At 39.6% G+C, this 70364-nt stretch overlaps 1 protein-coding gene across 1 annotated transcript; it reads left to right on the top strand.

The window, feature by feature from the left end:
• The first annotated feature begins 2908 nt into the window (after nucleotides 1-2908).
• On the top strand, nucleotides 2909-57208 carry LOC6562867 (roundabout homolog 2). Its single transcript, XM_032736531.2, has 14 exons — nucleotides 2909-3146; nucleotides 34588-34778; nucleotides 36815-36917; nucleotides 38890-39186; nucleotides 39274-39414; nucleotides 41174-41305; nucleotides 41370-42307; nucleotides 42883-43002; nucleotides 43096-43522; nucleotides 47707-47802; nucleotides 47865-48111; nucleotides 48277-48440; nucleotides 50938-51214; nucleotides 54701-57208. The coding sequence occupies exons 1-14, from the start codon at nucleotides 3035-3037 to the stop codon at nucleotides 55872-55874; spliced, it is 4419 nt and encodes a 1472-aa protein (XP_032592422.2). The 5' UTR covers nucleotides 2909-3034; the 3' UTR covers nucleotides 55875-57208.
• The last annotated feature ends 13156 nt before the right edge of the window (nucleotides 57209-70364 follow it).

Here is a 70364-nt window from a genome sequence, read left to right on the forward strand (position 1 = left end):
CAGTCAGTCACTCAGTCACTCAGTCAGTCAGTCAGGCAACAATGACAACTTACGGCTAACACAAACATTTAAATGGCTGATAGCGACAAGCGTTTCCTAAGCCCTGACAATATTTTGCCAAAAGACGTAAAACGTGCGATGTTGCCAAGCTTCAAGCATTGCCTTGAGTGAAGTACGGCAACAACGCAGAGAGTGAAGCTGCACTCAAATGGAATATTTAAAAGCGTATTTCAATGGCATTCATTGTGGTAGAACTTTTGCATAAATGTTGTAAAGTGCAAACTTGCTTTAGATTAATTTCGGGAGATTTGTTGTTTGAGAAGTGTTTGAAAACTTAAGATTAAATACAAAATTAATTGACAATTTTGAATTTAAGAAATTGATTTGAATATAAAATTAAACTTTAATCGAATATTAAAACTAGCAAATCGAGAGCTGTAAAACTGTGCGACGTTGTCAAACTTCAGTGTTTGCCACATCAAATTCGAGTTACTCGAGTCCCCTGTAAATTGGCCAATTATCAGCATTTGAAATATGGTTTACCTGTATGCCTACAATGTGTATGTATATAAGACATATATGCATTTAGTTTTCTACCTGCATTTTTGGGTTACATTGTGCATTGTACGCACTGTGACCTTTTCGGGCAAAGACAAAACAATGCACATTGTTGAGAGGAGCGTCGAAGTAGAAGTTCGATACGAATAACAACACCTGCCTGCCTCGACTATCACTAGCCTGGCTGCCTGCCTTTTGGCCCTGTCTTGTGAATGCACGCACAATTTTGTATAAAAAGATACACACCTTTATTTTACACTTGGTCAAACTCTGTATCTGTATCTGAGCCGCATTAATGAACAAACTTCACACTCCAGCTGAAACTACCTGTATGTGAGAGGGGGGGAGGAGTGCACTAAGAAGTTATTGATTATTTAACAAACGTTGGGAAATTAGGCAGCGATTTATAAAAAGCCTCGTTTTTGGGATATGCACTTTTTGATAAATTAATACAATATCTTGTGTCCATTCAATTGATTTTTGTTTTTTTTTTTTTATTATACTTTTTCGAAATTCATTAGCGGCTTCTAACGGACGCCGAGGCGTCGTCTGTTGCCCCGATATGGATACGATATGACCCCAAGTGGTTCTATGTGATCTTGTTGTTGTTATTGTTGTTCTCAATTTTGTCTTCCTCTTTTGGGCTTGTTGTGAAATGCGCTCGACGTTCGTCTGGCTTGTGTGGCGTTTATTGCAGTTTGGAAATGGAAATGGAAATGGATGAGCTAACAGCTGGAGAGCGAGTGCGGCACTCGTTCAGATTAGATAGCAAATGGTCAACACTCTCAAAAGAACCGGGCCTTAAAAATCGACGACCTGAGATTTGAATAGAACAGAACAGAACAGAAAAACAGTCGGAAAAAAGCAACATGTTGCCAATGAGCGAACATCAACTAGAAAATCGAACAAAAGAATGGATGAAAATACAACTTTTCTTCTTTAACTGTCAAAAGCCAAAGGTATTCACAATCAACTCCCTAATGAGTTTGGGTATCGTGAGCCAAAATAAAAAAAAAAAAACACTCAGTTGAGTAAATGCATAAAAAGTTATATGAAATTAAATCAAATAAATATAATAAAATGAAAGTGTTAACAAAATGGACTTGCCTCGTAATAAAAGATCCCAAAATTACTAATTTAGAGCTGTTAAAAGAAATGGTATTAAAATCTATAAATCTTAAAATTAGTTTTATTCATTTTCAATAGAATATTTATCATAAAATAGTCATCAAATAAAACTGTTGAGAAAATAGAGCTTATTAATTTTTGGCCGGATAAATGAATAAAAAAAACTTTATCACTTATTATATATATTTTGTTTGTTTTTCAATTGTGCATATATATTCATTTGTAAATTCCTGTTTTCATCACAGCATTCATTAAAAGATTAATTAGCTAATTATTAAAAATTACTAGAGCATGTTGATTATAAGCGAGTTTACCGTTCGTTTTTTTTTTAACGACAGCCATAAAAATAATGATAGACTCGACAAAAGCCGGGCAGTAAAAAATATAATATACTGTACGTGTTTCAGACTGAAATCATAAAATTAACATATAAATAGACTTAATATATTATTAATGCAACATTTATTTGCACAACAAGCAGAATATGTTGCAAATTAACCACATTTGCAACATAGACAAAAGTGTGTCTCAACATTTGTGAAACAAACGGCAAATGGAACAAAACAAACGTAGCTTCTGCAATTGTAAACAAAGCAACTGTAGACCGTGACAGTTAGCATCCACAGCATGCAACAAGTTTAACAGCGCCCATTTCCTTGCTGCCGAACAGTTTAACAGTGCCATTTTGAGCATGGGCACAGCGACAGCAGCAGGCCGTGTGGACCATGTGTGGACTGTGTGCGCTGCTAGCTTAACAGGGTAAACGACAAACATGTTGCTGGCCACATTCAATTTGCTGCTGGTAGTCGGTCGCATCGGTTGTGCGAGCGGTTCGTGTGCGTGTTTTTCTTGCGTTCGTCGCTCACACGTTCGGGGCTATTCGCATGTTGAACACGTCTAAAGATTCGGTCGCTCGGCCGCGACTTGGGTTTCGTGCGTAAGCAACAACAACAGCAACAACAACAGCAACGATAACGTCGCAACGTCATTGGCTGCCAGCGGATTCCGTTTTCCGGTCTAAGCGCCATGTCATAGGATTTAAATTTTCGAGTAGAAAGAGAAACGTGTGCCAAAAATTCAAGTGAAAGAAAAGTGCATTTCGAAAAAGTGAAAATCAAGAATTTGAAACGAAGAAACCAAAAAAAAAAAGAAAAAGAAAATAAAACCTGACAAAATGCATTTATGTGAAATGCGTGCCAACGAAATTAAAATTAAAAATAAATTAAAAATTGAGAATAAAAATAAAAATCAAAGCGAGTTCAGCCAGCGACGACGACAGAAAAGAAACAATCCAAATGTCGCTGCAACGTTGCAGCTAAAATTAGAGAAAACCGACATCAGCCCAAAGATGCGTCACTCACCTCCATTGTCAGTTTGTGCGTGGCTGCCACTGTTGATGCCACTGCTGCTGCCTCTACTAGCTGGATTTAATGGATTAACACAAGTTGCAGCGCTCAAGGGTAAGTCTCGTCTTCAGTTGCAATACGCAATATGCAATATGCAACATGCAACATGTACAATATGCAACATATTACATGCATACTCCTTTTGAAGGGCAACACCATTTCCGCTCTCTAATGGCCGCCACGCCTCCCCCAAATCCTTTGTGGCACATGCAGCGCACTCTCTCAATATTTATTAGCGTCATTTGTATCCCATTTTCTCGTTGTCTCGTCGCCTAATCTGGCTATTTTTGGCCAGTTGCAACAACAACAAGCCGAGCAGGGAAATTGAGGCAACGCGGTTTTATTTATGCGCCGTGTTCGCTAATGGATTTTAATGCCGCCTTTTAAACACGACATTGGACATAATTCAAAATGCATTCTGCTCTCTGCCGCTCTCTCTCTTTCTCTCTCTACCTCATCCTTAAATGTTTTGCTTTGTAGATTAGTTAACATGGCATTAAAGTTCTCAAATTAAGCCTCAAAAAATTATCTACAAGTCCCCTCATAGCTCAAATAACAAACCGATTGCAAATTGACAAAAGGAAAACCATTGCTGAAGGGTTGATCATAAGCAGTTTTCTTTATGTATATATTTATATATATATATATATATATATATGTGTATCTGCATACATATGATAATAAAGAAGATATTTATACAGTCGACATTCCCAGTTTATGCCTGTGTCATAATTTTTGATAATCAAAAGACATTTCAAAATAGACTGGTGATTTCTATACGGAACACGTTTGTTTACAAAGCTGTTTGTTTAATATTATACATATACAAAAATCATATTTGTATTTGTGTATATATTCCTAGGCAGGCAATTAAATTGTCCCACAATCAGCGCACAGAATAATCATAAAACTGATTGCGTTGCCTTAGTCTCCGTATTTCTTGGTCAATTACATCAAAAGCCAAACAAATATAGGCGCAGAATACTTAATAAAAAAAAAAGCACAAAATAAAAAAAACAAACACAGAATAACAAAATATAAAATGAAAACGGCTTTGTTGCCTTTGTGTGGTTTTTGCGGTTAGTTTTCAAAGTTTTTGGATATTTCAAAATGCTGCACACAAATCCACATATTGCCATATAGATAGATAAAGACATAGTCTGTCTGGCAATCTGGCAGTCTGGCAGTCTGACAGTCTGACAGTCGATTATTACTCGAGGCTGCCATCATTTGTTGCGGTTTGTTTAAAGGAAAATGTGCAACTTCACAAGCTTCCAGTTAATTAACTGAAACTATGCAAGACAAATACAGAAATAATCTAAAAATGATTGGCATTAAATATATACTTGATATGTAGCTTAATCAAGATGTTTGCGGCTTTTTGGCTTTCTAAAATGTCTAAATATTGCTATTAATGTGTTGATAAATATATATAGAATATATATAAAAAGTATTCTCGAACTTTAAAGAAGAAGTTGAGAATTGGAATAAAACCGCTTAGAATCATTTGTTAGGGGAAATAATTTCAATATCTGCGTGCTTAATAAACTTTCAATTGTCTTAAAGTTAAGTAAACTTTGCAAGAAATCTATAAACCATCTAAAATTCTGCTCTTGTTCAGAATTAGAAAAAATTATCTGAATTAATGCAGTAAAATAACAAGAAAATTCTTAAAGGCAATGTGCAATCAAATTGTACCTTAAATTATTGTATATTTATCTAAATTATTCGTATAAAATCAGTTTTTTTGGCAAGATTGGAATTGACAAAGAATATTCGGGCATGTAAATAGCAATGCTTAGAATAAATTATAACTAAGGGAAAACCATTTCATAAATTGGGTGATTAAAATACTTTCAATTATATTAAAACTTAGCAAACTTAATAACTTTATAACTAATGCAGTAATCGACGTTTACATATATCATTAATCTTATTATAGATATAAGTTTCAAAGTCAAACTTAAACCCAATAAATTTTAAGCTGTATCTGCTGATAAGCCCATTTAATCAGTTATGCTTGGGGCAGACACAGACATGTATAAATATATACATATATATATATCTGACTTTTAAGCTCAGAGCGTTAAATTGGTGCAACTGTGGAACATTAAGTGAGAGATAAGTTGGTCACCCTTAACCCGATCAGAGAGAGAGAGAGAGAGACAGGGAAACCCCCCTGAATGATACCGTAATACTGAAATGTGTAATCTAATGCTTATTAAACGCTTTTTAATGCAACAAGCAGTCGGGCAAAGACTGCACGCAATGCTGGGCATTATCGAATTGAGAATACCGATTCCGAGTGCCAGATATGTATGTATTACGATTGTGTGCCACGTGAAAACATTTAACACGCAACAACAACACTGGCAACGGGGCAACGGGCAACGGGGCAACCGGGCAACGGGCAACTAGAAGAGCGCTGATGAGCTGTGTGGCCATGCGGCCATGTGGCAAGTGTTGCACGCGACGCACGTTGATAATAAATTGTATAAAATTATCTCACCGAGCTACAGCTACAGCAAATCGCTACAAAAAGGGGGAAGGGGGTGTGAGTGGGGATGGAACGGGTGGTGTGTCCAATTGGGTGGTGGGTCAATCTCTGGCTGCTTGTGCCGCGCCAAGAACAACAATTCAACTCTCAGCGAGTCGGGTCATAAAAATTATCTGCTGCTAAACGCCCTCAACATGTTGCCGAGGGTTGACACTGAGAACGGCATGTGCACCGTAAAAAACTGGCGCTTTCATTTATTGCACTACATTTTTATATGTACAATTTGTTTGATTTATCAACTCCTTTCTTTCTCTGTTCACCAAATTCACCATAATTACAAAATGTACAGACTAAGAATTCTGAAAATAATAAAAGTTTATTTAAGAATGTAATTTGGAATTTGGTACTTAATTAAAACTAAAAAAAGAATCGTTTAAATTGCAATCTGGCCTATAACTAAATTTATGATAAGTATTATTTTATATAAAGAAAAAGCGTTAATGAAATGAATCAGAAATTGTTCGCAGTGCAGCCAGCTACAGTTCTGGCCAAATGGCTTGTAATGTTACTCTGGGGAGCGTTTTTCCAGCTAGCCTGCACTTTTCACAAACAATCTCAACGCAACAAATGGCAGCCAGCTAAACGCTGAGCACAAGTTGTGGAGGGAGAGCAGGGAGCAGGGGGCAGGGAGAAGGGAGAAGGGTGAAGAGGGGCGGCAGGCTGCAGCTTGGCGTGCAGTTTGTCTCGAGGGAATTTCATGAGCAATTTTTTGTTGCCGTTTTGTATTTTTTTCTTCTTATTGCCTAGTTTAGATTTTGGCTGGAGCTGAGCGAAAAAAAAAAAAACAACAAAAAAGTGTTACAATTGCTGCGGCTCAATTTTTCGAACGTTGCCCGTTGGCTGTTTTGTAATTTACAAAAAGAGACCGTTGCGAGAGAGAGAGACAAAGATATATTTAGAGGCAGAGCGAGAGAGAGAGACTTTTGAGATTCAGAGACTGTAACTGGAGTTGTCGAGGGGAACCGTAGGGAAAACACTCATGTGCATTATGCGAAATTGGGCTAAGTAGCAGTTGGTTATGGTTTTTGGATTTTTTTTTGGTTTTTGGGTCGATCTCTGCGCTGAGCTGCGCTGCACTGCGACGGGGCACCCTTTGAGTCATGTAAATGAAGTCAAGTGCTGCTGCAACATGTTATTTCAACAATCACATGATTGGCCAACTCAATTCTAACAATCACGTATCGAAAGCGACTGCTGCTGCTGCCTGGGAACAAAAGACAAGATATTTGCTCCTAGTTATACACTTTCTAAAGTGGTAGCATAATTTTGCTAAGCAAATGAGGCTGTTCAGTCCACAACCTATAGAAATACTGTGCCCAGCTAAGATCTCTAGTTAGCCTCATTGAACTGGCCTGCTTAAAATTTGCGCTGCGTTCCAAAAACCTTTTTGATTCATTTATTATTGGTTTAAAATTAAACTTTAATTTTATTTATTCCGTTAGTGCATTTAGTCGTCGTTCTGGCTTAGATAATTGTTAGTTTCTCTTAGATTTTTTTAATTAAGCACTTGCATTTTGTTCGTGTCTACTCAGTTGAGTTATTTGATATGCCAGGGGTACTTTCCAGCTAAATAATAATTAATTATGAAAAACCAACTAGCGAACAGGCCGAGTCTCAATTCTAGTCTATCCCCACTGCTACCCTCTGGCTGTGCCTCGCTCAGCCTGTCGCTGCCTGTTGCAGTGTCCGGTCTCTGAGCAGACAAGCGCCAAGTTTTGCCTACGCAAATACGCAAAGAGTTTTGCTTCCTGGACATGGACGTGATTCTGGACATGGACTTACGGCTTACTGTATGTGTTTTCTATTTGTATCTGTGTGTGTGTGTGTGTGTGTGGAAAATGCAACGAGTTGCCTTTTGTAGCAGTTGTTGTGGTTGTCGTTGTTGCTGTTGTTGTTGTTGTTGTTGCTTTACATAGCCGTGGGTTTTTTCATGTCGTTTTTCTCTCTCCTCTTTTTTGGCTTGAGCAGCGCGATATTAAAAATAAGGAAAAAATTAAGCCTGGCAGCCGCGTTAAATGCAAACTTGCAGCAGTTAGCCTTTATTTTTTTTTTTTTTTGGTTGCCCAAATGTTGCTGTGCTGGTTGCCACATTTTTGCATGCAACGTAATGAACGCTTTGGAAAATGGATTTTCATAAATTTTTTACATTTTTTTTTTATTTTTTTGGTAGTAGGCGTTGCTTGTACTTGTACAAAATTACTGCTGCTGCTGCTGCTGCTGCTGCTGCTGCTGCGATGGCGGGCAGCTCGAAGCGTTTTTCCGCAGCTGCCAGGAAAAGTTGAAAGGTGATGTGGCAGATAGATTTCTGCAGCTGAGCTATAATCAAAGAGCAAACCTTATGCGATGGCATAGGAAATCATACAGAAAAAGAAAATAATAATAAAAGACTTGTCAGCTAGTTGTAACTCATTTTTTTTTTGGGGGGCTGAAGCTCTGATTTTACTCAAGCTACAAAGTAAAAGATTTGAAAGGAGCAAATTGAGTATTCAAAGTTGGTTCCAATGTGAAGAAAACACTTCTAAATTGAGAGTGAACGAATAAATGTTGGTCTGACTGGTGGTAACAATACCAGTTATCCAGTTTATATATCTTTCGTCTAAATACATTCACAAATTCGTCTACTAGGATCCCTGCTCTGATTAATACCTCATTTTCCCGGTATTCATTATTTCTCTAAAAAAAAATATCAAATTTGTTGTATTATTGTATATATTATATGAGTAATCAAGTCCGGCATTTTTTCATTGCTCATTTTATGGATTTTTTTGTCTTGCTTTCCTTAACATACTTTTTATTTTGTATTTTTTGATTTTACCAGCTGACTAATTCAAATGCAGCATTAAAAAAAAAAAAACCATTTTGTTAGATTTTTTACAAGATAATTGTTTACAGATTTGATGTATTGCAGACCAAGCCAAAAATTCCCACAAAGAAAAGGAGTCAATTTAACTGGATAGTTGAAAATATATTCAAACTGGCAGGTTGATTTGCGGCTCTTGAGTAGGTTTGTTGTTTCCCCAGTTGACAAGGCATTGCCAAGACTGCTTTGGCCAGATAGGCGAATAGGCCAGTTAGCTAGCTAGCTAGAGCATGGTCCCTGGAGTTGCAACCGAAGCGTTGCACTGAGATTTGCATATTTGCACTTGATGAAGCTGAAGTTTGGATTTCGCAGTTTACAGTTTACCTAGTCTGAAGTTTGCTGTTTGCAGTTTGCAGTTTGGAGTTTTCAGTTTGGGAGTTGGCAGCTGCCGCCGGCGTTTTGCCGGTTGCAAGCTGAGATTTGGATTTGTGCTGCCTACGCGCAGCATGAAAAAAAAAAACAAAGATTACGAAAAATGTGCAAGGAATTGCCTTGAGTCATCGTTTGTGTCCACGTTTCGAACGTGCAACGTTCAACAGCGTCGCCAACGTTGGCGTTGAAGCACGTCGCCATCACACAGCAACAGCAAGTTGCAGCCAAGCAAAAAAAAAAAATGAATGGAAAAAAAAACACAGTTTATAATTTGCTAACAAGCCGATCGACGGCGCCGCCGCCGCCATCGCAGTCTGCAATTATGACAAGTTGACAAACGGCTTAATCCTAATCTCTTTTCCCAGACTCAGCATAAACTGTGCGATTTTGTGGCCAAAATAAAAAAGATGCCACAAGATGCGACTCGATTCGATTCGATTCGATTCGATGCGATGCGATACAATGCGCTGGCATTTAAATCAATAAAAAGTTGCACGGGCCCATTCGACGTTTATCGCATTTGTGATATCTAATACCAATGACGGGGACCTGTGGTGTTTAGACCGCCCAATAACACCAATCTCCGCACGGCCTCACTCCGTCTCCACATATCTCCCTCTCTGTCTCACTGGTTCTATCTTTTCCACACTGCAAATAAAACGCTTGTCATATGCAAGTATTACCAATTCGTGGCATGCATTCTTTATTTTTATATCACAAGAAATCAATTTAGTTGAACAGGCTTTTTGATGTAATTTTAACATTTAATTAGCTTTTATTGGTTTTATTTTGATTCACTTCTCAATTTTATGTTATATCAATCAATTTTTTCTTTTATTTCCTTCTCAATTTTAATGCGTCACGAAAGCCATCTCAAAAATCTAAAAATGGTTCATTTGTAGTTGAGTTTAAGAAAGAATCTGAGTTCAATTCCCAAATATTATTATTTAGATTATTTATTCAATAATTTTGGAAATAGTACAGATCCCTTTACGCTTACTACTTTTTCTGTTTCAATTCCAATATCAATTCAAAATTGAAGCACAAAGTTTTGGGCAGTGTATTTCCGCCTCGTCGAGTGCGACACATGCAAATTGGCCATGTTATTAAACAAGTTTGCCGCTTGGCTTTGGGCGCTGCTTTCTTGTAGTCACCTGCGTAAGCGACAACGACAACGACAACCATCAACGGGCAGCGTGCAACGTGCAACGTGCAACGGGCAACATGCAAAATTGGACTGCGCTGCGTGCAAATAAGGCTAAAACGGCAACAACTCCAACAAGTACGGAACAACAACGACAACACCAACAACAACACCAACAACAGCAACTATAAACAGACGCTGGCTGCCAGGCAGACAATCAGCCATAAATCTAAATGACTGTCAACCCAGGCAACAACAACCTACAATGTCCATTCTTGCAACATGTTGCCCACAGAGTCTCTGACTCTCAGTCTGACTCTGACTTGGAGTTGGACTTCGACTCATTTGCCGCCTCCTGATAACACACTGAAATATGTTAAGAACTTGAATTCGATATTGATATTGCGTTGCCATCGCATTTACCATAAACATTAAAAAAGAACTTTACTTATTGCATACGAAATGTTTTCCAAAGGGAATATCTAACTCTGTCTAACTGCGCTGAGATCTCATTTGATTGCGGCAAATTAACTGGAGGAGTTCCACGATTTGTGTAGGCTGGGGCAATCATTGATAGCATTTTAAATATTCGAGAAATAATTGGAAAAACTATTCACATCGATGAGCAATGATATTAACTAAAAAATAGTTGATTTCCTTTCTTCAATTTAGGCATGTAGTTTTCTTTATTAATGCCCAAAGCAAATAATAAAATAACAAGTTGAAGTTTTCTTTAATTAAACCAAACATTATTTATATCGATGAGTAATAAGAAGAGCTTAAAGATTTGTGAAGGCTTTTAATAAAATATTTTTATACTCGTGCAATAATTTTGATATGAAAAACTTTTTATATTGATAGTAAAATAAATTAGTTTTATTGAATAAATCGTATTCTGAATATGTGAAATGTGTCGATAATAGCAAGAATAAACCGCCTTTGTACTTTTGAGAGGTAGTCCATGAAATTCAACTAAAAACCAATAAATTTACTAAATATTTTCTACGGACTCGTTTTCCAACTTACTCTCTCCCAACTCCATATGCGATTATTCTGGTTAGCTACTAAAACGTTAAAGACAACCCACGTGCATGCCTAGACTAAGAATGCTGGTAGCTCTCAATTCAACGAGTTTTGTCATCAAATTCATTAGTTTTAGGTGCTGCGATTGGCTGCTAAAGTCTGTCATATAGCACTTTTTGCGAAGCGGGTTTTCTACTTAATTTATTGCACTTTTCACAGTGTGGCAAATGGGCAGAGAAATGCGATAGGCCAATCACTTCAGAGTGCTGCGACACTTTGCCTCCAAGCATGGGCAGTCGCAGTGGCAGGGGCAACTCTCGAAGAGGCATGCATTTAAGATAAGGCGTCACTTGTCGCCGTCGCTTTGGCATTTCTTATTTTATTTTTATTTTCTTGTCTATTTTTTTTTTAAATTTTTTTTAGCATTATTTACATTTTAAGAGCCGAACCATCTTGACTGACAGCAGACGTTCGCTCTTCTTCTTTTGTTTTTTGGTCTGGTTTTTTTTTTCTTTTTTCTTTTTTCTTTTTTTATTTTTTCTTATTGCTAGGCTCAAATTACAGCGCCCCGACATTTGTTTAGAGTGTTGCGTTGTGGCATTGTTTACATATGCTCTTTTTTTTCTTGTTGCTGTTGTTGTATTTTTGGTTGCTTGTTAGACAAACATTGCAATCGAAATCAGAACTGGAACTGAGAACTGAGAACTAGAACTGGGTTAGCCGGGTGTGGCCTCCAGCAAATATTTAATCAGTGACGCACCTTGTGGGAAATGATTTCCAGATAGAAAATATTTCGTTGCGACGCCCATGCAAATGACGGCGGCATGTCTTTCAGCTCAGATTCTACGAACTGCTCGCATCTCTCGTTAAATGCCGAGTCATGCCGCAGCCCTAGAGCAAAGTGCACTGTAATAAAAAATCGTGTAACAGACATCGTGTCGACAACACTCTGAAATAACATGCTAATTATTCAATTCAATTATTTTGCAATAGCAAAAATGTTTTTAGCTAGTTTTATTAACCCATTAATTTTGTAGGTAGGGCTCAAGTAATTAAATATAGGCATTAATTTTTAACTGTGTAACGGCGTAGCATATCTCAACTCTTAAATTGCGTTCGCAACGATTACTAATTGATTCAGCTTGATTTTGTATAAATTGTCAGATCGATTATTGCGTTTATGCTTACGCCTAATTAGGCATTCAGCGGCACAGGCTCTCAAAGTTGTTACGTGCGGCGACTGCAAAAATGTCTATAATATATTTATATATATATATATATATATATATTTATACGATGTGTGTATATGCTCAGTTTGCTTGATAAGCTTGTATAAAATTAATTACAGTCGCAGCTGCAATTTGTGCGGCTAATTAATCATGCGCGAGCGTTGCACTGAAGAATTTGCATGGCAATCCTCAGAAACGCTCTGGGCGCACAGGACAGCTGAGTGATCCTCGCAGACAGACAGACAGACAGACAGACGGACATCTCGGATATACATTGGATGTGCACAGATTGATGTGTGCTGCTGCTGTTGTTGTTGTTGTTGTTGGCATCGCGTGTTTAGTCTGAAAGTCGCCGTCCATCTCAATCGGGTAGAGATCTCGATGCGCTCGCTTTGCAACCCAGCACGATCATTAATAAACCGCTGTGAGCTGTCAATAAAAATCAACGATCAACGTAGTCTGACGATTGCACCAGAAGAAGAGAAGCTGTCTGTGTCGAGTGAAGATTGTTGCTGAAGCTGTTATTGTTGTTGTTGCGGTTTTGTTGTTGATCAACACTGATCGGTGATCGCTGATCGCTGATCGCTGATCATGGATCACTGAACAGTGAACAGTGATCGCTGACATTTGTTTGGCACTTGCTGTGATTTGGCTCCAAATGGGTGACAATTGGCTTGGCATTTTGATGGCTCAATTCAAATTCACTCACAACAACAGCAACAATTGCTGCTGTTGCTGTTGCTACTGCTGCTGTTGGCGTTGCGGGAGTATTGTAAATATTTGAGCGCCATAAACATTCCCAGGCATTTGCAAAAGTAAACAAAAACGAATCATAATTGCAGCAAGAACAACGACAACAACAACAACAACAACGCAGCAGCAGCAGCAGCAGCAGCAGCAGCAGCAGCAACAGCAATTGCCGTCTGTGTGCAGCAGCAACATGTCGTTTTATAAACAATATTCAATAATGCATAAATAAGAAGCACGGAGGATAAAAAGTGTGTAAGCAAGGTGAAGTCGTTGCCTCCGCTGCCTGCCTCCTGCAACATAAAATAATGATGATGAAAATGTTGCACATGCTGACGACGACAACGACGAGAACGACAACAAAGTAAACGATGTTGAGAAGTAGAGGTTCAGTAGAAGGAGCAGCGAGTCAAGCGTCCAGGCGGCTGACAATGATGAGGCATGATGACAGACCAACAAATCGAAGGGCGACAGCGTACAGAGAGAGTTAGAGAGGGAGAGAGAGAGAGAGAGAGAGAGAGAGAGAGAGAGAGCGAAAGGGAGAGAAAAGAGAGTCTACACTAAAGGGGGCACGCCTGCAGCCAAAGTTGCCACTGTTGTCGTTGCTGCTGATGTGGCTGCAGTTGCTGGTCTGGTGGTGGCAATCGTCATCGTTACCGCAACAGTGGAATGTATTGTAAAACCGTCAGACAAAAGCACATAGCACACCAAGCAAGGGCAAGGGCAACCAAAACTGAGGGCAAACTCAAGCATGATGTGAGCACTTTTTTATCCCACAAATGGGGGTTTATGCGTCAGAGTTGCCCATGATTTTCAATTGAAAACGTATTGAAAAATATTATAATAATGTATATATGATCTTGAAGGATTGTTAAATTTCCCAGATGACAAGTAGAGTTTAAATATATTGACTTAAAGACTTACATATGCCACAGTTTTATTAATTTGAAAGGAAAATCACAAATAGTTTTGGCCAAATATTTGAATTGAGTTGTGAGATATGTTCTCGAATTTGCCAATCAACTTGACAGCTTTAACGAACGCCAGCCAAAATCTAATTAACTTAAACATTTCTTTGTTATTTCAATCAACTCGTTACGCCATTTGAGTGCGCATAAAACTATTAAAACTCAGCTGAAAGTCATCTGGCAACATTTCATGATTCACATTATGTATTTATCTGCACACACGCATAAACATCCACAACGACAACAATTTTCCTGACCCTGCGAATCAGTTTCCATGTGTCTGTCTGTCTGTCTCCCCACAGACCAAAAAACAAAAAAAAAAAAAGAAAAAAAAGAGCAGCAATAACATGAAAAAAAGCCAGAGTCTGCCGTCGGGCAGAAATTAATTTTTCATAATTTTTTTGCGCCCTTTTTTTGTTGTTGCTGCTGCTGTGGCTGCTGTTACTGTTGTCGGTGTTGTTGTTGTTGGCGATGTTGCTGCTGTTGTTATCGCAACTTGTTTCCCTTTCGGCTCGTAGTCATCTTCCCCCTCTCGGACATGACTCTTCAGTCTGTGTTTAGCTATACGCCGAATCCTGTTGCCCATTTATTGTCAACGCCATTTTCCTCCACACGCTTGGGTCAAGGTTGAGTCAGCCCGCGAGCGGGGTTCGCAGGGGGCGACAGGCTGCCATTCATGGTCTTTATTAAAGTTGATTGTCAAATGCGGCACTTAAGTGATTTTTATAGCGCTTTAATTGGATCTAGGAATGGGACGCTAAAATTGCGTCAGCGGCCAAAGACTTTTGAAGCGGACCAACTTGGCCAAGAGGCGAACAGTGAACGGGGCGCGGCAAAAAGGGGCCAAAGGCATGCAGCTTAATTACTCACGGTAGCGTAACAAATAAAATAACTACAAAAAAATAAAAGGAGGAAAAGAACATGATCAAAAGAAGAAAAAGTGTTTGTCCTGGGGCGTGTCTCAAGGTGCGATGTGTTTGGATAATTCATGGCCAAGTTGAAGTTGCAAACTGTTGACAGAATGACGTGACAACATGCAATGTAAATCGTGTGACACGACGACGATGACGACGACGTCGTCGCAGCCAAAGGGGTTAATGTATAAATTAAATAAAGCCTGGTTCAGGTTCCAACTCATATCTCTATTAGGCGAGGCGGCAGCAACAGACACAGATACAACTTGGCGATAAATGTGAATGCCAGCTGACAATGCCGCATAAATTGCCGACGCAGCGGGAAAAGGCGACAGTTGCACGGTTGCACTGTCGAAAGAGAGAGAGAGAGAGAGAGAGGCACGGACAAGGTTCGATGACGACACACAGGGTGTCCAGGGTCAGCAGCATCCCGCTGCACTACGCAGTACACGAAAACAAAAGAGCCAAAATCACAACAACAAAAAACGCACACCTAAAACAAAAAAAAAATGACAAAACATTGAAAGGAGAAGAGAAGAGAAAACTGGCAAACAATGCGTAGGGGTCAGCAGGAAGCACCAGCAGCAGCAGCAGCAGCAGCAGCGGCAGCCTCAGCAGCAGCAACAGCCTCAGCAGCAGCAGCAGCAGCCTCAGCAGCAGCGGCTGATCCCTACCAAGAAGAAGTTGCATTAAGTTGGCTTAGCAAAATTTTCACGCTTACCTGCATCCACACAATAACTCACAGAGCGCACCCGGAGCCGGTTGGTGCTGGGATGGGGGTGGAGGTAGTTGGCCAAAAGCAGAGCAGCGGCTTATACGCAGCGTCCAAAAGCAATAAGCAACAATTTCGTAGAACGAAAAAAACAACAAAAACAAAATCAAATAAAAATGAAAATGAAAAGACCGAAAAATACACACACAGACGGAAAACAAAGCCAAAGTTGCCAAAGTTGTATAATTTCGCATTGGCAGGCATAATCCCACACAGAGTCAGGTAAAACCCACACAAACACACACACACACACTCACACACATACACTCGCACACACACACACACACACAGCCATGCAGTAATCTATATGAGTGTGTGTATATAGAGAGACTTTACGCAGTTGCAATAACGAACAGTCGAATAGAAAGTCGGCAGTGAAAAGAGAATATTATACGTATTTATGATTATATTTGTCATACCCTGCAATCGAATGGAGAGCTTGAAAGGTTGTTTAAATAACGACAAATGCAATCGATTAATGCAACTTATTTCCTTCTTGTTGATCTCAGCAATCTTAGCGAAGTTAAGTGTTAAATAAATATGAGAAAATAATAATAAATAATATATATATATAAAGTATATAAAAATAATTAATAATATAGTTATTTATGATTATATTTGTCATACCCAGTAGTCAAAGAAGGACAGTTAAAAGACAAATTGAATTGTATCCTTCACCAGCATTTTCAACAAAAACATTATGAATCTGTTCATGTTTCTTATTTCATGTTGATCTCAGCAAGTTCAAAGTTGGACTTGGCCAATTTCCTGTCTTTTTCAATATATAAGAAATATATCCGTTCCCTGTTATTAATAATAAATGTATTTGTATTTAACTTCAAGTTGAGGTAACTTTCTATCGAGTACTCTCAGCTGAAGAACTTTAATTTCTTTTCTTTTTTTTTTTTTTGTACCAAGAGAGTAGCCAAATAAAAGCAGCTGCTTTTGATGTTGGACAGTGTTACAAATTAAATTTTTGTTCATATATAAAACACCAAAAAACTTTGCTAATAAAATTAAACAATTTTCATGCTGCTAAATTTTTATGATTATCTCTTTTTACAAAACAAAATCCAAAAGCGCGCAGCGAAGACAGTCCGACAGTGCAGACAGAATAGACAGTTAGAGCAATTTTCCATTTCCATTTCCACATTTTATGTGAAAAGTTTTCGCTTGCCTTGCCACCAAAATGTTGCCTAATTGAAGCAACAATGCAAAGGCGGCAAAATTATTTCAATGGCCTCCAACTCCTGTAAATTTTCAAAATGGCCGTCAATGGTGCTCAGTAGTCGCTGAAGTTTGCCTGCAGTTTTCCCTTTGGCCAGACAAAGACGCAAGGTCAAAGACAATTTGTGCCGCCAAATAGAGTAGAAATTTTCTATTTGGATTCGGGTTCGTTTTGAGTGCGGTCTCCCAAGATTCCCAAAATGCGTAGGTAGAGCTCAAGGAAAACGAAGACCGAAGAAGACACCCAGCCGATTAGCTGCAGCTCGCTAAACGAATGCCCAAACAATGGTCAGATATTTATATATATATATACATGTATATATATATGTGTGCGTGTGTGTGTTCATTATAGAGAGACTAAAGAAACCCGAAGAAACAAGAAACGCATTCTCAAGTTGAATGCAACACATGGCACGGTCACACTCGAGACACAAGACTCTAAACTCGAGTCTGTGGCGGCAACGAGTCATAAATTTTACCAAAAATAATAAAAACCAAATAGTCGAAAAAGTACACACAATAGAACACATACAACGCCACGACGATAGAGATGGGAACAGTAAGTGAGAGAGGGAGAGAGAGATGTAGACATAAAAATGGGAAAAATAAAAGAAAAGGTTCAACAATAACAGCAACAATGGCATTTTGGTATGTTTCGAGAGTGTAGGTAGACAATTTGTGCTGGTAGATGGATGGCAATAGTTTTTCTTTCTTCTCTATTCTATTTCCTTTTCTTTTTAGTTTTTCATCTCTTGTTTTCATTTGCGATGCATTCGATAAAGTCGCCATAGTATGCATTAACTGCAGGACTACGACAAAATATCCTGAATGCGCAGGCAGGTGCTCGCTGGGCTTGGGCTTGCTGGCAGAATCAGCAGCAGTTGGTGAAAGGCAGCGATTAGAAACTGTAACAGATGAATGCAAGTAGATTAAGGATCCTACTTTATGGCAGGATGTTATTTTGAACTGAATGTAACTGGTGTCATATTCTATTCATCTATAGGCAGAAAGAACTATTAAGAACTGTAGCTAATTCAACAAATTTGCCATGGGAACAGTTTTCATAAATGAAAATAAATAATAATAATAGTAAAATTCTTGTAATTGAAAATTGAGCACAAAAAAATATCGTTGGCATCATTTTTACTTTTTCTATTTATGCATTAAATAATCAATAAAATACTAATTAATTATCTGCATTGTATTTCTTGGATAAAACATGTAAAATAAATAAAAATTTTCAACAACTTTTGCAACTCGTAGCCGTCCAAGATTGAACACAAAAAGATCTCGTTGCCATGTTTTTTATTTCGCTGAAATGTATACATTTAATACTGATTAATAATCTGTGTTGTATTTCCGAGATGAAAAACAATCTGCTGGAATTCGTGTAGCTGGTAGTAATCTAAAATTGAGGCTAAAAAAAAAACGAGTTGGCCTACTTATAATTTTTTGCCATTTAATCAGAAACTACAGATTAATGATCTGAAGTATCTATCCGATACTATGATCTGTTTAAATGCTTTCTAATTAAAGTAAAAAAAAAAAACTTCAAAAATTAAAATATGTATAACTTGTTATTATTAATTAATATGAAGGGAATTTCACTATAATAACTTCTTAATGAAATACCATTAAGGAATTAGCGTGATTTCATGCTTAATCGTTAGATTGATGTATCATTAATGCGATGCACGAAATTCAACCAGCTATCTTCAAATACAAATTATGATAAACGCTTGAATGCAGTTGGGTATACAAAATACTGCTCTAAATACTGTGCACACTAAGTATAGCTAATCTTATCTGATAATGACCAGAAAATGCCTGTGGGCTAAATGCGTACGCATTTACTCGTCATATAACAACGTTTATACAGATCTGCAGCTGAAGGAGATTTGCTCATAACAACACGATCAGAGCCAGAGTCAGAGCCAGAGCCAAGGCCACTTAGACGTAGGCATCAAATATCGGTCATTAGTTAAATTACAGGCTTTAAAACCAAAACAATACTCCCAAAGACTTTGAGATTGCGTTTTTTGAAAACGGTCTAAGCAATTTTTGAGCCAACACTGCGAATTTGGCGCCCACACACCGCCGAGCGGAACTGAGACAGAATAAGAGAGAGAGAGAGAAAGATAGAGAAATACAGCTGCAACAGATACAGATACATAAGCCGTAAATGGCAGCTAATTGGAAGTAAATCGAGTTAAACTTTCTTTTCAACTCGTTCAGACACAGCAACAACACACATGAATTGCACGCATGACGCAGCAGGCATTTGGCAAATAACACGAAACCAGCTAAAGAAAATACCAAAAAAAGAAAAAAAAAACAAGAGAAGAGAAGTAGAGAAAAAGTCTAGAAGATTTGCGCGTATCTTTCGCTGTGTATCTCATAGTTTGCATAGCTAATTAGCCAAGCAGCAGTTGTCTGCTGCCAAAGTTGCCTGCTGCCAGCAAAGTTTTGCTGCGGTGTCTGATCATTGATCAAGTTTGTCTCTTGGGGGCTAACGAACAAAATGTATCTGCTTTTGGAACGTTCTCACATTAGTCACGCGTTTAACATATTTCGTTTCGTTCGCGCTGTTTTAAATTTAATATTGTATCTTGTAGATACAAGATGCGACCAACTCTAGGTTCAATGTTGCTGCTGCTGCTGCTGCTGTTCAATGTATGCAAATAATTTCACGTGTTGCGTAGAATTGAACCCATCTGCATATGCTAAACCAACCAACCTAACCGACCAACTCTAGTCTCTCTTCCTGCGCCTCTCTCTCTGCCCCTCTCTATCTCTCTCTCTCTCTCTCTGTCTGCTTACCCCGTCCACTCAGCTTGTCTCGATCTGTTCAGTGTGTTGTTCTGCCTGTCCCTGGTGGTATCTGATTTGCGACAGTCGAGCGTTTCGCGCGCTATCTGCTGAATATGGTAAAGAGAAGCTGCAAGTCTCTGCAAAATGCTGGCGAATTAGGAGCGCGGAATGCGATCGATACGTGCGGTCATCTCCTGCAGCTAAGTAGCAACAGCAGCAACAGCAGCAGCAGCAGCAGCAGCAGCAGCAGCAACATGTTGCACATGCCGCAATGTTGAGTGGCGCGTCTGGTCAGCAATTCGTTTCCCATATTGCCAATGCCACAAGACTCAAGACACCAGAGACAGAGAGAGAGAGAGAGGGAGAGAGTGAAAATCGTGCGCCTGGCCACGGGGCAGCTGCAGCGTTGCCTCAAATGGTTGCCCACTGGACATTTGCACGGGCAATTAAGGGGCAAAAGTTGACGGAGCAGGGCGGGAGGTGGGGATAGCTGCTACGGTCAAGTGGGGAAACCGACTACTAAAATGTTCTCTGTGTTCTTTGTGCGCGCACAATTCTTAACGGTAATTATGTTGTTCGTTTTGGCAGCAAAATGCATTTTTGCGTAGCCCTAACAACCAAACAACCAAACAACTAAACAACTAAACAACCCAAGAATCCAGGAATCCAAGAGCCCGTCCAGCATTCAGCTGAATGTTTTGGTGCTTGTGTTAAATTGGATTAATTTGACAGTAAAATGCAAATGAGCCAAATGCCAAATGCGAAATGCAAGTTGCGAGTTGCGAAACGTGAAATTAAACTTTAAAGCAGCGCGGACCATGTTGCGGGCAACAAATTATGTTGCTGTTGTTGTCGCTTGTCGGTTGCATGTTGCCTGTTGCCTGTTGCCTGTTGCTGCTGCTGCTGCTGCTGCTGATGATGCTGCGTACGGCAGCAACAAGCATATACACTGAAAAAATAAGATCACATTGGAATATTCCAAATCTCTATTCTAGGACGACAGTGTCTTGATTAAAATGAGTTCAAATTAAATACAAATATTTTCTGACTTCCCCAAAGTAAAGCAGTGACTAGAATGATATTGTATTGGGAACATATTTGTATTAAGTATTATTAGTTGAATGCTTTTGCAAAGAATATTTCAGTTTTCAAAAACTCTGCTGAAAAAAATATATAAAATTAATAAATTTAGTTAAATTGCTCTCAGTGTACTGCGTTTCGCAGGCCTGGTCACTTGTCATGCACGCCTCTCAGATTGCACTCTGCATGTTGTTGCTGCTAAATAATCAACATGTTTAGGGGCAGGCACAAGGCACATGTTGCCGCCGTGCGGCAGCCACAGCCACAGCAGCAGCAGCAGCAGCGCAGCGCCAAGTGCAGCAATAATTTTTAAATTGAATTTTTCTTTTCGTGTGTGTGCGCAAAAGAATCAAAAAAGAAAAAAAAAAAGAAAAAAAAACACAGATGGAAAACAAATACGAGCAACAAGCAACAACGTGGCATACCAAGGCAAGTCAAGTTTTTTGCTGCAGCAACTGATGCTGTTGCCGTTGCTGCTGCTGTTGCTCTTGCTGTTGCCAATGCCCTGCAGCAACATGCATCAAAAGCCGGCGCCCGTTTTTCATATTTCGCTGCCTCTGCGCGCACTCACATGATTTTCCTCTTCGTTTTCTTTTTCTTTTTCTTTTTGTGTGTTTTATTTCTTCGTTTTAATTTGTTTTCTGTGCGTCCAAAGATAGCTTAATCGATTTGCCGGCAACAAGAGCAACAACAAGTTGCAGCGGCCACAAATAACTTGCCACTGATAAATTGTTTGCAATGTGTTTATTAATTATTGTGAAATATATTGAAATGCAAGCAAACAGCAAACAGCAGCAGCAACAATTGCTGTTGCATGGCTCAAAGGTGGTCTCTTGCCAGCAGCAGCAACAGCAGCAGCAGCAGACAGCAGCAACTTGGCTGGCAACATTTTGCCTTGCGTTGCCTCAAATTGTATGCAACTGAATGACAACAGCAACGTACAACATTCTGTTGCTCATTTTGGTCATTTACAAATAGAAATTGCATTGATTTTGCAGTTGGGCCAACAGCAACAACAACAATTGCAACAACAACTGCAGCAGCAGCAGCATCTTTGGCTCTTGGGTTTGAGCTGCCTTCGTTGCGCTTTGATGATATATCGCCGCCAAGTTGCACTCAACTGTCCCCCAACTCTATACGACTCCCCTCCACCTCCCCCCCCTGCACATCCATCCATATTTGATGTGCAGTTACATGTTGCATGACGTTCTCGTTGTTGTCATTGGCCAAACGAGCCACAATGTTGTGTTTAGCGTTTTCCTTCTTTTTCTATTTGGTTTGCTGCTGCTCTTTTTGCTGCCTTTTTTTTTTAGCATTTATTAGCATTTTGCCCTTTGCTTAGTCCGCTGCTTGTTGTTGTTGTTGTTGTTTGCTGGTGCTGCTTGTCATTTGCTACTGCTGCCATTGCTGCTGTTGTTGTTGCTGCTGTTGTTGCTGCTGTTGTTGCTGTTGTTGTTGCTGCTGTTGTTGCTGCTGCTGCTGTGTGTGGCAACATTTTCAATTCAATTATATTTCATGTTCATGTTGCATCGATTTACATTATAATTTGTGTCTGTAAAGGAAGTCATTTGTGGCGACTCTTGTCTTGCTCTTGCTCTTGCTCTTTCTCTCTGCCTTCATTACCAAGCCACTACTTTAAGCCAAATCGCACGTTAGCCAAGCACTCTTTTGGCCGGCAAGTGGGACTTTTGCGTGTATTTTGTTTAGACGATTAACAAAATATTCAAAGAGGAAAGTTGTCCGAATTTTGAGTGCGTACAATTAAACTAGTAGCTTAAAGCTTTGCTTTGTGCCCTTAGAGAAGAGCTGAAAAAGTGATAATTAGCTGGCCAAGAAAGCTTTGTGCCTTAAGCGAACTTAATTGTGCTTAGTGGCTGCAATTAAGCTCTCTTCGAGCAGATTAGTTTTATTCTATTTTCACTTTAATGGAGATTACTTTCTAATACAATAGATGGATTTCCATAAAGTTCCATTTGTCACATTTGTGTTGAACTTTCTTTCTCTGAGTGGCATCATTTGAATTCTTCTCGATCTCAGCTCCTCACAGATTATTTGGATTTTGGTTTGTGCGCCCACATCTAAATCAAGTCATTCTTTTCTTCATTCATTCCCCATTTGCCACTCAAGTCTTCCCTTCCAATTCAGAAGTACGGCTGCCAATGAACTTAATAGTTGGTGTAGCAAATCGTCTCATAATTTTTTGATTAGTCAGGCTACCAAATAGGCAGCCACAGCTGTGTATTGTGCCTAATAATAATGATGATAATAATAATAATATCTTTTGCCTCCACCCGTCAAGTGTCGCTTTCATTAAGCGCATCGAATTTCCCCCCCCACCTCAGTCACTTAAAAGCAATGACAGCTGCGAGAAAAAATCTTCGAGGAAAATATATTTATTTGGTTATTTTGGAAAATGAAATGCTGAAAAATATTTCAACAAGTCAAATAAATAAAGCAACTTTCGCTGACACCTTTGACATTGGCATATGGCGTCTATTGCTCAGTCGCTTAGTCAAGCAGTCAATCACACTCAATCCATCAATCAATCAATTAGGGCCCAGTTGCTGTTGTTCTTCTTCCGTTTGTCTATCTCGTGGGCGCGCATACAACCAAAATATTAACTTAAAGTGCATTTTTAGTTGAAGCCGTTAAAGTAAACGTTTCTGCCCCCCAACCCTTGGCAGCTGCCATCTTTTCTCTTTTTCCCTCATTTAATGTTTATAATAATAAGCAGAGTAAACAGTTTTTCACGACTAATGAGCTGCTGCTGCTGTTGCTGCTGTTGTTGCTGCTGTTGCAGCCTCCGCCACATGCTGCCCCAGACATGATCTAATGTTATGACAGCTCATCAAGTGTCAGCGCAGAAAGGCGCATCCGACCTGAACCCGAACCCCTAATCCCTCCCACACACACACACACACACATAGAGAATTGCTCCAAGTGTTTCTCTCTAATGACATTTACTTTCAACGTTCATTAAATGTTGCGTGTTGTGTCGAGCGCTGCTTAAATCAGTTTTGCTGGACATTTGTGGAAGGATGAGGATTCAGGATGCTTGCTCGTGACTATCCGCCCAATTATGCTGCAGCATGTGCAAAGGCTACACTTGGCGAAAAGACTGACAGTTATAAATACAAAATCAAACAAGTATGCAAGTTTTAGTCGGCAATAACCGAATAGGAAATACTTTGTTGCCAACTGTAAAATATTTAAATTCAATGGGAATACAGTTTCTACTTTAAATACAAACTTTTCACTTTGTTGGCTTATATTTTCTCTGAGTGTATACCGTCATGCCTAACACATTTGCTCTATCCCATAATATAATAATAATACACATATGCATCTCCCGCTCTTCAGCCCGCACTTTAATTTCGTTTAGCAGGCAAAAATTCGACACACTCCCTCTCTCTCCCTCTCTTGCTCTCTCTCTCTCTTTCTCTCTCTCTCTCTCTCGCTCTCTCACACTCTTGCTTTCTCGCTCTTATCCTTTTCGAGCATAATGACTGCAATTTGTATCATCATCAGGCTCAATAAAAAAAAAACAAAAAGAAAAAGAAAAACATTGCTAAGCATTTTTGAATTCCTCTTTTAAGCTGTTTTCTCGGGCTCTCGCTTATGGCTTATTGCTCTCGTTGTTTTGCTCGCTTTTCTCTTTCATTTAAAGGCGATTTCATGGCTCTTGATTAAGTTTCTGTTGTTGCCCTCATGCTCTGCTAAGCCCTGGAACAATGAGCCATGTTTCACAAAGCCTATTAACTTTTTGGTTTGGTCTCGATTTTTTTTTTATTATTTTTTTTTTTTAGCTTTTTGTTGTTTCTTTGGAGGTTCAATGTACGTTACTTAATTATGCGCTTTTGGCAATTAAACGACAGGCTTTGGCAGGGCCCAAGAGACGGCTCCAAATATGGATAGTGTCATAATTCTTGTCAGTTTGCAAACCCCCAAGCGAAAAACAAAAACAAAAAAAAACTGCATAAACATTTGCTGATTGAAATCAACTTTGCCATGAAATCAATCATCGACGTAGACGTCCCTTTTTTTTTTGTAGTTCAGGCCGCCGTCGCGAAACGAGTCCCAGGTCCCAGGGCCTGGGACCAGAGCGACTGGGAATGTGCCTCTGTCAGTGCGAGTGCCAGTGCCAGTACCTCTGCCAGTACCTCTGCCAGTACCTCTGCCTGTGTCCTGGTCTTATCCATTTGCAAAAATCTTTTGGCCTGGCGGCATTGTCGTCGAGCAGTGTTGAGTTTCGCGCTTGAAGTGGCCCGAAACAGCCCCTTGCCGAACAGAAACGATGACGATGACTGCAGGACATGCAACATGTGACATTGAAACCAAATGAAAAACGACAAATGAAATGAAAAAAAAATAAAAATGCAAACTTGAACTTCAGTGCTTCAGTGCTGTGTGAGTCAGAGCCACTCAGCTCAACTTTTGACTTTGGCTCCCCTGCATAGAGAAATAAGTCACTGGTATTTATGATATGCTCAGTTTTTGCCCAGTTTTTTCCAGCTCATTTATTCATATTTACATTTAACATGCGTTTCGCGCAAAACTCGCCTAACGAACTCAGCGTAAATCGATATTCAATAAACGACATCTGTGTGCATTTTTCTTTTTTTTCTCTTTTCGTTTTCGTTTTCATTTCATTTTTGGTTGGGTTCTTGCCTCTTGTTGTTGGCCCTTCGATAATGATCTCTTTGTGAGGCGAGCAGCTGGGCAGCTGAGCCCAGGGGTTAGATGCATATCTGTCGGGGATGTCAAAACGAGCAGCGACAACCGACATAAATCCCAAAATACAAAAACTCTACTCCTCAAATCATTTATGCTGCACATGCGACAGTTCTCGTCGATAGGGCTACTGTTTTTTTTCGCTTTTCATTCTTTATGATCCAAGGGAATATTCCAAAATATTAGCTATGCACTGCTCGTAATAATGATTTAAACATAATTCTAATTTCAACTTTCCTCTCTTTTTCTACTTGCAGGTAAGCAAAATAAAAAAGAAAAGAAAAGAAGAATTCCCAAATACAGATTCCTCATTTGTTGTTTCTGTGTATGCAGGCAAGTTTTTGTAATACAAATGTGGAGCACTTTGGAAACTGTGTCGAGCCCATAAATCAGCCCGGCGACTGACACATTCACAATTTCCAGTCCAGACCCCAGCCCGCCCCACGCACAAAACATCTATCAAATATAATTAATAGAAAAGTTGTCGAAATGTCAATGGGAATGACAAATCTAATTAATTTAAGCTTAAAAAAAAAAACACAAACAACAACAAAACACAATTGACAAATTATGAAAAATAGAAATATGAATTCACATTGTTTTGTTTAGCGGGCAGGTTTTTAAAAGTTGATCGCTGTGTGAACTATGAAATTTGTTTTAAATCGGCTTACGAAATAAACAAACTCAGAAATCTAAATATAATACAATTAAGAGATTAACCAAATGATTAATTCGATTTCTTTTTTTTCTGCTTTGATGTTTACTTTATTGTCATTTTTGTTGCTTGTCATATTTGATGTATTTATGTGGAAATGTTAGGGTAGGGCAGAAACTGATAGTCTCTGTTTTGACAGTGACTATTATTATGTAGCTCTTATCTGCTGCCAACTGTCAACAATGAACAGCTTGTTGGACTTTTAATATAAATATGAGACTAAGGTTAAAAATGTGTATAGTACTGTTTGTAAAAAATCTCATCTATCATCAATTTGTCTCTATTCACTCAGTATAACTTGACAACTATAAAAATAATATAAAAAACTTGTTGGATTTTTAATTTAAATATGTGAATTGATTTGTTGTAGGTAAATTTACTAAAGTATTATTCATGCTTCCAATTTGTCTATATTCATTTAGTTTTCCTCGACAATCGCAAATCAAATTTATTATTATTATTTCCTTTTTATTAACTATTAATCCAACAAGTTTGTTTCAGCCTTAGAGCATTTACAAGTCTGCTAGTTTGCAACTGGTTAGCTGAACAATTATTCATCAGACAAACTTTTTGACAAATGGACCGCATATTGTAATGCAGATTTTGGTCTTAACGTAACTCGAAACCGGCTAAGCCAACTACTCGGCTTAAGCCACATCCACAGCCACAGTCACAGCCATGAAATCTTTTGGGGTCCAGTCGCTTACATCATCATATTTTTAAGGGCTATTTGCATATGCCATAAGATAAAGCACTTTATAAGTTTATGGCCATCAGCGAGAGCTGCACAGATAAATGTATATAAGTTCTTAAAAGCCTCTCCAAACTTTCCATCCCCCCCAATCCCCTTCCGGTCAATGCCAATGCAATTTTTCAATATGAAAAAAAAAAATGAAGCAGTTGTTTCGGCCAACAAAAGCAAGAATGCCGCAAAGATAACGCACAAAGATAGAAAACAAAGATATAAACTATAAAGTTGATAAAGTGCAAACAAAGTGGGCAGGGGAGGCATAAATGTATATATGACTATATGACATTGATCGCTGTGCCACATATGTGTGTGCGTGTGTATGTTGTGTGTGTGTGTGTGTGTGTGTGTGTGTGTGTGAGTCCGTTCTTTATTTTCCGATGGTTTCTTTCCTCTTTTTTTTTTTGGAGCTCGCGCATATTTATGTATAAAAGGGCCACTGTTGGGGCTCTTGGTGCTTTTTCTTTTTTTTATATTTGCTGGCAGCTCTAAAAGGATTTCAGTGTTTTCGTTTTTCGCCAGTATTTATGAAATTATTGATAAGCGAACGAAAACGAGAACTGAAACTGGACATCGAACCCTTTTTGCGGCATCTGCCTGCATTTATTCATAATAATAAAACTCAATGCATATTTCTCGACTTGATACAGACCGCACTGCACCTAAGACAAAAAAGTGTTTAATCACTGACGGGGGGGGACCAGGGAGGGTTTTCTGTACTGCGTACTACACATATCCTGTTGAATTTAATTAACAGCTGAAAAGGCCACAAGGGAAAACAGATAGCCAAGACCAGCCAAAAAAAATTCAAAAACCAGAAATTGTAAAGGAAAACCACCAGACAAAATCATATAAAACCATAATACGAGTGCAGTGTGCAGAAGTGGTCGACTAGCAGATACCCTGCTTTCCTATTTATGTTTTTATATTACTTTGAGATATATCTAGCCTCCAAGAATGAAGCGAGAAAATTGATTTGACCTTGCTAGAAAGCTTAAATGTTGTAACAAATGAATTTGATTAGTCGAAAGCCTTAAAACTTAAATTTTTAATTATTTAATTAAGTTTAATGAAGCTCAATTTCCGTAACATTTATGAAAAACCTTTAGCTTTAGCTTAAGTAATAGATTATTTCATTTATTTGAATTTTTAATATCAAATTTCACACCCATTTCTGGGATCAATAAGTCAGCTGCTTGCGAAAATTGATAGATTTATATATTCTTCTGTTCAAGACACATTATTTCAGAACATTTCCTTAACTTTTTACCTTTCTTAAATTGGTGCAGGGTATCAAAAACGTTTTGAGTGCATTTTTGGCGTTGACTTTCTGTGGTTCGGCGGGATTCGAGCCCAAAGGCGGCGCCAAATTAACAAGATGCGTGCAATATGCGAAAGCCAGAAAAATAACACAAGCCAAACAAAGAGGGACGCAAGGGTGTGGAAGACGACGGGGCGAGGGGGAGGGGGAACTCAAGAAAGAACATGATGTCTGAAAAGCTGTCTGAGCATTTTCACAATTTTCAGCACCTTGGGGCGTTTTGGCTCATTAGCGCGACGACAGCCACTCGCCCGAGTTGTGTGTGTGTGTGTATGTGTGTGTGTGTTTGGGCGCCAGCGTTGCCAGACAGCGGCGTGCTCTGGCATAAATTTGACATTGAAAATGCTTGAATGGTCCACAGATGATGAAGAAGAAGAATAAGCAGAAGAAGAAGAAGAAGCAGAAAAAGAAGTTAGCAAAGCAAAAAACCCTCAGAGTCGACAAGGCCCGCGGGCTGCCTGCGGTTTCACTGTTATTGTTTTGTCTAATCAAATGTGTGTTGTGTGTTGAGTGTTGAGAGAGAAGAGGGTTCGTTTGTAATATATCCTTATGTTGTTTTGGGTATTCCATATTAATGGAACTGAATAATTTATTTGATTTTTTGATTTCTTGCATTTTGTTGCAATCAAAAGGGACAATAAAAGTGGCCGAGTCTGTGTGGATTCTTTTTTTTTTTTTTTGTATTTTGTCTCTTGCTTACACATTTTGCCTCTACCCACTCGAAATGGAAATCCCCATATTATGGCCATAATCCCCGTTGGTTTATTGCGGTTTTTATAGCCTCGGCCTGGGCAAATATTTTTCGGCTCCTCGTCTGTCTGTCTGTCTGGCTGTCTGTCTGTTTGTCTGCCTGTGTGTCTGTCTGTCTGTGTGTCTGTCTCTGTGAGTCCTTGTGCATATTACATAAATGTGATAATGATTTATGCGCCAGCTTTTGGTTCCTGGCTCCTGCCACCGGTTCAGGCCTCCTTCTGTCTTGGCCCACATCCGCTGTTGCTTTTGCTTTTGCTGTTGTTTTTGCCATTGCGTCGTTAGGTAAATACCAGCATTTAAATAATTGGCAGCCAGGCATCTTCCGCTCTAGGCCCCCCTCGCTGCTTCCCCGCCCACCCGCTTGTTGCTGCCCCTAAGCAAACAAACAAGAGCGCGAGGAGCGCGCGCAAATACAAAAGACAAACACTGTTGAACAGAAACAGGAAGAACAATGCGCACTTTACACCATTTTTTCTTACACTTTGCATTGCAACAACAATCACACACACACACACACACACACACACACTCGACAAACTTTTATTGCATACTCAGATTTGTTGGGGCAAAGTTTTGAATTGCCTCGCACTTTGTTGCGCTGCTGTGAATCTTGCAGCACATATTTATTATACGAACTACCTTATTTACACCAAATAATACAGGTGACTACAAAGCGCAGTCTTTGAGTTTTATGGGTTAAGACTTGATGTGTGTTTCACTGAAAGAGTGAAATCACTTGCAGTAAATAAAGGCAGTTAAATGCAGCAGCTAAAAAAGTTGCATTAAAACAGAATTTCCATTAACAGCCAATAGATATAGATATTAAATGTGCCTCAAAAAGTAATGCAACTTTTGTGTATACATTTGGTATGTGGATTATGCACATATGCAAAGAAGAGTTTACCTAATCTGCATTGCTATTTCAAGTTAAAAGCTTTTCAAGCTGACTCAAAAAGTTGCAAGCATAATATTGAACTGAGGCTGAAAATTATTAGCATAGCCCCAAAAATCACATTTAAAAGTGTTGCAGAATGCCTTACAAATTGCATCTGCTCAATTTTGAAGAGCTTTTATTCGACTTAAGTCAGTAAGTGAAAAGTGATTTTCCACAAATTAATAACGTCTGCAGGTAATGGGTATTAAGACTTGCTCTCTCTCTCTATCTCTCTTTTTTTCTCTCTCTTTCTCTCTCTCACGCACACTCTCCTAAGTGGCAAAAGTTGTGCAAAACTCTTGAAGCTTACACAGTGCCCAATTCCCACACCTTCCCCCTCCATTCGACTACCTTATAAGGCAACCCTTTCCACAACTCTGGCACTCTCTATCTCTTTGTGCTCTGCCGTCCTCAAGCTCATCACATTCGCGAAAGTTGCATGCACATTAAAAAATAAACATTCAACATAAATAAGTAAATGGTCGCAAATGTAAGAATAGAAACAACTACAACATTCATCTTTCAGCATGCTGGCGGCAAATCAAAAACTTATTCTCTCTTATTGCTGTTGTTGTTGTTGTTCTTCGTATTTTTTTTTTATTGTAGTCACTTTGCCATTGCACTAAAAGCTTATAAATTATTGTTGAGTTGAGAATTGAAATACAACACTTACTCAATTCTCTCACTGAAGCACCCGCCGTTGCCAAGCTTTGTTAATTTTCTAACAGCGACACAATGTCAACGATACAGTTACTTTATGCGAAAGAGCTTTTCAAGCAATCGATTTGATGATGCCTTTTGACTTTTGCTTGTACTGTGAAAGTTCCTTGAAATTATGATAAATTTACAGCAATAATATGCTATTGACAAATGAAGAGAGAAGGAGAGGGAGAGAGAGTCTTATGTCTGCTTGTACAACGAAGGAGAATATTGCATGCCGAAATTACTTACGATAAATTCACGAAATTCAAATTAGTGAACGCTATTTAAAAATCAGCTCGATTGCAGATTAGTTTTTAATATTAAATGTTACATTTTAAATTTGATCTACTGCATTCGTCAAATGTTAATTTATCTCTTTTATTCCATAAATTCTCATTCATTTTGAAGCCTATTCCTTAAGTTCACATAACAAATAATTGTTTTCAAGAAAACAACACACTCTCAATTCTAGTTTATAGACAGACGGATCATAATCAGTGGTTTTCCGGGATGCTGCATTTACAACATTTGCACAGCAAGTAAAACAGTCAAACATTATGTGGACATTTTCCACCTGGGGTGGCTGCAGCAAGTAGCATCCCATTTGGTGTTTGTTTGATTACAAGCAGAGAGAGAGAGAGAGAGAGAGAGAGAGAGAGAGAGAGAGAGAGAGAGAGAGATGGCGATAGTTGCTTACATATTTGCATATATGCATTTGTACACCTGCTGTGCACAATTCCTGCTTATTCCCTGTCTTCAGCTGGTGTTTTGTCACTGCATCGATTCATGTTGCCGTCTTCGTCTGTGTTTTGTGTTTGTTGTGAAAGTTGTGATTTTGTTAGTGTTGCTGTTAATGTTGCTGTTATTGCTGCCGTTGCTGCTGTTGTTGTTGTTGACATGCTAATAACGATCATATTGGCACTTTTAGCATCTTTTAGCTGTGTGGGTTCAAACTCAAATAAGAGAGCGACAAATTAGCAGAATGATGAGGAGTATGAGAGAACGGAGCGTATACAAATAACAGCTGCTTTTGCTGCTGCTGGAATACGCATCAAAAAGGCAGACATTTTTATGCTTATGCCAGACAAATAATAACAACAACTGCGGCAACAGCAAACAGCAAACAACAACAGCAACAAGAAGAAGACGCGCAAAAGCACATAAACTAAGATAACATACTACGCACAGCAACAACAGCAGCAGCATCAGCAGGCGTAGTAGATTTCTTAACAGCGGCAACAACAAATGCACTTCCTGTTATTATTGCTGTTGTTGCTGTTGCTGCTTCTTCTTCATCTCTTGCATTATGGGCTGAGGCACTCTCGGTCTCTCCCTTTCTCCCTCTCTCTCTCTCTTCACAGCTTACTTGTGTTGTTGTTTGCTTAGGTGTAGTATGCATTGCACGCCGGCAGCACTTTGCTGTTTATTTACACAGACTTCTTTCACATTATTTCATATGCATAAATTGCCAACGCACGGAGCAAACCCACACTTACACACACACACACACTCACATGCATGCATGCACTTCTACTGAACTTGTACAAATTAAGTGCGTGCGCCAAATGAGCGTAATTAAGTGCAAAGACTTTCTCTCTCTACCTCTCTCACTCATAGCCACCCACTCACTCTGTGTGTATTTGTGTATTTTAATAACCAAGCAAATTTTTGTGGCTTCGCTGAGCGGGAATTTCTCTTGCTTTGAAGTTGGCCAAAAATATGTTTGTAAAAGGATTTAAAAGCAAGCCAAATAATAAAATCGACTATATCAAAATTTCAAAATAGAGAGAGAGAGAGAGAGAGAGAGAGATAGATAGAGCTGCCAGGCGATATCTATTTTTAAATGAGGGTTCAGTTTTTCTTATTGCTTCTCACTTTTTACACGCTAATATGGAAAAAAAATAATTCTAACACATTTTTACTTAATTAATTCTGCTTTTAGAAAAAACTTATCGAAGTTTTTGCTGCAAAAGTTTGCATATGTATGTGTTTGCTTGTGTGTGTGCGTCGTGTGCATGTGTGTTCTGTGTGGTTTTGTTTACTTCAATTTTCTCTCTCTTTTTTTTTGCACTTTTTGCTGCATATGTTTGTGTTTATTTTGCTGCAGCATATTTTTTCTTAATTAAATATCTTGTTAAGCCCAAGGAATTCTTTGCGGTTTTCTCTTGCTTATTTAAAAATTTTTCTAAATGACAAAAAAAGGAAGGAATCGTAAAAAAGACCTTTTCATTTACAGCTGAGATTTGGTTTGGTTTGGTGCAATTTGTGTAATCAGCTGAGCTTTATTAGCTTAAGAGAACTATACAACTGGCATTTACTCAATATGGCTGACATGTCTACAAGTATTATATATAAATTAGTACACTGTCGCCTTGACAACAGCAGCAGCACAACAAAGAGCCACACGCAATGCACAAAGAGAGCGAAAGAGAGAGAGAGACAGTGAGTGAGTGAGAGCAAGAAAGTGAGTGGAATGAGAGGAGAGTGCAAAATCAGACAATGGCCAAAGCTCAGCATCAAACAAAGCATAGAGCATAAAAGGATGCTGCTGCTGCTGGCAATACACAAAAGCAATTGACAAATGTTCAAGGTGCGCTCACAAGCTCTCTCTCTCTTTCTCTCTCTCTCTCTCTCCCTCTCTCTCTCTCTCTCCATCTCACTGTCGTACGCATTGTTGGACAAATGACGTCGTGCAGCTCAAAGCCAAAATCACTGAATAATGATTTTTCATCGTGATAACAATGCTGGCTTGTGATTTGATTTGCATGCGCCAATCCTTTTGGTAAATCACCGTTTTAGTGAATAAACTGTTTTAAATGATAATAGAATTTAGCGCTCCTCTTGTCAGCTTAACAGCTTTAATATGAAAACTATATAAACTTGATGTTGGCTCTTAAATTTGATCGGTTCTCTTGTCTCTTGCCACTGTGTTGCACTTAATTAATGTGCACCGTCAATAAGTCAATCTGGCATTCTCTCCAATTTCCATTTGACTCATTTGAAGAATGCTTTTCTCGCTTTAAGGCTTTTTGCCCTCTCTCTCTAACTATGATAGCTGCTCAATCACTTCTCCAGCTCTCATTACTATCCGCTTTCAATAAATCTGCAGAATTTAATTTCCGGCTGAATGATGTTACTATCACTCAGTGCTGCCAGTGCTGCTGCTGCTGCTCTCTGTCTCTGTCTCTGTCTTGCTCTCTGTCTCTACCGAAAAATTTCATCTTGCATCTTCCATTTTCCATTTTCATTCGCCCACACACACACAACACACATATTTTTCACCTTTAAGCGCTTTTTGTAATTACATTTCAACTGTTCTCCATTTCGCTGGTCATTTACTGTTCTCGTTCTCGTTCTTGTTGTTGTTGTTTTGTGCTGCTTTTAATAAAGTTTATCTAGCGTTGTCCTTTGTTTCATCCTTATCGACATGCTGTAAATTTATGTTTAGTCCTCCTCTTTTTTCGGTCCTGCACCGTGGGCGAGCAAATATTTTCTTGAAGTTAATTGAATTTGAGGCGAGGACGAAATTCAAGTGAATTCCATTGCTGCTTAACATAATATGAACCAAGATTTTGCTCCTAGGGGGGCTTTACAGAACATTATATATATAAATATATATTTTTTTTGTGCTCCTTCTCCACAACACTCTAATGGCGCATTAATTGCTGAACGTTAAGTGACAAAACTTGTTTAAGGTCGGTTCCCTAGAGGGGCACTTGAACAGTTGACAGACCTGCACATTTTTGATCTTAAGTCCTCATACATTAGAATACGCTCTTGGTGGTTGCTGAGACAAGACGACTGCAATTTAGGGCACTTAATATTTATCGTGTTTAATTTGGCAACTCTGTTTTAACTTCTCCTTCCTTTCTTTCCTTTTATGACAGGTGAAAATCCACACATCATTGAGCATCCCATGGATACGACTGTGCCCAAAAATGATCCATTCACATTCAATTGCAAAGCCGAAGGCAGTCCAACGCCAACCATCCAGTGGTTCAAGGATGGACGCGAACTGAAAGCGGATGTTGGCTCGCATCGCATAATGTTGCCCGCGGGTGGTTTATTCTTTCTCAAGGTAAGTGCTTAAGCGAGACAGATACCCAACAATACTCTATCATTATCTGTACGATACGATACGATACGATATGATATGATACGATACGATACGATATGTGTGTCATTTGGTAAGGGGGCATCTTTCGATTTCAGCTGGCATGCCTGAGAAACGCAACATTTGTGCATAAATTTGATTCATATTATTTTATGTGCTTCCAACTGGTTGCATTTTGATCGGCAAGCAAAACAAAGGCCAGACAATAACAACATCACTTGTCAGTTGGATGTGCTGAGGGGGAAACCTTCCCCCTTTCTCTGTCTAGGCCTGAAACACTTGCCAATTGTCTAGCCCAACTCTTGTGGCTCTAGAGATGGGCGATGTTTGAGAAAAGACAAATAAAAAATTAAGCAGTGGAAATAACGATAGTTCAACTGAGATGATCAAAATGGCATTTCTTCTGGAAACACAATCTATTCAAAAATAATCATAATGTAATCCGAAATAATCATGTTTTCAATTGTAAATGCAGTTTTGATGTGGAACTCAAACCATATAAAAAGACACATTTTTTAAATAAATTCAATTTCTCATATAATTAAAAAATGGTGTAATTTAAAAAATATTTCAGTTTATATTACACTCAAAATAGCTACAAAAATACCATTGAAATGAATAATAAAACGAATAAAAAAATCGCAAAAAGCTGCTTACAGATAACAGTGGTGTTTAAAGGGTTAAGGATTGATTCAATGTCATCCAATTTTGAAGGCAGTTCCAGATCAAGTATATTTCGCTCTTGGGTCCTATTGCGATATATCGTCCCGTTGCCATCTCTATTGCTGCCCCAACCCTGGTTGACCTTCGCGCGTGCACATTTCACAATTTTAGCTAACGAGTCGCATTGCGGGGGTCGCTTCATGGGGTGTGTGGGGTTAACAGCCACCCACTACCCTCCAACTCAACCCCTAGATTGCAGTTTCTGTTTCTTTTATTTTTTTGGCTGCTGCTGCTGTCTTGTTTATATTACATTTTTGCAACCCCCCGCGCCGTTGATTTTTTCATTAAATGCAACAAAATTTATTTTATTTATGTTTTTGTTTATCTTCTTTTTTCGACGTTTTTCCTTTGCTCGAAGAATTTAACGAATTATTTCGAGATGAGCAAGTCTTAAATTGAAATGTTGTTAAATTGTTCAAATAATGCGCGAATGGGTTGCTATATTTTCGATGCCAGTTTTGAAGCCGGACGCATTTGAAACACTCGAAAGGGGAACTAGAGGAACTGGAAGGGGTTAGCGAGGGGTTTGAGGGGTTTGCTTGATGCTTATATCATTAAAAAATCACTTTGCAACATCATACAATCGCATATTTAGAGTTACTTGTGCATATCTCGAGCCAAACAGACCCGGCAATTTGTGATGAGTTCCTGTCAGATCCCATCAAAGCCCCGTCCACTCTGCCAGCCCTCCAGGCCCCCCCGCTCCACCACCTCGTCTCGTTTATTTTTATTGTTTTCAATGGTATTTTGGCTTGGGGTTAGGGCTATTTCAGGCATTTTTGGAGTCATGCCCCAATCCTAAGTGACTTGTCGGCATGCTTACAGTTTGTTGCCAATTAAAACTGAAGTGGCCAAGTGATTAAGGCACAACACAGACCCACCGACTCCTCAACTGGACCTGGGGTTGTAACAGCGTTCTACTTCTTCCCCCATCACTCTGCCTCTCTCTTTCCTTCTTTATTTTTAATTAAATTAAATTGCGTATACGCAGAGTGGACGGACTGGACAGCGAGGCTCAGCCAGAGACAAACATAGCTGTAAAAGTCAGGGTCGTGTGGCACGTTTTCACTTTCAGTTTTATTTGATTCTGATTTTGGTTGAGCGCATTTCGCTTCGTTTATTTTGATCTTTGGTGCCGGTGACACGTGTCCAACTTAAACCTTATATAACTACTCTCGTACCTAATGCCCCACATTGCCAACACACATCTGTATCTCTAATAATGTCTCTAATCCGTAATCTCTGCTCTCGTTTCTCTTTCTCTCTCTCCCATTCAGGTCATACACTCGCGACGGGAGAGCGATGCGGGCACTTATTGGTGCCAGGCCAAGAACGAGTTCGGCGTTGCACGTTCCAGAAATGCAACATTGCAAGTCGCATGTAAGTACAATAATAAAACAATCAAGAATCATAGTTACCAAACTTCAATATTATGTCGAACATTTTGGATATATATACCCAACTTTATATCATCCAAGTTTCAGCCGAGTTCGACAAGAGTTTCGGCTTGCGATTTTTCTGTGAAGAGGTTTTTATATTACACAAATGATTTAATAGGCTGCAAAGCAGTGCTGAAGCATTGAAGAGTACAAATATCATGAATCTATTAAAAAGAAAATGTTTGTTTTAGTTTATAGCGTCTACAGTATTGATGAAAGATCCTTAAAGTATTAGTAAAACTAATTTGTATATGTTTAATTATATGCTGTACAAACTTAAGCCAAATTCCATGTGAGTTAGGGGTTAATATTTAATTTGTATTTATACAATTCTATATTCTATATTGAGCTCAATTATACGTGAGTTAGTTTGTCTTTAAGTTATAATTAATATGTGCTTCCTCCAAAGTCCAATTTATTTAAGACTTACGATAGGCTCAACCACACACACTGACAGAAAACAATTTGACGACGTTGATCGATTGACGCTGCACATTTTGTAGCTAATGAACTTTTGTGGCTTGCACTTCAGGAAGTAGCCCAACCCCATTAAATGCGTCTGCCCCCAGTTGCATGTCCAGTTTCTGTTGTGTTGTCGGTTTCTGTTCCTGTTCCGGTTCGTGCTGTTGCCTGTTGGCTGACAGGCACGTCATGCATTCGCATTTCTTTCTAATTAATAAAATAAAGCATTTCGCAAAAATGTTTTGTAATTGATATCCACAATAGCAAATGCTGCCATGGTCAGATTATTAGAATCGGGGGTTGTATTTTTGGGGCTGCTGTACGTTGCCAGGGGCTGTTCCCAAGCAGATTAATTAATAATGTTGAGCCGCAGTCGGCAAAGGTTTGCAATTTGGCCACATTTAAAGGGTTATCAACTTTGGCATTTGATAGTCTTCACCTGCTCACAATTGTTTATCTTTTTAACAACATTGTACAATGAGGATTTTCGGATTGTTCAACTCCCAAGTCCAAGTCCAGAACTCGGAGCTCGGTTTCGAAGCTGCTTTGTTGCCTTTGGCGTGCAGTGAAGCGCATTATGCGTTTATTGAAGTGCAATTTGCATTTTACATTTTACGTTTTAAATTTTGTATTCTCCATTTCAATACTCTGTATAAGCGCATACAATGGGTATGCTTGCTCTATACTAGCAACAATCTTTTCATTCGACTAACCATCTTTGTTGAATGACATCTTGAATCTACAAAATTGTAGAATAATCGTACTTTAATCAATTTTATCAGTCTAGAAAATATATAAGAAATATTGGTTAATGAGATAGAAATATGTTTGAGGATCTAACTAAATAAATAATATGACAAATATGGAAAAGTATAATCCATATAATCCATAAAGTACACATACAGAGTATCTACAAGTCGGGCACTTGTCAGTATAGTAAATTTTTCAATTCCTGTTTGTACAAAGAGAAATACGCATTGCAAATGCCAAAGCTTATTAATATTGCAGCAGTAGCAGCTGAAGCTCAAAGTCTGGACAGCAAGCTCATCATTATCAAGGTTTTATTGGCATATTGAGTGGGTTGCAAGGGCGCTTAAGGACAGGGGCTGCGGAGAATGGGGGAGCAAAGGGCAGAGCAGGTCACTTCAAATGGCAGACGCATTAAATATGGAGCGTACCCCACGAGCTGGCAGCAGGCAACAAGCAGCAAGCAGCAGGCACTTGGCTCAGGCAGGCAGCCCGCGCAAAAGGATAATACAAGTGCTGCAGGATGTTTTTCAGCTGTTTTCGTTGTCTGACTGACTAACTGAATGACGCTCACCTGAGCATGTCCTTACAACGACAGTTATTAATATTGAATCAATCAAAGCTTTATCCAAGAAACCCTCTCTCTCTCTCTCTAACACACACTATATCTCTCTATCTGTCTCTCTCTCTCGTTGTATTTTTAGTTTTGCGCGATGAATTTCGACTGGAACCGCAAAACACTCGAGTGGCTCAGGGCGAGGTGGCGCTGATGGAATGCGGTGCACCACGCGGCTCACCCGAGCCGCAAATCTCGTGGCGCAAGAACGGACAGACACTGAACCTGAGTGGTGGCAGTGGCAGCAATAAGCGCATTCGCATTGTCGATGGCGGCAATCTGGCCATCCAGGATGCCCGTCAATCCGATGATGGACGCTACCAGTGTGTGGTCAAGAATGTTGTTGGCACCCGTGAATCGGCCACCGCTTTTCTCAAAGTGCACGGTAAGTTGCCACTCCCCAAAATCCCACACTCAGTCACATCTCGCAACAGTTCTCAACTCAATCCTTGCTCAATCTGTCCATTTGCAGTGCGTCCGTTTCTCATTCGTGGGCCGCAGAATCAGACGGCTGTCGTTGGCAGTTCGGTGGTCTTTCAATGTCGCATCGGCGGTGATCCTCTGCCGGATGTCCTGTGGCGACGCACTGCCTCCGGCGGCAATATGCCATTACGTAAGTATCTCTGTATTCCTTCTAGTTGGACTGCCAGTCAATTAAGCGGAAGTGGCTCTGCGGCCATTTTGTCATTTTATTTCATTTCAAATATAATTTAAGCTTTTTGTTTACCATACTTCAATTGCCGATTCCCTTCCCCTTCCACTCCTCGCCATTTTGATAGTGCACACATGTGTCCGAAACATTCGACAAATAAAAAAAAAGTTGGTTCTTATGCGGTTGCTTTGGCCTTTGACCTGTGGCATTTCATGTTTGAACTGCGAGCATTTGCAGAGCTACACGGAGAGAAATGCCAGTGAAAGCAAAGTGAAGGCAACAGCGTACTGTGAAGTGAATTAAATAGTTTATTTATCACAAATGATATATATCTCATATATGATGACCTATACGACTCCTGAGTTAAATTACCTTTCGTCAACATGCCAACAGAAACTTAGAATTAGTTAAATTCTACATTTTAGATTATACTTTCAACTGGTCTGTAGGACTTAAGCTAGAAGATATTCACTTAATCTGCATAACTCAACATTTATAACCAAGCAGAGTTCTAGCTGCTTAAAACAAGCACTAGCCAAACTCCAATCTTAAGCTATTCTTGGAATCCTAACTTCAAATTCTCTCAATATAATAAACACCTTTTGCGACTGTGCGTTAGTTGTAGTTCTATTTGTTTCCAGTTGTTGTTGTTGTTGTTGTGGTTAGTGTGATTGTGGTTGTGGGTGGTTGAGACCGACGCACGACCCTCTTGTCCCGCCCCAAACAGTCAACTGGGTAAACACAACTGTAACTTTTAATTCCGTTAATTGCCAATCTCTGTTGGCAGCAATCAACAATTTTGCTTGCACAACACTCGACTGTTGCAATGTTGTCCTTCAGACAGGACGCACCCCGTCGCACAGAAAGAGAGTGCAACTAACCGAATGAGGCAAGGTGTAGGGTTTGGGCACGGGGGTTGCAAAAAAAAAAAAAACCTATTCCAGCTAGATAAATGCTTGCCCACTTTGGAGCTAGTTACGCTTCTTTAAACTGCCCTCGCAGCCGAAAGCCGTAAAAGAAAATACGACAAGGACTTTGAAGGTGGCTCAGCTCTTGGGGCGGCTAAACTTTTGTTAAGCAAACAATTGGCACAGTGGCCACTGAAGGAGCAACAACAACAACAACAACAACAACATTTAAAACCTATTTCGCAGTCAGTCAACCAACCGACCAAAAAGAAAGCAATGTTCTTCCTCCTTCATCCTCTTGTTGCCGTTGTTGTCTCCCCTCTTGTGAGGCACAACCACAAAAGGTGGCTGCTCAATGTGTGTGCTTACTTCCTTCCTTCCCCTGCTTCCTGCACGGTCCTGGCTCTTTTAGCTTACATTGCGGCGGCTCTTGGCCCCATTGCCCGCCACGTTGTGTCTTGGCCATTTTTATGCTACTTGAACTACTAACGAAGTAGATGAAGACAGCGTCCAATGACTTTTGAGTTAGTTGCTCGTTTTTGGTTCGAAAACAAACCCAAGCCCAGCTCATACTCATACATGTCTGGCATAGAGATGACCGGGTGTTGAACAAATGAATGTTTCTGGATCAGTATTTATTTTATATATATTTATATTAACTATATATATTTATATCACGAATTATGTTAGGTGGTTGGGATTTTGAAGCACGACACAAACCAGTCTCAAGTCCTCACTCACTCTTCTCGGCTCTGTCTCACTCACTCTTCTCGGCTCTGTCTCACTCACTCTCTGCTCTGTGTTATGTTTAGGTCGTGTGCACATACTTGAAGACCGTAGTCTGAAGCTGGACGACGTCACGCTCGAGGACATGGGCGAATACAGTTGTGAGGCGGACAATGCTGTCGGCTCAATTACAGCCACCGGCATTCTAACCGTGCACGGTAAGTTAATTGCAACAACGAACACCCAGCAACTAACTTGGCTTTCTTCATCATCCACCTGCAGCACCACCCAAATTCCTGACACGCCCCAAAAATCAGCTTGTTGAGATCGGCGATGAAGTGCTCTTTGAGTGCCAGGCGAGCGGTCATCCGCGACCCACTCTCTACTGGTCTGTGGAGGGGAACAGTTCGCTGCTGTTGCCTGGCTATCGAGATGGTCGACTGGAGGTGACCCTTACGCCCGAGGGTCGTTCGGTGCTCTCGATTGCGCGCTTTGCTCGTGAGGATTCCGGAAAGGTGGTTGTTTGCAATGCTTTGAATGCCGTCGGCAGCGTCAGCAGCCGCACTGTGGTCAATGTGGATACACAATTTGAGTTGCCACCGCCGATAATCGAACAGGGTCCCGTCAATCAGACGCTGCCAGTGAAATCGATTGTGGTGCTACCGTGCCGCACTCTTGGCACACCGGTGCCTCAAATCTCTTGGTATTTGAATGGCATACCCATCGATGTGCAGGAGCATGAACGAAGGAATCTCTCCGATGCCGGCACATTGACGATTTCCGATCTGCAGCGGCACGAGGACGAGGGCCTTTATACGTGTGTCGCCAGCAATCGCAATGGCAAGTCTTCGTGGAGCGGCTATCTGCGTCTGGACACGCCCACCAATCCGAACATTAAGTTCTATCGCGCTGCCGAGCTGTCCACGTATCCGGGCCCGCCCGGCAAGCCGCAGCTGGTGGAAAAGGGCGACGACTCGGTCACTCTCAGCTGGACGCGCAGCAACAAAGTGGGCGCCTCCAGTCTAGTCGGCTATGTCGTCGAGATGTTTGGCAAGAACGAGACAGATGGCTGGGTAGCCGTCGGCACACGCATACAGAATACAACATACACCCAGGCGGGTCTTGTGGCTGGCGTCAACTATTTCTTCCTGATACGAGCGGAGAACTCACACGGTCTCTCCTTGCCGAGTCCCATGTCGGAACCCATTGCTGTGGGCACGGTAAGTTGCTTTCAATGCAGAAATAATCCTCAAATATACACAGTAAACATCACATTAAAGCAATTTGAGTAATTTAATAACCTTTTCAATGATTTGTAGCTCAGAATTTGAAAGCACAAGCTGACAAATAAACCCAATAAAATTGAAAATAAACATTTTAATTTATTGCATTAAAATAATGAAAACTAATCTTGGACTATTAAAGTCAACTTTTAAATTGTTTTATAAATTTACATTCAATTTTGATTTAAATATAAAATTTTGTTAAGAAAATTGCTAGAAACTTAAATAGTAAATATATAGCAATAAATATTGAACAATTAAAGTCAACGTTTTAGGGCACTTAATAAAATAAACTCAATTTGTATTTCGGTGTTTATATTGATTGCCGCAAGCTTAAAGCTTTGCTGACAGTAAAATAAATATGAAAATAAATATATGAAAATATATATATTTATAAACGTATATACATATATAAAGCTTATAGAATAATATGCTTGATAAATAGTAATCTGTATGTGTGTATTTTTATTTAGCTAACTTTGCCACCACTTTTATTCTCTTTTCTCACACAGCGCTACTTCAATAGTGGCTTGGATTTGAGTGAGGCACGCGCCAGTCTGCTGTCTGGCGATGTTGTGGAGCTAACCAATGCCAGCGTTGTGGACTCCACCAGCATGAAGCTCACTTGGCAGGTTTGTAACTGCATACATACATCCATACATACATATACTCGTACATACACCCAGCGAACTATATAGCTAACCCCTGGTCGTTTACTCATGCAGATCATCAATGGCAAATACGTCGAGGGCTTCTACATTTATGCACGCCAGTTACCAAATCCAATAACAAACATGGCAACAGCCTATATCAATCCGCAGTTGGACTCCATAGCAGCATCGGATGCTGCTGCCGCTGCCTCCGTTTCTGCCTCGGCGTCCGCATTGATTTCGACTAAACCAAATATTGCCGCTGCCGGCAAACGTGATGCAATGGATTCCCAGCAGCAGCAGCAGCAGAGCCTGGCCCAAATCCAGTCGTCGTACAGCAACAAATATCGCATGCTGACGATACTGAATGGTGGAGGCGCCTCGTCCTGTACGCTGACAGGACTATTTCAGTATACGCTCTATGAATTTTTCATTGTGCCATTTTACAAATCCGTCGAGGGCAAACCTTCAAATTCGCGCCTGGCGCGCACCCTTGAAGATGGTAAGTATCTAGTTACCCGCTACCAATACCAACTACACTCAGAAAAATATATTTTTGGACAGCTGGCATTATGTTTCATAAATGGTTTATCTTTTTTCAATATCAAGCTGGAAATCTTTTCAGTTATTTAGTGAATTTTGTTTGCAGAGTGCCAAAATAATGTTTGTCCTAATTGGAAACTGATTTCTTAGCAAAGATATTTCTAAAAATTCTCAAGATATATTTCCATAAGCTGCCAAAAAGAGTTTCTATTCTAATTTGCAGAAGTATGTTTTCCAAAAGCGCAAAATATTTTCATTTCCATATACATATTTCTAGTTGCCAATGCTTTTCACTAGCTCACATAGTTTTTTCTGAGTGTATGTGTTACATTGCTCCTTTGATGTATTATTTATGCGTGGAGCCAAATAGGCAAATATGCAGTTGTCTACACGCCCGGCGCCTAATGAACCAGCTAAAATCCTGCGAAATTCGACAAACCATATAAATACCTACACAACAGCACTATGAACAACCCCCTCATTCGATGTGAGCAGCAACCCTCAGCGAGGGGTTGACACATGCAACAGCAGCAGCAGCCACAGCATGGCGAGGGGTTGGTGGGGTTTTTGTTCGCATTGCAACAATAACCCAATAACAATAAAGGGATATGAGCGCTAAAAGGAAACTGCGCTACATAAATGGCAGAAGCGAGCGTTATCCTTATCCCATTGCCTGCCTGGCATCAGCTGCCATGCGGGTCTCCCATAATCGCATATAATTTTTGAGGGTCGCAAGCGAACCCAACAAAAAACTGCCAAATGGTTGGAGAGGGGGTCAGGGCGAAACTTCGGATATGGCAAATAAAAAGTATGTCAATCAACGAACATTGCAAAAAATCGAATCATGCGTGTGTAAAGTGTGTAAAGTCTTCTTCGGCATGTGCAGTAAGCCGAGTGAAAATATGGGCTATCAGGCGATAGGAGAACGCGACAAGCACGTAGGCTCAGGTTCCAGCACATGTGCACACGGCAATTCATCCGTGAGTGTGTGTAGGAATGTGTGTGTGTGTGTGTGGGTGTGTGTGTGTGCCTGTTGAGTTGAGTGTGTGGAATACTTGATGTGGCGATTTACATATGACGCCTGTGGCAGACAGGTGAAAGGATTCTTCAACATCGAACGCAATGACTCGACATGTGCTTAAGGAATGTGTCCTGCAGCTTAACTACAAATTTCAATTATTTGAAAGGCCTGCGAAAAAAACTGAAAGTGAAAACTCAAAAAAGTGGAAGAGTAAAGGGGTAAAAGATACATTCCTGTGAGATTCAAAACTAGTGAAGGATAGTGTTGAGAAAATAAATACAAACTTCTTAAATCAAATCATGAATGCTGCTCTGAGTTTAGAGCCTTAATCTAAACATATGTCAATGCCTGATATCGCAGTTATCTTCTAGATTAGCTACTCAAAGTATCTTCAATTGAGTCACATTTTTGTAAGATCTAAACATAAGTATTTCTTAGTGAAATATGAATATAGATACATGTATATATATAAACATATACTTACTCACTTATAAAATGAAAAACTGCATTGAATTTGCTCTTTAATCCCTTATATCGTAGTTCAGTAAACTAAATCACTATACTCTGGTGACTACTTAATCATTCTTCAACTGCTACCAATGCTTTTTAACGTCTCTTGCTTCTTTAAGACGTTGTTCAAGCTCAAGAAACTGCCAAGTTCGACATATCGAAGCTGAAAACTTGCCAGATTACAGACTTTGGCTGATATCTTGGTTGAGCTGCATGACTAAGACACATATCCAGCAAATGCGCTTTTCCCCAGCTGCACCTGATAAGACTGTCCAAATATTCAGCTCGAGCTGCTTCTCTTTTCTCTTTCTCTCTCAATTGCCAGCAGAGAGATGCAAAGATGCCAACTGCCAAATGCTGAAAACTTTGCAGACAGGTTTATCACTTCATTTTATCACCCGAAAAAAACTTCAAGAAAGCGCTGCGAAAAAGTGAACAATTCTCAATGAGCTGACTTTTTTTTTGCATAATAATTAAATACAAAATGTGAAAGAGACAGAGATAGGGGCAGAGCGATAGAGAAAGCAGCAGAGTCAAAGCTAAAAACAGAAGACAGGTCCAGGAATGCCGCAAAGGCAAACACTGAATGGGAGTGTGTGTGTGTAAAGGAGAAAGGAGAGAGAGGAGGAATGACAGTGCCGCAAATAAGTCAACAAACGCTGCGCCAGCTGCAAATATAAAATGCACAAACGCTGCGCCTTGGCATGCGGCACCAAAGTGCCCTCTGTCTGCCCCAAAATGCAGGCTGTCTGTCGCTTGGTTCGGTTGCATCTCTTCCGTCCGACCGTCTGTCCCTCTGTCCCGCTGTCCGTTCGTCTGTTGAGTCTGTCCGCCAGGTCTTTGGGATCTGCGGCGTCTGTTCCCTTAAATCAAAACTCATTTTGTATGCATCACATTTTCACTGATGCTGCTGACTTTTTCCAGGCAACAACAAGCACAACAACAACTCAAAGAAATTGCCAACGCAATTGTGTAAAGATAAACAACAATTATTACTGCTTCGTATATGAAGCACACGCCTCATCCCTCATCCCTCCCCTCTCCCGCATCCGTAAACAACCCGCAAAGTGTTGCATTGCCGCGCAATGCAAATTTGATGCGCGTTTGTTAGTCCTGCCAAAATGCGGGAGGTACTCAAGCGAAAATTCACACAGGAAGCATTTTTACACAGGGTACACAGGGGTCCCTTAGCCAAAATGGAACTAGGCAAATAACGGATACAGGTAGACAATTACCTGGGGAGTTCAGAGAAGTTTAGAAATCACCCCACGACTACAAAATGCTCTGCAATTAAAAAGCAAGTAATAAGAGAAGAAGAAAATGTAAATATAAAAATGTACATTGAAGAAAGTAATGTGCTTAAATGAGATATATATTAATTAAAAGGGAAAGATATATAAATAAAAAGAAATATAAGAAATAATAGGAAGTGAAAGTACAGAAAATCTAAGAAGTTTTCTTAAAACTACAGAAAAATTACTTCTAAATAGAAGTATCTTACTACCTTAGAGCTCTATATAATTCCCATGATGGTCTAGTCGACTTTCAGTGCTGTGAAGTAAATTGATCATTTACTTGGCTCTTAGTAGACACCGATGTAGTTCCAGGCAAATGTGTGTAAACATCGCTTGGAAACCGTCATTTCAATTGCAATTTTCCAATTGGTTTGTCAAATGTGACGTGGCGACACTCTTTTGCAACAATTGCCTCGAGGTCGTCTATTCCACACAATGGCAGATACGTGTTAAGCGCGTCATCAGCCATGGCTTAAAAGAAGAACAACAGACGCAGAAAGAAAAATGGAAACAAAGACAGAGAAAACCCCCTTAGACAAAAAGCCTGACAAGCACTTTAGCATGTCGCAACAGAGGCAGCAACAGCAGCAGCAGCAGGAGGAGCAGCAGCAACAGCAGCAGCAGCAGGAGCAGGAGGAGGAGCAGCAGCAGCAGCAACAGCCGAAGAAACAAAGCCAAAGAATAATAAAAGGGAAATCGCTGCAGCACGCTCCCAAGTATTCCCAACCTAACCCTATATATACTACCTACATATACGTCTACCTAGACGGGCACCTATTTAGAGACGTTGGCTTTTTTATTTGTATTTTTTTATTTTTTGTGTTGTTGCTGCTGCTGGTGCTTTTCTTGTTTTTTGGTTTTGTTTCGCATTCGCACGTGTGTTTATTTAAAGAAATTGCTTCAACCGTTGCACAGACAGACGCATAGAGATTTGTGGTAGTGGGGGATATGGCAGCGGCATCAGGAAATAAATAAACAAATGAAGATGAGCTTTTGAAGTGTGGCAACGTGAGCTGCCGTGATGAATGCATCCACTTGATACGCTTCTTCGCTTCCTTTCTAAAAATACCTCGCCCTCCTCGGCTCCGTCACAATGGAGAGCTACCCGGAACTGTTTCTAAAAAAAAAAAACTAGACTACCCTCAAGACCTAACCCACTAAATGGTAATTAATTAGAGCAGACGCGACTCATTAGAGACAGCTGCGGGCAAAACAATCAAAAACGCATTTACAGCCTACAACAACAAAAACCACTGAAAAACATCCAACCTAACTCATCCTTATTTTTTGTTGGTATTTTGTCCTTCGTTTTTGCAGTGCCCAATGATGCACCATTTGGCATGGAGGCTATACTGCTAAATGCCTCGGCGGTGTTCTTGAAATGGAAGGCACCCGAACTGAAGGAAGAACATGGTAAGTTTAACCCTCTGCCATCCTCATTAGGACCCTTAACGCCTAACTTTAACCCTTTGCAGGTGTTTTGCTGTACTATCATGTAATTGTGCGTGGCATCGACACTGCTCACAATTTCTCGCGTATTTTGACCAATGTGACAATTGATGCTGCTTCACCCACACTGGTGTTGGCCAATCTCACGGAGGGTGTCATGTATACGGTGGGCGTGGCAGCAGGCAATAATGCTGGCATTGGACCTTACTGTGTGCCGGCCACACTGCGTCTGGATCCAATTACCAAGCGACTCGATCCGTTTATCAATCAGCGGTAAGTTGAAGGTTTATAATTAAAAATAATAGCTCGTAAATTTAAGCCAAGCGCAATAAATTTCGTTAAACAAGATCCAAAATCATCAGCTGACAGCTCTAAAATCAGAAATTAATTTAATTTACTTATTTTGATTTGGTTATATTTTTGTTTCTGTTTTTGCAGCTATCCCATCAATCAGGATCACGTGAACGACGTGCTGACACAGCCCTGGTTCATAATACTCCTGGGCGCCATATTGGCCATCATGATGTTATCCTTTGGCGCGATGGTCTTTGTGAAACGCAAACACATGATGATGAAGCAGTCCGCGCTGAACACCATGCGAGGTGAGTACATCAAAAACACAATGAGAATGCTCTAGTTGAGAGAGATCAATTAGGAGAAACCCAAAATCTAGCTTTTAATTGTATTAAACCTGTTTCATAAAATAATATAAAGCTGTAAATAAACTCTAGTTGCAGCCTAGTTGCAGATAGTTGTCTGGTTCTTAACGCTTCTTCTTTATGCAGATGAGCATAGATCGACTGGCCTTCTGCTGCTGATCAAGAGTATATATAATTTTTTGATGTGGTTTATACTGATGTGGTTTATACTGAGTGTTACATTCTTTCTAACAGCAGCGTCAAACCCGTTTTTTTAATTCATCTTCAGCGAATTCAGGGTATAAAAACCTACATTTTACGCAGAGGCACATCCTCCAGTCACATCCGAGTTGCATCCGTTGCGTTCAGCTAGTTGCGCTTCCTTCCTAGCTGGAATTGTTCCAGTCACACACTCGCAGATTTGCATATATAAATAACGCTAATTTTCCATTGTTTGAGGTACCCACACACATATATATATATATACATATACAACCACACACAACAAAATAGGTGAGAATAAATATTTTAGCAGACTGCCAGCACAAAATAGCACAAATTTCGTGCTCGGCACATAATAGAAGCTAACATTTTGCACGTGACGTTCTGTTGTGCTCCAAGGGTCCTTCTAACTACCCTCTACTTCCCCTACTCTAAGCTGTACTCTCTTCTCTCCGTGCCTACCCTCAACAGCCAACTGCAATTATGCATTTAGTTTTGTGTGCATTATTAACCAACAAGTTGTGTGTGTGTGTGTTTGTGTGTGCTCCTGGCATGTTTAGTATCTGCAGTTGGGGGCAGACTTTGTGGTCTAATTGAAATTAGCTGCGTAACGAGGAACAGAAGGAGTTGACTTCCAAATATGGCAATAGTGCTCAGGCTTTTCATGTAGCTAGTTGCACAGTAAATGCTGCTCGCAAGGCACTATTAATGAAATTGCTCAACTAAAGGAGGCGTTGAAATGGAAGACAATATTGCAATTGCGAATTTGATCGCTTTTGATATACATATTTAATAATGCACAAAATGAACTGTGAGCTGTTGAAAATTATGTACACAAAATTTGATCAAATTCAAGAGAAAATATTAGGAAACTTAAGTCCAACTATGCTTTTTGATATAACTTGATATAACTGAAATTAAATAGTATTTGTAATTGTTTAGAATACATTTAATATTGAATACAATTGGCTGCTATTGTATCACTTTCGTAAATTACACATTTATGTTAATTCTACTGAAATTTAATTGATCCTCCATCTATTTAATACTAAGCACATGGAGCTGAAAAAGTGCCAAAATCATTCATAATTCATCATTTGTAAGCCTTACAATAAGTTACAAGCCTGTCAAGCTGTTTTCCATTATTTTCAACTTCTATAGTTAAACATATAGTTCTGATGATATTTTTTTTGTGTGTGTAGTTAGTTGTTAGTGTGGACAAAATAAAATTGTTGCACAACGTTTGCATTGTTTAACAAGCCGCTGCTAACCGACATTTTAAAAAGCGAGCTAAAAACAAAAAGAGCAAAAAAATGGCACTGCATATTCATGGAGGGCAGTTGCCCATAAACTAAGCAGCAAAAAGCGCAAAAGCTTTTCATGCCCTCACCTGAACAGCCATAGACAATAATGGCATTGGGCCGCCCCTTAACCCCAACGACTCCAACAATAAGCGACATAAAAAACTCACCTGATGCGCAGTTATAACCCGGGGACAGTTTAATTGGTGCATTTTTTATGCAATCATTTTGCTTCGTCGTTTTTTTTTGTGTTTTACTTGCTCGCGGCTTGCTCGAAAGTATGCAACACATTTTTATACAAGCGACGGGCGCCAACTGGAAAATTGACAATAATTTATTTGATTTTTCGCTGTGTCTGTGTGTGTGTTTTTTTTTTGTATGTGTGTGTGTGTGTGAACTGTGACAATAGGGGAAATTGCGCATACGCCCCAGCCACCCGCTCTTTCATAATATTATTTTAATGCGCTGAATTTATAGTATTGCAGCGCTCAGCATGGAAATCCCATAAGCTGCTCGAAAACACTTTCGCCACAATTTCGATACATTATTTTTTTGGGGGACTTAATAAAGCTTAAAAAACTGTTAATCAACCTAAAATTAAAGGCTTAGCTTCAAATCTTTCATAAATTAAATCACATTATTTTTAAAAGCTGTTAATAATGCGAGAATACCGAATATGATATGAAACTGCTTCTTTTGAAATTGTTTTTGTTAGTGAAATTGTTTTTGGGAACACATGCAAAAAGGGAAATGCATTTTGTATTTTTTGGTCAATTTCCGACAACAATTTATTTGGTTCACAATTTGTTGCAAAACATTTAATTGCTCTGTCTCACAAGCCCCACCCCGCTCTCTCTCTCTCTTTCTCTATCTCTCTCCCAGACATGATTTAGTCTCTCATTCACTAATTCTCCTTTCTCTCCTGCTATCACCTGTAGGCAATCACACGAGCGACGTGCTGAAAATGCCGAGTCTATCGACGCGCAATGGCAACGGCTACTGGCTGGATGCCTCCACTGGCGGCATGGTGTGGCGCACCTCGCCCAGCGGCGACACCCTCGACATGCAGAAGGATCACATTGCCGACTATGCCCCAGTCTGCGGTGCAACTGGCAGCGTTAACGGTGCCACTGGCAGCGGCAGCAACGGCAACGGCAGCGGCGGCGGCGGCATCGATGATATTCATGGACACGCCAGCGAACGCAATCATCAGCGGTAAGTTTTTCCACAGTAACCCAACCAGAAAAAACAGAAACAAAAAAAAAAATGGACGTCAAACTAAAAAAAAATAGAACTGGGAACCCACTCAAAGCGACGACAATAAAAATTCACCAAACTGTGAAATTGCATTTTTCTGGCGCGTCGCAAAACATTTTTTTTGTTTTTGTTTTTGTTTTTTGTTTTTCTTTTTCCGGCTGCGCCAAACAAAATCAAGTTAGAAATGGAGATGTTGGCGCGCTATTTATGTTGATTTTTGGGCACCAGCAAGTGGACAGCTACCAAAGTGGAGTTAGCTCCCATTGGACATTTTCCAGTGGCTGCATAGTTTCGCAGCTCCCCGTAGGCCCAAATGTAATTATCGTGGTGTTGTTCACTTTTGGCCACCTTGGCAAATACATTTGTGCAGCTTTAACTGGTCAGCTTTAAGTTTTCCTTGCTGCCAAATGTGGCATGCTCTTTTGAGAGTGTGACATAGGTGTGTCCACCATATGCTTGCTCTCATGGAGGGTCTTATAATCTGGCTATGAATTGTATATATAAAGATTGCATTGTTGTTATATCAGAAAAATTCTTGATTGAAAGCTCAGTTGTTGCAGCAGCAATTTGTTTATATGACAGAACTATTGAGATATGTTAATCAGAGAATTACATGGCATTAAAGTACCACATTTAGTTATAATCCCCTGTTTCCACAGATTAGAAAATAATACCATATGGCAACCATTTCAAACACATCAGTAAGAGTATTACCATTTCGACATACCAAAGCCAGACTTGGTTAATAATGTTGGCAGCTTTAATTTGTGACTGTTGCAAAATGTTGCCATCATTTTGGAGCTGTGCCTGAAAAATGTTTTGTATGTTGTTGTTTCATGTTATTTATTTTTTGTAACAATTCGCATAATTTTACATGTGCTTTGAACTCGTGGAATGGTTAATCAAAGCTGGCAATGTTGAAATCAACTGGCAATTGCAGCCGTGGCTAATTTATTTGTCTGGCAATCAGAAGGCGTAAAATAATTGTTTGCTTTTTGTAGAATTGTTTTACTTCTACCAAAATAGCCAAATCGGTAATTGGTATTTATTTGTGGCTAATTTTGTGCTGGCCACAAAATACCAACAATAATAGCATAGTCGAGGTTGCAAATTTGATGCAATTATTCAATTGATAAACAAAATGATAACAAATTTAAAGTAATACAACAATGATTTAAAGAACTTTTAAAATGACAAATGTTCGAGTGCTTTATTTTAATGTCGAACAACAAAAATCGCAGCTGTCAGCCAAATGGCAATTAAATATCAATCAAGCGTGAAAAGCTGAAGTGTGTCCCCCAGAAAAATGCTCCAACCACGCCAAATTGCAAATATCAATAAAAGAAAAACTTAAAAAAATGAGAAGAGAAACAAAATAAAAATAAATTTCAATTTATCCATAATTTAAATACAATTTGCCATGCGACTACCGGGCGTATAAAATTCTGCCCGACATAATTAAAATTATTTTCGCACACTTAATTAGTCATTAAAAACACAAATTGAAAATGTGTGCGATTCAACGCAAATATTAATAATAAGTGCAACAAAATTGTGCGTGAGTACAAAATATATGCAACAACCAATGCAATAACAATAACAATAACAATATAAAAGTAATCACACCATAATGAGTGTCATATGTGCGAGAATAAAAATGAGAGAAAATTCAACAAAATGGGTAACAACAACAAACACATTTTTAACACTCACTTAAACATTCAAAACGAATTTAAAATACTCTTTTTGGGCATTCGAGCTAAGCTGATTCTTGATAATAATAGTTATTCATTTCAATAAAATCTACTTGCAACATTTTTTTTGTCAGATACTTAAAGGAAAATTAAGTAATTCTAATAATATATTTATCAAGTCAAGACATATACCCAACATACTTAAAGGAAAATAAAGTAATATTCATCAAGTCTAGTATACTTCAAATGCTTCTAAGACATGTCCTGTATGATATACCCTACATTCTTCTGATATACCCTGCACCGTGTAAAACTAACAACTCCAACTTAAAAAACACTAAAATAATCGGATATTTTCATAAAGTGTACTCCATTTAAACTACTTACAGCTATTCAGCTGTTTGCTTTTTTTTTTGTACATAGTTTCCACTGATGTTGAACAGTAGCCCAGGCCCACTCTCGGAGTGGTACAAAGGACTCATTCATTGCAGACATTTCCCTTCGCCAAATGAAAACTCATTAAGGGCATTAAAAGCGTATTTTGAAATGCACGCACCGGAGTTTTTCCATGTGGACTGCACCATGACGACTCCATCAATACGCCATATATTTTTTGTTCAGCTTTTGGCTGGTTTCGTTTTATTTTTTTGTATTTTGTTTTTTTTTTTATGTTTGCCATTTAATCCGCTTTCAGTATTTAAATACGAAAATAATGTTAAAAATTTGAATGTGTTTTTGTGTGTGTATCAGCCTTGCACCATTTCTATACCCTATAAGTGTGTAAAGGGTTGACAGGAGTATTTTAAGCATTAACAATTTCCTATACACCATTAAACACTGCACAGCAATGAAAACGCATACAAAATCTGCAGCAGTGTATTTTTGACTTAATCATTTTTCTCTCAATCTCATGAAGAACTTACTTCAAACATAGCAAAGGGTATTTCTTAGACATACTATATTTTCTGCATAGCATTGACTCGCTAATTCAGCTGAGTTGAAATTGAATTCAGATCCTGTGTGGAGTTGTAGCTGGTGATAAGTGTTATCGCTGCTTAGAGCCAAAACCATTTGCACAACATTAGCTGGGTTAACTGGCAACTGCAGACGGACAGGCACACAGACAGACAGAGAGAGAGAGAGACGGACAGTGAGGCGGTCAGGTGTAAATCTGTAAAATGTTAAATCCGAAATAAATTCCGTTTTTACACATGAGCTGCTCATGGAACTGGTTCCGGGCATTTTCCAAAATGCAAATTTCCGCTCCGACTGCAGACCGCATGCCATAAATTCACCAGCGAACTCAAAGCCTCCAACTCGCTGCCCCAAAAAACGACAAATTTATAACCGAAAAATATTTTGGCTGCTACCCCTTTCCTCACACATCACCACCCATCCCCCTACTCTGCAGCACGTTGAGCGTGGGAATACTGTATAATAAACAAACGCCGGCGAATAAAAGTATTTTGGATACCCATTATAGATGGATTAAATTGGTATTATGAGATTAATGTAGATTTATGCAACGAGCACAGGGAAGCAAATGGATTTTTGGCAGAGGATTTTGAATTTATACCCCAATCAAAAATCTTTTTTTTTGTTTTTTTTTTTTTTTTTAATTTAAACACAATATTCAAGTAGCTGACAAATCGATGTTCCCCTTTTGAAGGAAGAGTTGAAAGCTACTATAGGGTATCTGGTCGTCGCAACTCATACTGATTTCTTATTGTTTTTATCTGTTCATTTGCAGCTATGTGGGCGAATACTCCAATATACCGACAGACTATGCCGAGGTCTCCAGCTTTGGCAAGGCACCCAGCGAATATGGACGTCAGGGCAATGCCTCACCCGCCCCCTATGCCACCTCAGCCATACTCAATACCGGTCAGCAACATCAGCAGCAGCAACAGCAACAGCAGCAGCAGCAGCAGCACCAACAGCAACATCCACAGCCACGTTATCAGCAGCGACCAGGTCCAGTTGCGTTGCCTGGTTCTTATGGCGTACAGCGTCCCATGCATCCGCATTACCAACAGCAACAGCAGCAACACCAGCAGAAGCAGCAGCAACAACAGCAGCCGCATTCCAGCGCCAACATCTATCAGCAAATGTCCAGCAATGGCGAGATCTATCCGAGTAACACAGCCGGATCACGTTCGGTTTACTCCGATCAGTATTATTATCCCAAGGATAAGCACATGCATATGCACATCACTGAGAATAAGTTGAGTAATTGTCATACTTATGAGGCGGCGCCGGGTGGACATGTGCAGCAGCAGCAGGTGGCAACACCGGGCGGCAGCGCAGCCCAATTTGCCAGCGTGCGACGTCAACAGTTGCCACACGGTTGCAGCATTGGACGGGACAGTGCTCGCTTCAAGGTGCTCAACGCGAGTCCGACTCAAAATCAAATGGATCAAACGCTCGCAAAGAGTACCCATCATCATCAGCAGAATCTGCTCGACTTGGATGGCTCCTCATTCTGTTACAATGGCTTAGCGGATTCGGGCTGCGGCGGTTCACCGTCCCCAATGGCCATGCTGATGTCACATGAGGATGATCAGGCGCTTTATCACACGGCCGATGGAGATGTGGATGATATGGAGCGTTTGTATGTGAAGGTCGATGATCAGCAGCAGCCATTGCAACAGCAGCAACAGTTGCTGCCATTGGTGCCGCACGCGCAACAACAACAGCAACAACAACAACAGCAGCAGCAGCATCAGCAGCAAGTGCAATCACTGGAGCCGCAATCTTGGCGTGGTCAGAGCACACGATCTGGACGCAAGGTGCACATTGAGGAACCGCTGGCCAAGGAGGCCACGGAGCTCATCTATGCGCCCGGCAGCGTGGCCAGCGAGCGCAGTTTGTTGAGCAACTCCGGCAGCGGCAGCAGCAGTCAGCAGCCCTGCCACAATGTCTGACCCCTGGCCTCAACGGCCACCCAGCTGAGTCAGCAGGAGCAGGCGAAGGAGCAGGAGCAGCTCTATGCCAGGGAGGTGCGCGAGTTGCTCGCTTGGTGCGAACGCTTCAACAATGGCGGCGCAGAGAACTTCGAGTAAGCGATTGAGGAGCTGGGCATTATTTATATATTTTTTTATTATTTAGGGTTGACAGTGCCTCAGAGCAGAGTTCGTACGTATCAGTTATGAAAGCAATAGCATAAAACGTGAGATGAGAAATTGAAGACAGTTAATAATGCATCAAGTATGCAGTAAAAGCATTAAAGCTACAAACTTCAAAGACACTTCAAGGCATTATATGGATATAATAATTTGAGGGGTGAAACTTCGAGCTTTAAGTACGCTTAAAGCTCCCTTAAAGCTTGCAAGTGCTTTAAGCACTAAACACGTCTTATTAAAGCTTGTTGTATGTCTCAAAATTCAAATCGCTATCAGCTTTTTTCTATCTTTCGTTAAGTGTATGCATATCTCTCTGGTAGAAGGAGTATATCGCCAAGTCTGCAACTCTGCAACTCTGTGCTAACTTACAGATATGTGTGAACTCAATTTTGGTGCAATGCTCCACTGCAAAACATGTTTAGTAGATGCATTTTGTGACTTATATTATAACTTAATTACATGAATATTGTATAATGCCCATGCCGAGTGCATTTTGTCACTAATGCTGTGACCAAGACTGAGAGCATTTGTGAGTTAAGCTGATTATTTAGAAAGTAAGCGAGAAATGCTTGGTTGCATTTGCTCTTGCTGGTTTCGTTCTTAAACTACTCATCTACAAAATAAATAAAACAAATGTGCCAGTCCTGGCTGCGATTGCCTCTATGCTAGTGATAGACTTACTACCCAAAAGCGCGCTAAATGTCTTTGTCTCACTTACCCCCTCTCCTACTCCCTCTCCATCTCTATCACTCACTCACATAATGCTTTATCCTGGAGTTTAGGCATAGTTTAGATTTAGATAATCATTGTACATGTTAAAGAAACGTATGATAAGTTCCTCCAAGTATGCGGGCAGCTGAAGCCAGCGCTTAAAGTTATATTAAATGGCTGGTTATATTGTTACTTAACAGCTTAATTAATAATTGTAATCGTAAATTATGTGAACTTAAATGTCTAGTTGGATAAGTGTAAATAATTTATTAAGCTAGCCATATACGAGAATTTCAATTGAACATGTATTTAAATATGCAAATAATGTGTAGAGCTACGATTAACATGTGAATCAAATTGTGCATATAGTAATTAAAATCGTATAATTAAAGCAGAGCCCATTATTTAGTTGTTATACACACATACACATAACATAAATTATACATATATAAATATATCTAGATATTTATATATATATATATATTTACCACAATGTAATTAGTGCGTAATTACCACCAGGCATATGGCAAAACTCCTTCAATTTACTGGCTAAACATACGATTCGTAAAACCCCCGTTTTTCTTACGTAACTGCCGCACTAATGAACTGTACTTTGTACTTTTGGCATAGGGCAGGCAATTAGATATGCATTTGTATGACTGCCATATACACTTACACATATATACACATATAAATACAGATAACAGAATATACAATATTAAACAAAAACAAAAAAAAAATAAATAAATGAAAACCATAAAATATTAAGTGCATATACATTAATAACTACCATAAAATATTCGTATGTTGTTTATCCATTAGAAAATACTGTAATACTGAACTGTCTATGTGTAATTATTGATATTGAATACGCGTATTCACAATGTAGCAATTAAAATGCAAATAAAAATGCCATAATTATGAAATTTAAAACAAAACAAAAAAGTCAAATATCTATTGTATGAGTATTTATTTGTGGAATGGGAGTCGTATTGTATTTATTATTCAGATACGAGCTAAATAACAATTTTTGAAGTAAAGCAATTTCAACAATAACAAAATGGATGAAATGTCTTCTGCGCTGAAAAGTAGACTTAATTAATTTTAATTTGTGTACAACACAGAACGCTCAAGTGCACCGCTAATTGAAAAGTCGCATTTCCCCTCACACAGCACATGCTCCCTGCAATGCTCCACACTCTTGCGACTAATTTGCACAAAGCAACGCGCTTTTAATTAGCTGCAAAAACCCAAATTATGCATATACCCAGCGCATATGTGTCTGGAGTGTATGTATGTATGTGTGTGTGTGTGTGTGTGTGTGTGTGTGTGTTTTTGTGACCGCGACCATTTCAACTATAAAATAATTACGTGTTAGGCAATTAATTGCCAAGGGGTTAGAGTACCACCGAAAAAAAAAAATGGAAAGCAGTGAGCGACTTACGTGCGCCATGTGGCAACATCCGGCAGCCATTTGTTGCAAATCGACAGCCACTTCCGGTGCGCGTATGCTGCCCGGAGGAAGAGACTGACGAGCCAAAGGGCAATTGCCTAGGGGCAAGGGAGCATGGGCCAAGTGCGACCTTAACAACATTTGTTATGAGCGGTTTGCCGAAACATGCCGGAAAAATAAAAAGGCAAATGCATTACGAAATACGCTTAATGTAAATTTAATCATATCGCAGCCAGAGAGAGTTTTAACCGTTAAAATTCCACAAATTACATCAAATTCTAATCACAAAAATTATATTACAATTTAACGAATTTTGTGTATAATTCTCAATACTTTGTTAGGCAGGCAGATTAACATTGTATTCAATTTAGTTATCCAATTTACATCAAACACATAACATCTTCTTCGATAAGTGAGAACTTTCTGAATTCGATCTATTTATAATAAGAGATAATAATATAATAATTTATATGGCAATCAGAAAAGTCGGGATCAAGTCTGCTTAAGTTTGGTATAATTCGACAATCAGTTGGTCATTTACCTCGTCGCTTGAAGCACTTGAGGCAGTAAATGGCGGTCAGCGACATCCACAAGCTAACGCACTTACACACACACATATGCAAGCTGCTACAAGTACTTCACACACACTAACATACACACACACAGACACACACACACACACACAGATGCGTGTGACTGTCACCTACCGTTTAACGATATTTTGCTGACAGCGACAACGGATAATTAGTTTCGCTAACGAGAAAACTTCAACGTGCTGGTCGAGCTACACACGCACGCACACACACAAGCACACACACACACACACACACATATACACTCACACTCACCAACTAACATCACACTTGACACATGATGGGATCTCTGGTGCAACATGTTAACTCAAGTAGCGTTAACAGCAACAACAGCAAGTGAAACATGGCCAACACGTACTCCACACACAGTTGCTCAGTCATTTCGAACGAATAGCAACAGGATGAACAATCCGCCGGAATCCTTTGCCTCCGCTTCACTGCGTCCGTCGTTTCGCCTTTGCTGCTAATAAAATGATTATGTGTTGTTTTTATGCTCGCCAGCAGTGCTGCCAGCACTGCCAGGAGTGTCAGGACCAACAGGAGCAGCGCATTTTGTAAGCATTCAGGCAGGCATTCAGGCAGGCAACCAGGCAGTCAGCACAGGCAGGCAGGCAGGCAGGCAGGCAGGCAGTCAGGCAACATAACGATATTGTCTCTGCTGTGCCCTGGCCCTGGCCCTGGCCCTGGCCCTGTCAGCACAAGCACTTTCAAAACAATTGCTGCGATTGCTTACATATTAATGACAGCAACTTTTATGAACTGGCAACATTTTCTACATAATTGATTGCCAGCAAAGTGCCCAGGCATTACATGGATTTTACAGCACAAAATGAGGCACAAATTACAGCACAATTTTTTACAATAAGTAAATAATGAGCTGTGCTATATAAAAAGCATATTGCATATGTCTGCTTATTTTATAGCCAATCTGATATGGCGGTGAGCGCTGTAAGCCATATTAACTAAATTGAATGCACTTAATTGCACATGAATTGGTTCGGCAGCTTGAAGGAAGACAACCAGAAGATTTACTCATGAATGACATTAACAATTTTCTTCTTTTTTTTCTAAATGAAGACAACAATATTGAACTTCTTATTACGCAGTAATAGATACTAGATTAAATGAGCATGGAACTCGGCCCATAGCAATGCAATCAAGGAAAATGTCATTTCATGTCTGAAGCAAATAAAACTGTAAGGAAAGAAATTGTTTAGCGGACCTGTCCGCCCAGGTGGGTAGAAAATGGCAGCAACTGTTTAACTAAATTAACAATTCATTGCATGCAAAAGTTTTCAAAAACGTTGTTTGTCCTCATAGGGAAACGGAGCTCAGTAAGCCGGACGTCGCCATCCCATTTACAAGGCAGTTTTATTGTTGGCGCAAAAAAAAAAAGAAAAGAAAATAGAAAAAAAAGTGAAAAGTGAGGAAAACAAACAAAAACACAAACGGATGCTGGCAAACAAGCGGAAGGCTCTGGCACTCAACTAATGGCAGCATAATGCGTTTATTGTGGAATCACAAACACACAACAGCAGCGACAGACAGTCACAGATGTGGACCAGTCAGTTGCCAATGCGAGCGGGAGCTGGAGGGGGGTCGAGAAAATTCAGCAGGGAAAACTCCCCAAACAAGCGAAGGGCGGCGCGCGATAACCGAGCGCAAATGTCAACGCAAAAGTCAATCAGTACGTGGCATGCTGGGCGAATGAGGGGGGTTTCATTCATTCGCTGCCAGACTGAAACTTAATAGAACTGTGTGGATTCCTTACTCCGCCGCCCATCCACCCACTCTTAGTGCCTCCCCTCAGAAAACACGCACGCACTTTTCAATGGGCAGCAGACAGGCGGCAGACAGTGAACAGCATTCAAAATCAATTCAATTGAAATACTTTTTTTATTAAGAGCATTGGGAATTGGGGAACTTTCACCTACCCACGCCGCACTCCAATCCCCCTGTCCACACCCGATGACAATGTCGCTTTTGTTTGCTGCTCTTCTCTCTCTCAAAAAAAAAAAAAAACAAAAAATAAAAAAAAGAAGCTCACATCAGCCGTTGAAAACTGCCGAAAAACTGTTCATTTTCATTTTCATTTTCGACTGGCGGAAATGAATGATTTCCGCCGGCAGCCGCAGTTGCTAATGAGACGTAATGTGGCGTCCATGACTGGTGCTTAAATAGACCCCATAGTTCTGTATGCAAAAGTAGAACTGGCTACTCATGTTCTCGTTGGGAGCGTTGGGAGGGGAGTGCCCGACTTGAAATTAATTGCCATTGGCCGTAATGTCGTTTGTCAAAAGTTGTTGCATACTTAGTGGCGCGATGACAGAACGAATGAGTGGCTGCCACTTTTGTGTGTCTTCGCCAGATACTTATAGCTCATTAAACAGGCGCTGCTTTATCACAAGTGCAAGTCACGGCACGCCCATAAGCTGCCAAACGGCTGACAGACAAATTTTTAGAAACCAGCTAAACGTTTAATAAATCACATAATGAGGCGTAACAGCAAAAGAATTCAAATACTGAATGCTCTGATTTTTTGCTGACCAAACAAAAGTTAACAAAAACTCATTTATAAAGTGTTAAAAAAATATATGGAACTAGAAAGAACAGTAAACTGAACATCGGAATAGTCACACAGAATAATTGTTTTAAAAATGCATTTTAAATATATTTTCTAGTTAATTTTATTTTATAACTACAAACAAATTTCATTTTTCTGTCAAATATTCTCTATACATCTATTTATCTGAATTTGACTTTGCTATTTTTATTGCCAGCTTTTGCTTGACCTACGTCGAAAGTTGTTTGACCAAAGTTCAATTAATTACCTTCAAGAAATGCTTAGCCAGATTTTGTAATCTTTGGACAGTTGGGACATTTGTCACACGCTCGCTTTCATCAGTTCCATCATCTTCATTGAGCTTCATCCATTCATTCATTTCATTCCATTTATAAGAAGTTCAGGGTTGCTGCTACCCTTAAGCTGATGCTGAAGATTTGTATAGTGCTGAGCTTTTCAATATTAATTGCATTGCTTGGGATTGAGCAAAGGACATCTTTTTGGGGGTCAGAGTGCGCAGCGCAAACACAAAAGGCTTTGACCCATGTCCTTTTGCCTGGACTTTTGGCTTTTGATGAATGGACAAGAATTCGACATGGCATGAATGAGCATTTTAAATAAATTAGTTGTATTACAGTGTTGCATTTGATTTTCGTTTGTATACATTTTTTGTTGCGTTTGTGAGACAAAATAAATTACGTTGTCAAATTGATTAAGTCATGATCGAGAGATTTGATTAGCTCCACTTTAGGTACCACTAATAAATCAAAGTAAATATCTCACACAAAAATGTGCAGACGCTTATCAAACAAATTAAATAAACATGAGAATGCGGCAAACTTCATAAATGAAATTCACTTAAAGTTTAATCAGAGCACGTCTGCATAGAACGACAGTCCGAACAAAAGAGTGAAACGATTTATGCCTTGGGGTTATAAATTAAGATAATAAACCACCAAATTGTTATAAGTTAATTAAGCTAAATGAAAAGCTTTTAAGCATCAAGCAACTGAGGCAGCCAGTCTCCCAACGCTTCCAGGTATCCAATGATGAGCTGAGACCATCAAGGTGAAGTCAGGCAAAAAAAAAAAAAAAAGAGGCGAAGCAAAACAATGTCAGAATTATAACTGAGAGCAGGCCGAGAAGTATGAGAAATGACAACCAAAGCAGCCACTGAGGACTGGAGTCTGAGTGTCTGAAGCAGTCAGCTCGACCTGAAGACAAATGTCTGGCAATTTGGCTAAATGGCAAAACTCGGATAAGTAAAACAGTAAAACATGCACAGGAGCATAATAAAGACGATAATTATTATTGTCATGTGTGTGCACTCAGAAAAATACCTTCGAAATCAAATCTAAATATTAATTAAACAAAATAGAATACGAAATATTTTCTATAAACATTTTAATTATTTTCTAGAACTCGCCAACAATTTTCCAGGACATCATCAAATATTCTGTTACAAAATGTGAAAAGTTGGATTTCAGCAATAGCATTGCTATTTTTAAGAATTAATCAATGGTAATAAAGCAAATATAACTAATATTCTCTAGAATACACATTTGCTTGCAGTGTATTAAGAAAAGTTTTTGCGTGTGTTCATAAAGAGAACTTTCCTCAACCAAAATGCCTGACAGACAACGTGCGTTAATTATGGCCATCTGGTAGACGACGCCAGACGCTCCTCAAATAGCATTAAGGAAATTGCCTTGAATCGCATACCTATGTATGCAGATACAAACAAACACACCAAATAGTTGTTTGTTACTGTTTTTGTTGTGGTTGTTGTTCTTGGTCTTGTTGTTTGGCTGTCATTGTTTGGCCATCAACTGTCTGAGTCGGAGAACCGCTTAAAGGATTTGCGCATATTTAAACTGATCCGCTTAATGTTGCCGACTAGCTGCATGTGTTTTTGACTGGAGCTATTACAGTGCTCGTTATTGACAATATGATGTGCTGATTGGCATATTGAGCACTTAACAGCAGGCTCGAGTTTGCAGTAGCTGGAAGGATCTAAAGGACTTAGTATGTTGTGTAAATATTACATGTAGTGGACACAATACGAGTAGACATTGTGAATTCTTTTTATCACAGAAAGCAAATGTGAAAGTTTCGACTTTTCCTTTGCACAACAATTTTTAGAACTTTTAAAACACCAAGTCAAAACACTAAATAAGCTAAGGTTTTCTAGAAAAATTAATAAAACATTTGTAAAAGGATTTCGAAATGCCATACAATAAAAACAAAAACTATTTTGCTTCATTTTTCAAAAGTAACACTTAAGCAACACTTTAATGCAAATGCATAGACATTATTCACTTTAATTGTTTATCTGCTGATCTTTCAAAAGCTCATTTTAAGCTGCATTTAAACCTTTCAGTAATCATTTTAATTAGCTTGCTGATGCTGCATTTGCTGTTAATCAATCAAAGCAGCTCGTTTACAATATTAAGACGTCCCCAAGAGGCATAATAATAATTATTGTTGCATCCAATGTACATGACCAAATCACATACTAAAACATAATTGCCAGTTGTTGGCCAACACACACACAAATGCTTAAGCAAACAGATGTCAGACATTCTAAGAATAAATAGAATTGGGTAAATTGTCATACACATTCAACTTGGTCCAGTACACAAACAATATTTGCCACTGACCATTTATACATTTAGTTTCAGCCCTATGCTGATTAAACATTTAATGTGACAAGCCTGCGGCTGGCAACTTGCGCCTTTTCAGCAATCAGATTGATTTTTCTCTTTATCGATAACATGAAAGTGAATTCTTTGACGCTTTTGATTTGCACTCTGCTGCAGGCTATTTCGTATTTGTTGCTACAGTGTTTTGCGCAGTAGACAGAAACTTAAGCAACTTATTCTAGGACAAAATGCGAAGGGGATGGCTACTTCAAGTTTGTTGTAAGCCTGATGTTATGCGTAAACTTTGTTAAATACACAAAATTAATTTGATTACAAAATTACAAAACAGTTGAGCGCCTCTGGCCTTGATTTCTTGTCCATCTTGTTATACCCTGTACAAAAGAAATGGGCTTTGACAAAGTTAGTGCAGAATGTGCAATAAAATATGTTTTCTTTTTCTACCTGCTAATTGCTTGAGACGTACTTAAGTATATGGAATACAAAATTAACCATTCCAGTTTACTTCCAATTTCTAATACTGCCACAGATGTAGATCCAATCCCATGGGGAATTGAGGGTATATTTGTGTCCATCACTCTCCGTTTCAATTATTCTTACGAACTGGTGGATGTCTCTAATATAATGTGTCAAAATGTCGCTAAAATATTTGACTGCTCATCGAGGTGTTCGTTAAGTGTAGCCGCAGGTCAAACACCAAACTCATCTTTAAAAGTTATGAGCAGCAGCATAAAAAATGAGAGCTCAAATGTTTCGAGCAGCTGTTCAAGGGCTCTTCAACATTTAATGAGTTGTAGCTGAAAGTCTGACGGTTCTCCCCCAGTTTGGATGCTATACCAATATAAAGATATCCGCTTAGTTGCTTTGTTGTCAACTGCAATTTGTGTGCTTAACGCTGCCTGAAATAAGATTTTTGTAACGTCTGCTTCTCATGTGGTTATTCGAGCATACTGTAATGGAATTTTTAAGTGAATGTCACAAATGCAGAAAGAACACCAACAGCTGCTCAAATATGCAAAGGCTTTACACACACACACACACGCGTACACCTCAACAGCTTATTACGTATACGACCTGCTGGGTTTCTGGCTCTCTGCCTAGCGCCCCAAAGTATGCAGCAGAAAAAATATCGCCGTGTGTATGCGAAGAACTTATTTGGTAGACAATAGCGATTCTGTGTTTATTTGAGCTTATATGCACATCATCTATCATCAGGTTAACATAACAACAACACACCCTGACACCCACACACACACACATTCACACACATTCGCCCCCCAAGAAAGAAAATTCAGCTTGAAGCTGCATCAATTTTCATAGTGCCATTATTATGATTGTTATTAACTTAAATAGAAAATACTTGACTGTTTCATAAATCTTTGCCCTCAGCACGCCCGCTGCGCTGCTCTCCATCTCTCTTGGGGGGCTGGTAGTGTTTTTTTCCCAAATGGGAGTTGGGGGCATGTTGCGTCAAGTAGATTTATGTTATGCCAGTGTGATTACGGAGTTCTGTAATTTTCGCTGATGAGTTCTGTTTTGATTTATTTGCGCCAAACAAATATCATGAAGAGAGTTTTTTTTATTTGTTCTTATGCTGACTAAACAACAGCGAAAGCATAGCGTGCAAATGTTTCACGATCAAATATGGAATTTTCAAGAGAGAGGCAAAAGTATTCAGCATTAGATTGAACTTATATGTCAAGCAACTAAATTGTTATGTCTAATAGGAATTTTAGTGGCAGCACTCAATTTTCTTTGATATTCTACATTTTAAGAACATTATATACCCCAAATGAGGATAGTTGGCAAAATTCTGTTTAAATATAAGCCATATAGTTATAAATTGTAGAAAAGCAACCAAGAAGAAGAGGAAATTCAGCAGAGAAGTTTCCTTAATTTTGGCGGAGGTAACAATTTTCGACATTATTATAGAAAAAAAGGAGCTTTGTGATATAAGAACGGCAAAAATAACTTGACTTATGCTGATATCTCAAAAGTATAACGATTATTTATTTCACCTAGGACTTTTTGAGCATGTTTTGGATTCAAGATTAATATCACAGTTATGCAGTTGGAAACAATTTCCACGTTGAAGCAAACTCCCAATAGGAGATTATAGGATCGAGTCAAAGCTATCCACAGCGTGAACTTTGTCAAAACTGAACCGATTCTCGCAAGAAAGATCATTTTGATCATGATTTGACCCCTTCCTTAAAACTACAATCAAAGTTGGTTCTTGTTCATGTAAAAGTTATATCGCCGAAAAGAGTCTAAAGATTTTCAGAGTCTTAACTTTGTCAAGAGTGACTCGACTTGCAAAAAAAGCTGGGTTTTTTAATCATAGTTTGACCTCGTGGCAAGTAATTATTGAGCGGGTGGATGTGGGGTTGTGGCAAACTCAAAAGAAGCAAAAGAAAGAGAGATGACAGCATGAGAAAAGGCGCATAACTTTTAATAATAGATCCGCAAATTACTTAATAAGCAACTCCTTTTCCTCTGCACAGCGACGACAAATGCGATAAGGCACTGGCAAGTATAAAAGGAGCGACCATGAACAAAGCGCTGCAAACTATGCCACGTTTGAACTGAAGGGTGGCCATGCAAGGAGGCAGGGATGCTAGAAGGAAAGGGGGGAGGGGCACTGCAACAAGAATTGTTTTGTTGTTAAATGTGGAAACGGGTAGCTGGGCTGTTTAGCATTTAACCAAATTGTGGCAGATGACGTTTAAGCAAAGCAACAACTGCAAAAGGACTGGATGAGAAAGCGACAGAGTGACGTAATAAGAGAGAAAAAGAGAGCGAGAGAGCGAGAGAGAGAGAGAGAGAGAGAGAGCACATCACATTGCACTAGTTGGTAGTAAAATTGGTGGCATAAGCGATTTTTATTTCGCTTTTGTAAGTTAATTTGCGCACTATTGTCCTGCCCTCAAGGATTGTTGTTGTAGTCAAACAGCTTGTTGTTGTTGCTGTTGTTGTTGTTGTGATCGCTGCTGTTTTGGTTGCTGCTGCGTTGGTTGTCTACTAGTGGAACGCAGCGCTTTTGTGTGCTGCGTCGCCTTTTACACTTTTTAATGTAATTCAATTTCAATGAAATTTAATCGTCCGTATATGCGGTCTGCCCCCTTAAGTTGTACCCCCCTCTCCCCTCATGACTGCGCCCGGCTGGCATTTTAACATTATTTGCGTCATTTGTGGTGGTTAATTTCAGTGAGCGCTTTTACTATTCAATTATGTTGACGGCCAAACGCCGCACGGCCCCACTCCACCACTGCTACAATCCACCGCCTGCCAATCACATTTTTTATGCACTCTTCTTTATGGGGCACAGTGTGTCCAGTGCGTCCGGGGCACAGCTCCTTTTGTTGCTGTTGATGTTGCGGGGCGGCGCTAATGCGGCGCCTGTTGTCACATTATATGCAGTTGTACTTATTATCCTGGCTGTTGTTGTGAGCGCTTTCATTGTTATGAAAAATTAAATAGGCATAAATCATGCTAATGGCGCATTCAAAAATTTATTGTGCTTTAAACCATGCACTGACATCACATTTATTTATAAACTGTATGTGTGTGAGTGTGTGTGTGTGTGTCCGGAATGACGGGGTTGATTGTGTTAACAGCAGCAGCCAGTGCCTTGTGTCAGAATACGATTGAGTCATGGTATAATCAAAAAGTCACCAAACCGCTGATTTCAATTTCAATTTCAATTAAGTTGATTGCAATGAAAACTAAAACACATTTTTAGAGTATTTCTCATGATGTCAAAGTATCGAACTCCTTAATTAAGTAATTTAATAAGTCCTTAATTAAGTAATTTAATAAGTCATTTGCTAGTCAAACTTATCAAAGCAACGTGATAACTATCATTTAATGGATAACATCTTCCACGAGTTCATGAAGTCTATTAGAGAAATTGATTGTATCGTTTAACTAAACATCTATGTAGCTGCAATATATACATGATTTAGTCGTCGATAGTTGAATTAGTTAATTAAATATACAACAATTAAGCATATTTAATCTAAAATAAAATTTTAAACACCAAATAATTTGCAAATAATTAAAATATTTTAAGGAAAATGAAATAGGCGCAAGCAACCCGATAAAATTATGAATAGGCATATAACTTTATAAATGGATTTACATTTAACCCTGCAATAACTTTGCTAAAACTAAACCAAAAATATATTTTTAGTTTACAATTCGACTACACTTGAATTAACAAACATAATATTCGAAGCCAGTTCACCTTAACAAAAAGTTGTTCTAAGTTGCAAATTAGAGATCTTCAACTTAACTGCAGCGCAAACTGCGATTATTCCACAAATCATGATTCAAGTAACAAAAAGCTAATTTCAAGTTGAAGCCACCAACAATAAATGACTGGCAAACAATGTCTGAGCGTGACTAATTTGCAGGGTAGCACGTAAGTCGTGGGTGGAGGGGTTTTTGGGAGCACCGCATGCCGTTATGCATTAAGTCCAGGACAAGAGCGACCCACATAATGCAAATTGCTCTTATAATTTGCACAGCAGCGACAACAAGAAAAACAACGAGAATGTCATTCATCAGCCTTAGGAAGGATACGCAGCGTCGCGGATTTTCGGGTTTTCAGACAAATTTCCCAGGATTAACAGCAGCCGGCGCTTTTGCCTGCACTTTTGCAACAATGCGAATGGTGCAAATGTTGCAACATTCTCGACGCGCAGCTTAGCGCTGTGCGCTTCATTCCATTTATTATGTCTGTGTTTATCTTCTATCTGGTTATTTTCATTGCCCAAAATATTTCAAGTGGGTTTTCGGCAAATGTGCCGAGCTTTTTATTTGCTTTTAGGATTGCCTTTTTACGCCATCCAAATGTTGCAGCGTTCATTGCAAATTTTTCATCTACGCACCACACACCACTTACCACTCGCCACTCGCCAGATTACAGATGCAGCAACAGATACAGACACAGTTACTACTGCACACACACACACACAGATACACACATTTGGACACAGTTGCAGCTGCAGAAACAGGAAACAAGCGTTGGTATTCAATGCACACAGCAAAGTCTGTCAGTAGTTCTGTCCAGATTTGCTGGATCTGATGCTGTGAAGTGTATTTCAATGGGTATGTCAGCTGTAAACTGAATTCAATTCGATGTGACAACAAATCTCATGAATGCCAGTGTAACTGGAAGCATTTGTGAATTAATGAAACTGGTGGAAATTATTATGATTAATTGAAATACACCTGTTGTTTGCAGTGCATCTGGCAGTCGTCCAATTGTGGCGTACAATCAATCTTAGTCGCTTACCGTGTGCCTTTGTTACCGTCGTGTTGTTTTTGGCCAGTGCCCACCTATCGCAGCTCTTGCTCTTGTTTACATGTTCATTCGCGGGATTTTTCACTTGAAATTGGAAAGTCGTCGACGACGTTTTTGGGTGGTGGCCGACACAAAGAGTTAAGTCCCCACATGACGCATGGCACGGGCTCAATGTCTGTGTAGCAGTATCTGCATCCGTAGCTGTGCCCCCCCCCCCCCTCGATTTCTATATGTAGGGTTGAAGTTTGGGTATGTGTGGAGAGGGGGGGGGGGAAGGGTATGGGAAGTTAACGGGCATCAGCTTATTGTTTGGGCCACCATTGTAGCATTAAATGAAGTTTCTGGCTTTAGCTTTAGCTGCTTTGTCCATAGTCCGTCGTCCGCTTTTGCGGTTTTGGCGTGCATTAAGCTTGTTATAGCTTTAATTTAGAGCTATCCTTGGGAAATCGCATCAGCACAGCTGGAGATCGTTAAATAATTCATGTCAGGCACGAAAAAAAAAAACAAGAAAGAATCGTATACGAAAAGACGCAATGAAAGCCAAATTAAGCAGTTGAAACCGTTTAGCTGTTGGAGCGCAAAAGAAAGAGTGTTAGAGAGAGAGAGAGAGAGAGAGAGAGAGAGAGAGATAGAGACTGTTGCCAGGTTGCAGGACGCAGCTGGGCGCCCGAGCCGCAGCTGATTTACGGTGCAATAATTTTCATCTCATTTTCATTACTTTTGGGCTTAGCTCACAGCAATAAGGATATGTCTGCCATACCTAAGGTGAGAGGCTGTGTCCTGCTTGCACTCCAATGCTATTTATCATTTGCCAAGTGCTTATGCATAAGTTCAAATGCCTGATATGGGTCAATAATACATGGGCCTGCCTCTCGGCCCCATTAACAGTTTGCCTCCCAGCCACACTCAGCTGCACAGTTTTCATGACTCGTTTTTCTTCTATTTGTTTTTTTGTCCTTTTTGCATATTGCTACATTGAAATACCTTCAAAGTTGTGAACAAGT

This window comes from Drosophila grimshawi, unplaced genomic scaffold (genome assembly GCF_018153295.1).
Source record: "Drosophila grimshawi isolate 15287-2541.00 unplaced genomic scaffold, ASM1815329v1 contig_1377, whole genome shotgun sequence".
NCBI classification, from domain to species: domain Eukaryota; kingdom Metazoa; phylum Arthropoda; class Insecta; order Diptera; family Drosophilidae; genus Drosophila; species Drosophila grimshawi.

Excerpts from the sequence above, each read along its gene's own strand:
- LOC6562867 (XM_032736531.2), top strand. The coding sequence starts at position 3,035 with ATGCGTCACTCACCTCCATTGTCAGTTTGTGCGTGGCTGCCACTGTTG. Across the intron at positions 34,779-36,814 it reads GTGGTTTATTCTTTCTCAAG|GTCATACACTCGCGACGGGA; the intron begins GTAAGTGCTTAA and ends TCTCCCATTCAG. Across the intron at positions 48,441-50,937 it reads CGCGCTGAACACCATGCGAG|GCAATCACACGAGCGACGTG; the intron begins GTGAGTACATCA and ends TATCACCTGTAG.